At 38.3% G+C, this 65,291-nt stretch overlaps 3 protein-coding genes across 11 annotated transcripts; 1 reads left to right on the forward strand and 2 right to left on the reverse strand.

Annotated features, from left to right (window-relative positions):
- Positions 1-6,140: 6,140 nt before the first annotated feature.
- On the reverse strand, positions 6,141-27,019 carry LOC121257786 (serine carboxypeptidase-like 34). Of its 4 annotated transcripts, none has more exons than XM_041159019.1 (11): positions 26,425-27,019; positions 25,308-25,421; positions 25,083-25,178; positions 24,873-24,965; positions 24,535-24,609; positions 17,209-17,222; positions 16,583-16,867; positions 8,965-9,101; positions 8,788-8,883; positions 6,436-6,533; positions 6,141-6,342 (listed from the first exon to the last, which is right to left on the reverse strand). In XM_041159019.1, exons 1-10 carry the CDS (start codon positions 26,735-26,737, stop codon positions 6,470-6,472), a joined length of 1,287 nt encoding a protein of 428 aa, XP_041014953.1. In that variant the 5' UTR covers positions 26,738-27,019; the 3' UTR covers positions 6,141-6,342; positions 6,436-6,469. The 4 variants fall into 4 exon arrangements, with proteins under 4 accessions (XP_041014953.1, XP_041014952.1, XP_041014954.1 ...); XM_041159018.1 differs by having other exon boundaries at positions 6,436-6,544; positions 26,425-27,018; XM_041159020.1 differs by lacking the exons at positions 6,141-6,342; positions 6,436-6,533 and adding an exon at positions 8,577-8,617.
- Positions 22,994-24,155, reverse strand: LOC121257804 (phospho-2-dehydro-3-deoxyheptonate aldolase 1, chloroplastic-like; the record flags this gene model as incomplete). The annotated part of the gene is made up of 2 exons (XM_041159043.1): positions 22,994-23,485; positions 23,649-24,155. Coding segments are annotated over 2 exons (999 nt in total), but the record flags the coding sequence as incomplete, so codon positions are not given.
- Positions 27,020-48,415: 21,396 nt separating the features above from the next.
- Positions 48,416-54,548, forward strand: LOC121258286. Of its 6 annotated transcripts, XM_041159750.1 has the most exons (6): positions 48,416-48,575; positions 48,869-48,956; positions 50,372-50,466; positions 52,005-52,279; positions 53,337-54,154; positions 54,304-54,548. In XM_041159750.1, the coding sequence occupies exons 2-5, from the start codon at positions 48,927-48,929 to the stop codon at positions 54,146-54,148; spliced, it is 1,212 nt and encodes a 403-aa protein (XP_041015684.1). In that variant the 5' UTR covers positions 48,416-48,575; positions 48,869-48,926; the 3' UTR covers positions 54,149-54,154; positions 54,304-54,548. The 6 variants fall into 6 exon arrangements, with proteins under 6 accessions (XP_041015684.1, XP_041015683.1, XP_041015688.1 ...); XM_041159749.1 differs by having other exon boundaries at positions 53,337-54,548; XM_041159754.1 differs by lacking the exon at positions 50,372-50,466 and having other exon boundaries at positions 48,448-48,575; positions 53,337-54,548.
- The last annotated feature ends 10,743 nt before the right edge of the window (positions 54,549-65,291 follow it).

Genomic DNA, 65,291 nt, shown 5'->3' on the forward strand with positions numbered 1-65,291 from the left:
AGGTTCCAAAAATAGCACGCAAAATGGCTTAGAAAGCTGTCCGAGAGAGCTTCTAAGTGTTTTCTTCAAGAATGGAATTGAAAAGGGGTGAAGTGAGTGAAAGGGTGACTTGCACGTCTAATACTCTTCTGAAAAGTGAATTATGGGTTTGAGTGACAACTTGGTGGGTGGTGATTAGGTCACAAAAAGGTGCAAATAGTGAGTGGAAATGGGATGCTGCTGCCGCTGTGTAGAAGGGAGGTGGAGGTTGGTCTACCATGGGTTGGGGGAAACTTCCTCAAAAAGTTTTGCCAAGGTGGCCAAAATTCGTGTACCTTAAACAAGTGTGATTCATTTGGAGTTTAAAAAGGGTTTGGTTAGGATTTGAGATGTTATCAAGCCCAAATCAAATTTTTCTTAGCCCAATCAAATTTTCAAGGTTTAAGAAGTTGGATAATGATTTCATAACATGAATTTGAGGATTTAATTGCATGTGAAAGTGATTTAATCAAGTGATTAAACACAATGCTAGAAATCAGATCAAATAGGGTTTGGAGGCCAACTTTAGGGTTTGGGGAAATCGTTTAGGGTTTCAGTTTCAACCAAGTTTTTAGAGTTTCAATTGGATTCTAAGTATTTAGGGTTTTACTAGGGTTAAAACCCTTTTTTGGTTTGACACAATTTGGAAGGTTGGATGAAATAGGGTTTTGCTTAGGTGGCATGATCTCATACCTTGATTTCCTTTACATATTCAATTTCATGATTCCTCTTGGTGCCAAGTGTTCAATACTAATCACTAAATGTGCCTAAGATATTTCCAACTATTCAAATAAAAGTTCTCTAACCTAAGTTGGACATTCCACACTATGATTTTGAAAACACTGCACTTGGTGCTATTATTGAGATTACTATTCACTTTGGAAAAGTGAAAAATAAACTTTACATTGCAAAATTCTTAAACATACATACTAAATTGACTGTGCAATTCGTTTTCCGAAATTTAAGCCCGAAGTGGCTTGAAATAAACAAAACACGTTTTTCGAACAAGCATTTTGTCCGAAAACTAAAAATGAGATAATTGCGCCATAAAATCCTAAAGAATCAACTGAGTCTATTAGCCCAGACCATATCGAATTCTAACACTTCTAACTATCTCAAATAAATAAAATAGGACTTTTGGCATCATAGTTAGTGGTAGCACTTACTTTGTTGATAGACTAAAACTTACGTGATTGGTCAATTCGTAAAAACTTACGGGGTTTTCACGAGGTTCCTAAAGCCTATAGAAATTTCACTATTAAATTTCTAGTGGGCTGGTACGATCATTTTCCCCAGAATGGTAGATAATGTGTTAGGAAATCCAGAATAAGTGCACAGAGGTCTGGACGAGGCTGACTAGGCCGCAAAGGAGCAACGCAGACTGATAACCACGATTATTTGTTTCCTAGACAGACATCATAGCAGAGCTGCGTGGGTAGCTCAGTAATCTATTAGATTATTTTAATTTCAGGTGATAATTATGGAGCTCTGTCTCCAATACTAATGATGTTACAGATCTTTTGGAAAAGTACTATAACTTCTGAATACTTGCTATCATGTGAATTATGAAGTATATTTATGATTATTTTGGGATATATTATACCTGATACATAGTATTGCTAAAGAAAAATATTATCCGCTACGTATATTGCATACTGTTAGATGCATGCTATGTGTATTGTATATTTAATTGTCATGAGCGATGATATGTAACCTTGTGTTGTATGTCTCAACACTTCAAATTTTGCCAAATACAAAGCAGGACTTGAGGAAATCACACTCCCTATAAATTTAACAAACACCATGCATGGTTTAAATTTGGTAGCATACTATATTTATTTAGTAGTAAGATATTACAAGTACTACATGATCATTAAAATCATTAGATTCTAGTACTCATCCCTCATTGATATTTTTCATTTCAAAAGGGAAAAGAAAAAACCTAACAACTAATGAGGAACATTAAAATGGTGAAGCAGATTGTAGTTTCTTATTGGTTAAGTAGTGGTCAACCAAGCGGAGAGCCCTTTTGGGTGCAAGAATAGGAACCTTGTCACCAGAACCTCTCACTGTCATAAAGATAAGTCATAAGTGATATTTTTATGTGATTTTTATCTTTATTTTATTTATGAAAATTGTCAGTTTTCCTTTAATTCTATTGATTTTATTTTATTTCTATATAATTTTCTTTATTTTCTTGGATTTGAAGGAATGAGAAGATTTAGTATAAAAAGAGAGCATTTTGGTACAAAAGAAGAGACTATGGAGCCAAACCAACGAGAGGTGACAAGATCTGAAAAGGCAAGAAGTCTTACCCCTTAGTAAGTGAATAGTCTTTCCTCTCGCTAGACCAAAAGACCCAACCGCAACCAGTATAAACGACCAACTTAAGCAACTAACTTAAATTACATCGTGGGCAACAACTAGAAAAGGCAAGTAGCTTTACTGCTTGGTAGGTTGGAGAGAGGGTTCTATCATCCCGATCAAGAATCTTTTCTCTCGGTAGGCGAGGAGACCAGTTATATTCAACGCACACAACATCTACTCGGTGGGACCCTTCCGAGTTCCGCAATCAATTTGCTGACCACCAAATCCTCCTAAGCTTCGCAATTCAATCCAAATATCACTAAATCTTCCATTTTAGATAATCCCTTTATTCTTGGGATAATCTTCTTTTATGTTAACATTTACCTTTATAAACTATTTTCCAGATCTTTAGGCTAGATTGTAGCCGCATTTATCTTGTTTTCGGATTTGAATTTTGACATCTATTTAATCTCATCTTGTAGGATGACTAGAGGTGAGAGAGTTTGAGTTTAGAGTAAAAATATTCCAGAGTTTATTTTTTTAGTTTCTTTCAAGGAGGCAGATCTGGAGGGTAGAGGCGAGAGCCGCATGCTTCATCAACCGACTCCCACGAAGAACACTAGTTTTATTCTTTTTGTTTTCAAGTTCATTATGAACTAATTTTATTTTTTAGAGTTTTGATGTAGTCTAGCATTGAACACACAATTTATATTCTAAGTTCTTGTATTTTCAATATTTTTATGATTGAGTGTTTATTTCTTATTATTAATGCTTGCAAATTTCTAGCTAATTATTGTTCGATCTATTGAATTGCAACGAGACTGATAGGTGATTTGTGATTAAAACTCTAGAATTAAGCACCATTAGTTGAGCGAAAGTAGAGATACTTTATCGCGATTAGTGTGATTTTCAATAAAAATCCAAAGAACTTAATGTGTCTCCAACCAGTTAAATTCACAAAGAGATATGTAGTTATTAGTTGGAGATATTTTTAGTATTATTTTAGAGAAAATATTGAATAGTTAAAGGATTTTAATCATCAAATTGGGATAATTGGAATTCTATAACAAGGAAGAATAAATTGTAGGGGATTTGTTAGGTGAAATCAAACTCTCTAGATCTATTCTTATTATCTTTAAAATCTTAATTTTAATGCTATTTTCTTCAGTTTAATTTAGATAATCTATTCTTCAAATTTTGGTTTTCCAAATAGTAATTAATTTAGTAAATTGCAATACTCAATAGCATAATTATTCCCTGTAGGTTCGACATCCGTTTTCTTTAAAACACTTCACTACTTGTTATGATTCTGTGCACTTGCATATATTTTTCAGCACAACAATAAGCCCTTTATCATAGATACTTGTCCTCCCGGCAACCTGTTCACAGTTCATTAATCCAACAAATGAATTGTCACTTTCATGGATCAAGAAATATCTTTGCTAATATTCAATTGGAGACTAACTATATTACGACATATATATTGCCCTTTGGGGTTATGATCACACGATTTTTGGTGGTGACAAGGGTCCAATCAAATGTTGTTGAGTGTGTCCGAGAGCCAATTGGGCAAATCAACTCCTCCAGCTTGTCACACAACAACAAGAAGCCTCTTGCTCCCACTACAGAGACGTCTGAGATCCATGGAGATGCACACCCGACGAATCATAGGGTATTGGGTGAGTAGAGTTGATAGTAGAGGTGTGTACATAGATCTGGAGTGTCATCTCTGACGTATGTACAAAGATTACTAGCATTGTCATAGAGTTGGGTCAAGATGTGCAGAAAACTCAACTGACGATCTTGACTCGGCTGACACAACTCAAGGAACGTGGAGTTGAGTTGATGGTCAGTGATTTGGGGGCGTAGTGTTTACATTTTATTTGCACTTTTCTAGTTTTTTGTATGAACACAAAATGTTTTTAAAATTAATTCAATTATGAATCATTATATGAATCATTGCTTAAATATAATTAATTATCTTTTCTATAGCATTTATTTATTCTTATTTTTGACAATAACTAAGCTAGTTTATGTCCATCTTTTCCTTTTGTAAATTATTTATTGATCTTCATTCTATATGTTCATTAACTGCTATTTTTCATATAAATTAAATATTGATGTCTAATTAGTTTAGGTATTTTGGTTTTTTTTTTTACATCAAAATAAATAAAAATTTTGATCATATTTGAACGCATTTTATATGCATTCGAACTGATTTTCCACTCCTACCAAAAAAATCATTGATCCCGCCATATTTTTCATTCAAACTATATTTTTGTCATTCAAACGAATTCTCAGTGTATGTTCGAACGTTCAATTTAATGTTTGAAATGTTATTTTATTCAGGAGAACTTCATTCGCCTCAAAAAATAACGATCGAATAAAATATAAGACGTTCAAACTATAATGGTTATTTTTTTAGTTCCATAAACAAAACTACTTGGTGTTTGAACAATCATATAAATCGTTCAATTGTAGCTAATTTTTGTTCAAATGTTTTCTTAACCATTCTAACGAAAAATTTCTTAGAGATGAAATATTTTTTGTCCTTAAATAAGCCGTTCAAATGTAACCTTTGTTATTTGAATGGTAAACGATCATTGTCAGTATTTAGATTTAAGAAAGGGGCACTAATAATGGGCACCCTTTCACATTTTCTTGGTGGCTATGAAGTGGTTCTTAAACCACTTCATGAGACTTGATGATTGGCCATTAAGGGCCAGCCGAGGGTTACACTTAGAGTGGCTATTTACATAGCCCATCTCCCCTTTGTATGCGACACTTGCATCAAGAATGATCTCTCTCTCAAATAGTTCTCTATAGTCACGGCATCTAGGCTATGAGATGTGTAAGTGTTGTTCTGGTATTACTGCATAGCACACTTCACCATTGATGTAAAGATTGTGGACAAACAACGACACTGGAGAATCCGTAGAACAACCGCACTAGATCTGAGATATTTCCAACAAGGTAATATCGCTTTCGCTGTACATTCTGATCTAGTTTTTCTAACATTAGAGATGAAATTTGAATTTCGCCTCCAAAAATTATTTTTTGAGATAATTTTAATTTCGTTAAAAAAAAAAATCTTCCCCAAAGACCATGATTTCCGTTGTAGCTAGTGATATTAATATATCTTTTACCAGTGAATTTTTTTCTTTTTCAGAATGAAGAATTTATGATTATTTTTACTGGATATAACTAAGATTTTGTTTTCTATTTTATCACTTAAAAGAAGAGGACAGAGAAATAGCTAGGGTAGAGAGTCATTTATAATTAATTAGCCCTTAATTAGCAGAATAGTCAATTTTACTTTCTCATCCATTTCGATTCCTTTATTGAAGTATCTAATTAATTGAGTAGTTTACTCTCCCCATGATTATTATGATTAATTAATTTCCTTTTTTTTTTTCTCTTCTTTGTCAAGCAATTAATCCCCTTTTCTGCATGAAATAAATAAAACACCCTGTAAATATAACAAACACCATGCATTCTTCATTGTGTAAACTTGGTAGTATACTATACTTATTCATTATTAAGAGATTACAAATACTACAAAATCATAATTAAAATCATAAGATTCTAGTACTCTAGCAAAGAGCCATCCCAGCTTGCTGATATTTTTTTATTGAAACATACTTTAGTCACAAAATGATTATAAAAATAAATTTATAAACTGATTTGACTTGATATAATACGTCAAATTGTAAAATTACTTTTATTATAAAGTAAATCTAATGGATTCAATGAAATCATATCAGTTTATGAGTTTACTTTGTATAATCTCTGTCTATAACATTTTTTTTTCCTCGTTTCAAAAGGAAAAAGAAGAAACCAAGCAAATAATGATGTGTAACATTAAAATGGTGTAGCAGATTGGAGTTTCTTATTGGCTAAGAAGTGTTCAACCATGTGGAGAGCTCTCTTGGGTGCAAGCATAGGAACCTTGTGACCAGCACCTCTCACCGTCATAAAGATAAGCCCCTTATCATAGACACTCGTCCGCCCGGCGACCTGCTCACAATTCATTAGTCCAACAAATGAACTGTCACTTTCATGTAAAATTTAAACAGAAAAAAATAAAAATAAAAAATAAAAAAACCCAACCTGTTGGTTGTCGCTGTACCAAGGAATCCAATCTTCAATAACCTTTAATCCAAGCTTTCTCAAAGCATACCTTGTTGAGGTTACTGGAAGTCTGCCATCTGCATCTCCACTGAAAAGAATGATTAAATAAACATATATGAGACTGTAATTTTTATATATGAGTTTTAAGCAATATCCGAATAAACAATATATATATATATTTTTTTAAGAGTTAGGGTCACATGTCCAAGAGTGACCCCTCCCCACATTATTAATAAATCCTTGCTTATGGTGGAGGGAAATCGTGCTTACAAGTCCAACCAAACTCAACCTTATGACCAAGGAATAACAAACCAACAAATAAACCAATACACCAGGTCACCGACAATAACCCATAAATGACTACAAACTACTCACAACCTAAGCCAATTAACCACTAACGCTGAATCACTTTCAATCACAATATTCTGGAATCCCAACTCCTTACAAAGGACTAAAGCACAATTGAGCACCCTTAACTCCGCTTCGTTATTTGTTCCAAAGCCAAATTTAGTAGAGAAGGCTATCAAAAATCTTCCTCTATCATCCCTTATAACCCCAACCCCTCCACAACTACCTGGATTTTCCCTACACGATCCATCCACATTTAATTTCACCCACCCTTCCTGTGGTTTACACTACGAAACTATTTCCAGCCTCTTTACTACCACCTCTCTCACCGAAATTCCCAATTCGATCTATATTAGATAAAGCTCTTACCTTCAGCAGCTTGGACGAAAAGACCTACAACCAAAATTTGATTGAACACCAAATCGTCTCCAAAGAATCATGTTGTCCCTGCATACGCGCTTCACACCTCCACTTCCAGAGTCTCCAAGAAATCAGCCTCGGCATGATCCTAATTAGAACACCACGCTGCGTCGACTTCTTTGCACAACGGAACCAACATTTGCATCTCAACCACCAGTTTTCGAAAGCCATGCACGGAATGCCTAGCAAGCAAGCCGCACGACGCCACACTTCAGATGCCACAGTCCCCTTACATAAAACGTGTTCTCGATCCTCCACCCATCCTCTAGAACAATAAACACACCTTGAGGCCAACGGAACACCCATCGATTGTACCCTCTCCTCAACAGGTAGACAATTAAATCTTGCCTTCCACATACACACTGACATATTATGTGGAATAAGATTACACCATATCCACTCCAAGCCTTCCACCTGTGACTGCTTAATCCTCGTAACCTCCCAAACCGTTTTTGTCGAGAAACTCCCATCCACACAAGGGTACCAAACCAGAATATCATTCCCCGGTCTTCTCCATGGAATTTCTCTCATAATGTCGTTTACCACACTGGAGGCCACTAGTGAATATAGCAGCTCCCAATCCCACTGTCCATCCACCCAACACTCTTTTACCTCCAACCATGGCTGAGTAATATTAGGCACGTAGGCCGCAAGAACCCCCCTCGCCAACCAACGATCAAACCAAAAGGAAACAGTTCTCTCTCTTACTTTGATCGACATATTTTCCATCACCTCTGGCATCACCCTACAAATGGATTTCCAAAACATCGAATCCAAATTCCTCATGCATGTCTGTTTCCAGAAAATGCTCCCCCTTTAAATATTTAGCTTTAAAAAACCGAGTCAACAAATTATCTAATGATAGTAACCGCCAAGCAAATTTCATATGCAACGCCGCTTGAACCTCTGCAAAATCTCTCACACCAATCCCCCCTTCCACCATTGGCTTGCACAATTTCGACCACGACCTCCATTTCCTCATATTCCAACCACGTTCTTCCCCCAAAAAATAGGAAGCTAAAATTGAATTCAATCTCTTCAAGACAAACTTCGGCATATGTACCACTGCAAGCAAATGAGTAGGTAAGCTTGCTAAAACATGTTTATTAAGGACCAACCTCCCACCCTGAGAGACCAACTTGAATTTCCAACCAGCAAGTTTGTGCTGAAACTTCATGACTAATGGCTCGACCATCCTCGCATTCAATCTCCCAACAACCAGAGGCGCACCAAGATAACAAGCTGGAAATTTTCCTTCAACAAAACATGGGAGTCAAAGAAGGGATAGCCTTCTAGATACTGAAATTTTTTTTGAAAAAAATAACGCCGACTTCTCTTTGCTTATTTTTTGCCCCGACTATGACTCGTATTTGTTTAATGTTTCCAGGAGCACCTTCAAAGACTTTTTCTCACCATTAGAGAAAATCAATAAATCATTAGCATATAACAAATGTGAAATTAATGGAGCCCCCGAGGACGGGAGAAGCTCCCAATTCTGCCCTGCTCAAAAGTGTACTAGAAGTTGATTATTTAATTAGAAGTTGTTACAACGTCTAAGGTTACCTGTAAATCCATATGCGCAGACCTCTAGCAATAAGCTTTTTAATTGTGGGAAGCACTGATTCTGCCGAATCATTCCAACTCTGGCTGATCTCCTTGCTGCATTTGGACAAAAATAATATTAGACTAACATGTCTACAAAATTAATTAAACATGCATGTAACTAGGTTGGTTAAATACCTGCAACGAGTCCATGGATAAGGGATTCCAGTGACATTGGCATGCAATGCTTCTTGAACATCTGCCCTATTCAGATACGTTTCAATGTAGGTTGACGAACAAGGGTCGTAACTAAGTAGTTTTCTGTGCCAACCATCCTGCAATGCATGTAAAACAAAAACTTAATTTCCATCATTTTATTAATTTGAAGCTTATACAGTTAATCACATGATGCTCTATTTTCTGCATTATATATCCGGACAAGTTCGTAGTACTACGCGCGTACACCCAAAACTATATAGTTTTCTCGCCATAAGTTCTGCCAATTTCCAAGTAATTCATAGAAAGTATTATTTTTTCAGCATGAATTAATAATGCATATTGTCTTTAAAATAATATATATTTTCGGTTGGGGATATAAACGCAAGAGAAGTACTCCCACTCATGAAGATCAATGGCCATGCGCGCAGTACTGAAACTTGTTTCCTAGAAATCATGAACTGTACCATTGAACGATTGACTCCATGCATTAACCTAGCTACCATATTGTAGCAAGCATCTAAAGGAAGGTATATATATTTATGAAAATCTCATTAAAATGGCATTCATTTGAAAACTGAGATAGCTGATCAATCATTCTTTCTGCACTCTTTCTCAGAAACATATTAATAGCCTATATAACCATTAGTGTTTTACTTTTTTTCTCCCGTAGTAGCTTGTCATCGATTCAACCATCTCGAATGCTATTGCAATAATTTTTTGTCCTCTCGTAATTTTATATGATTCGTTAGATTATTGTAACTTTATAATCTGATATATAGCATTAAATCAAGTCGATCAGTTTATAAATTTATTTTTATCATATAATTTTTTTATAACTAAAATATTTATTTTTAAGAAATTGTTATCCCCAAATATTCAGTACTTTCCTCACCATCAATTTTATTTTCTTTTTCTTTCTTTCTTTCCCTCTCCCATTACTACTCCCACCAGCACAACCGCAACAACGGCCAGTACTATCAACTTTCTAAAGATCAGTGTTGTTTATTTTTATTACTATTAATATTAAAAAGTTCTACGTGCTCGCAACCAAATATTAATATAGAAGTTTTAAAGGTTTCTGCTGATGTTGTGTTTAGCGGCCTGGATAACAACGATTGATGTTGTAAAAATCGCACAATAGGCCGGAGGGAGAGAAAGATTCATTCCCAGCCCATTGAGTCGATTGAGCCTCGATCGATGTTGTTTGAAGCCCCCGACAATATTCTGATACGGCTATACGATGGCAATGTGTACATCCATGGAGGTGAATAGAAATAAGTGTAGAAAAAGTAAAGAGAGATGGATACTGAAATTTACGTGGTTCGACAACAGGTCTACGTTCACGAGGTTTGGGGATAAGAATCTCCTTTATAATATATTTGTTTATAGTCATTCATGGTTCCTTATATCTCACTGTATAAAGAAAGTTGGAACTCTTCCTATTGGAGAAGTTGTCTTCCTCGAGAGGTTTGCTGAAGAAGAATATCTGATTGTGAAAAAGTGCACTGGCTGAAGTCTTTTTATACATTTCCTTGTTGCATGTGTCAGTTTGCAGTGGTGGGACCTGAACCCTTTACGTGTGTCAGCTTCCATTCTCTTCCTACCTTCCCCTTGTCCTGCTAGCTCCCTACCCCCTGCCTGCTTCATGTCCCTTCTTGTCTCTTTCTTATTTGTCTTCTTGTCCCTAGTGGTGGGTTTGGCCCAATTATGGGCTATGGTTTTTTATCTTTCCACAGATCAATGGGCAGGAAAGGTCAAGGACTGCCCGACCTTCCAGATATTCGACAGAAGAGAAAGGTCAAGGACCGCCCAACCTTCCAGGTATTCGACAGGCGGGAAAGGTCAAGGATTGCCCAACCTTTCAGATATTCGACAGGCAGGAAAGGTCAAGGACTGCCCAACCTTCTAGATATTCGACAGGAGAGAAAGGTCAAGGATTGCCCAACCTTCCGGAACAATTCAATAGGCGAAAAAGGTCAAGGAACACCTGACCTTCCAGATGCAAGCCCAGTCTCTTGATTGGCCACGAGGTATTGGCTAAGGACCAGAGCCCTGAGCTCTACCCATACACTAGCCACTTGAAACACAAGTCCCTTGACTTGTCGACCCTCGTGCCAGGTTGCTGCTTGCGATGCATTGGCTAAGCACAGAGCTCCCGGGCCCTACCCTGTACAACAGCCAGTTGGAACACAAGCTAGTCCCTAGATTGTACTTGCCGGCCTTCACGGGTTACAAGCCCAGTCTCTTGATTGGCCACGAGGTATTGGCTAAGGACTAGAGCCCTAAGCTCTTACCATATACTAGTCACTCGGAACATAAGTCCCTTGACTTGTCGATCCTCGTGCTAGATTGTTGTCTGTGATGCATTGGCTAAGGACTAGAGCCTTCGAACTCTACCTTTAACGACAGCCAGTCGAAACACAAGCTAGTCCCTAAATTGGATTTGCCGGCCTTCGCGGGGTACAAGCACAGTCTCTTGATTGGCCACAAGGTATTGGCTAAGGACTAGAACCTTAAGCTTTGCCCATATACTATGCACTCGGAACACACGTCCCTTGACTTGTCGACCCTTGTGCCAAGTTGCTGTCTGTTATGCATTGGCTAAGGACAAGAGCCCCCAGGCTCGGCCCTGAACAAAAGCCAATCGGAACACAAGCCAGTCCTTAGATTGGACTTGTCGGCCTTCGCAAGGTACAAACCCAGTCTCTTGATTGGCTACAAGGTATTGACTAAGGACCGAAGCCCTGAGCTCTGCCCGTATACTAGCCACCCGGACCACAAGTCCCTTGACTTGTTGACTCTCATGCTAGGTTGCTGCATGCAAGCATTGGCTAAGGACCAGAGCCCCCAGGCCCTACCATGAGCAACAGCCAGTCTAAACACAAGCCAGTCCCTAGATTGGACTTGCTGGCCTTCACTAGGTACAAGCCCAGTCCCCAGATTGGACTTGCTCGGAATACAAGTCTCTTGACTTGCCGACCTTCGTGCCAGGTTCCTGCCTGTGATGCATTAGTTAATGACGAAAGAAAAAGCAACCAAATAAAACGCAAGGAGAAAGCAGAGACCATACATCCAGGTACACAAAATTATTAATCATACAACCTGGCCTTCGTGGGATACAGGCCCAATCACTTGACTGGCCACAAAGGAAATGAAATGAAACAAAAGGAAAACCAGCAAAACAAAAGAGAAATGCAACTCGGTAAAGCACCATGTGCATGGACTCCTCATAGCTCGGACTTGACAAGACTCAGTTCGGACCAGTCACCAACAGTGCTCGGGCAAGACTCGGACTATCCTTGCGAGCTAGCCTAGACTCCCCCAGCGGGCTTTCCCTATAGAGCACTCTCAGCGGTTCATCTTTCGTAAAACTTATGTGAATTTTGTTTCCACTAACAAAACTGCTTCATGTGGTGTGGAATAGAGGCCACGTGACCCCGTGCTCCGATAGAGTGATTCAACACGAACGAGCACCTTCATTCAAATGAAGTCGAGTCCCTAGACTCGCTAACCCCCCACTTGAAAAAGACAAGCCCCTAGCTTGCCACGAAGTCGAGTCCCTAGACTCATTACTGGGTAAGGCCAAGTCCCTAGACTCGCTGACCCCCCGCTCAACGAAGTCGAGTCCCTAGACTCTCTGCGTGGTAAGGCAAAATCTCAAGACTCGCTGACCCCTCTGCTCAACAAAGGCGAATCTCTAGACTCGCCGCGAGCCCGTGGCCGAAAGAGATCTTCCAAAGCCCCTGCCAACACCTCGCATCCAAGACAATTCTAGTCCCAAGACTCGGGTCGAGTGTCACGCTCAAGCCATAACCATTGCTAGCAGGTTACCTTCGAGAGAGAGCCAACGGGCTCGGCAACCGCCTAAAGTGGCCAAGGGGGTCAACAGGCCCTCTGACCGCTTTGAGTGGGTTACTTCACACAAACTCCAATACCAACAAAAAAATGAAAACAAATGCATCAAACTAATGCGGTCGAGCTAGCCTCCCGCCACATACGAGCTTAGCGCTCGTGTCATATGCTATCGAGTACACCTCCTGCCACATACAAGCTCTACACTCACGCCATATGTGGTCAAGCAAACCTCTCGCCACATACGAACTTAGTGGTCATGTCATACACGGTCGAGTACACCTCCTGCCACATACGAGCTCCGAGCTTGCTTCATACGTGGTTGAGTACATCTCCAGCCACATACTAGCTCAGCTATCGCGTCATAATGGTCGAGCAAACCTCTCGCCACATACTAGCTCAGTGTTCTCGTCATACACGGTCGAGTACATCTCCCACCACATACGAGCTTAGCGCTTGTGTCATACGTGGTCGAGCACACCTCCCGCCAAATACGAGCTCCGCTCTCGCTCCATATGTGGTCAAGCAAACCTCTCGCCACATACGAGCTTAGTGGTCGTGTCATACGCGGTCGAGTACACCTCCTTCCACATACGAGCTCCGAACTTGCTCCCTACACGGTCGAGTACATCTCCAGCCACATACTAGCTCAGCTATTGCGTCATAGTGGTCGAGCAAACCTCTCGCCACATACTAGCTCAGCGCTCTTGTCATACACGGTCGAGTACATCTCCCACCACATACGAGCTTATCGCTCTCGTCATACGCGGTCGAGTATACCTCCCACCACATATGAGCTCTGCTTTTGCATCATACACGGTAGAGTCAAACCTCCCGCCACATCCGAGCTCTGCACTCGCACCATACATAATCGAGTACATCTCCCGCCACATACGAGCTCAGCACCCACATCATACGCGGTCAAATACACCCCCCGCCTAAATTCTCCCCATGAGGCAATATTACTAACACAAGCGGATTATTTTGTTTTCTTGTAGACGACCTATGTTGCATATTTTATCTAAAAGATTCTCAAGGAATTTTTGTTAGAACAAGTTACCTTTAAGAATTGCGGGCTTCTGTGGAGGGATAAAATACCATAGCCCATAATTAGGCCCAACCCACCACTAGGGACAAGAAGACAAACAAGAAAGAGATAAGAAGGGACATGGAGCAGGCAGATGGCAGGTGCTTGCAGGATAGAGGGAATGTAGGAAGAGAAGGGAAGCTGACACATGTAAAGGGGTCAGGTCCCATCACTACAAACTGATGCATGCAACAAGGAAATGTATAAAAAGCCTTTAGCTAGAGGACTTTTTCAGATGCCGACCCAAACTCTCTCTCAATCAGATCTTCTTCTTTAGTAAACCTCTCGAGGAAGACAACGTCTCCAACAGGAAGAGTTCCAACTTTCTTTGTACATTGAGATACGAGGAACTATGAATGACTATAAACAAATATATTATAATGGAGACACCCCTCCTCAAACCCCATGGACGTAGGCCTGTTGCCGAACAATGAAAATCTAGGTGTCCATCTTTCTTTAGTTTCTCTGCACTTATTTTTCATTTATCGTCATGGATGTACGTGCCATCACCGTACAGCCACACAGGAACATTGCCGGGGGCTCCAAACAATGATCGAGGCCCAGTCGACTCAATGGGCCAGGAATGAATCTTTCTCTCCATCCGGCCTATTGTGCGATTTTTACATCATCAAACGTTGTTGCCCAAGCCATGAAACACGATGTGAAGAAGGGACTCGGCTTTGTTGAGTGGGAGGTTGGCGAGTCTAGGGACTCGGCTTTGTTGAGTGGGGGGTCTAAGTGCAATAGTGAGGAGCTCGATTCTCCACCTGGGTGTGGAAAGATTTATTCGCCCATTTTCTGCAGCAACCTTTTTTTGTGAATGTAAAAATTCTAGAAGCTAAGAATACTTATGTAGAAGAATATTTATTCATCATTCGGAATTTATTCAGTGTACCAGAAAATCGTCATTCTTCCACCTTCGTTGCATTCTTCTTTTGTATTGTCGCAGCCTATTCGTCAGCTTTTCCTTCCATCGCTTCAAGTTGTTCTTCTTCATGGTGTAAAGATGCGGGGGGTGTATTGCACCACGAAACACCACAAGAGGATGCATCGTCCCTAGGGTGTAAAGATGCCACCAAAATCATAGGAAGAAGGATAAAGGAAAAGCAAGGTAAGAGGAAGGTACGGGAAGTCACTGAACATGGGAGGAAAGACAAAAGCAAATCAAATGAATTCATCAAGACAGGGAGAGGCCCTTTTATGGATAGGGTTGGCGCTTAGCATGCCAAGGCATCATAACTCCCTAAATTGCCCTGAGCAACCACGTGTCCCCTTTGGAAAACCACAATCCCTTGATTATTGAGAAACACAGAAGTAGTGACCAATACACTGCACAAAGTTAATGAAGAAGTTATTGCAGAGTTAATGCGGGATTAACGCACAACCATTGAGTTAATAGCATTCAAATACACGGAGACCGAAAATACGTCATTCAAAGTGACTTCGAAACCGACAAAAAGCAAGCAATGAATCAAGCTATGGCGCAGGAATCGAAGAGATGCCATTTAATGCGAAACATAACAGACGCTAAGCTACCACGTGTGCAAAATACAAATGGATGCTCGGCACGCGATCAGATTAGGCATTATTACTAACACAATTGGATTATTTTGTTTTCTTGTTGATGGCCTATGTTGCATATTTTATCTTAAAGATTTTCAAGAACTTTTTGTTAGAACAAGTTGCCCTTAAGAATCGCAGGCTCCTGTGGAGGGATAAAATACCATAGCCCATAATTGGGCCCAGCCCACCACTAAGGACAAGAAGACAAACAAAAAAGACACAAGAAGGGACATGGAGCAGGCAGGTGGTAGGGGCTAGTAGGACAGAGGGAAGGTAGGAATAGAGGGGAAGCTGACACACGTAAAGGGGTCAGGTCCCATCACCGTAAACTGACGCACGCAACAAGGAAATGTATAAAAGGCCTTTAGCCAGAGGACTTCTTCACATGCCAACTCACACTCTCTCTCAATCAGATCTTCTTCTTCAGTAAACCTCTCGAGAAAGATAGCGTCTCCAACAAGAAGAGCTCCAACTTTCTTTGTACAATGAGATATGATAAACTATTAATAATTGTAAACAAATATATTAAAGTGGAGACTCCCTCCTCAGATCTCGTGGACTTAGGCCTGTTGTCGAACCACGTAAATCTAGCTGTCCATCTCTCTTTACTTTCCCTACGCTTATTTTTCATTCACCTCGATGGATGTATGCACCGCCACTGGAACACTGCCGGGGTCTCCAAATAAGATCGATCGAGGCCCAGTTGACTCAATGGGCCGGGAATGAATATTTTTCTCCCTCCAGCCTGTTGTGCAATTTTTATAGCATCAACCATTGTTGCCCAGACCGCGAAACACAACATCAACAGTTTCAATCAAGATTAAAAAGTTCTACGTGCGAGCATATATGTGATACTCCATATGATATGGATAAGTGTAGGTACTGTATGAGATCACACATTGCTTGAGAATGGGAAGTTCTTGCTCTATATAAGGCTCCGATGAGATTCTAATTGTATCATTGACTAGTCATTTTGAAGTATAGACCATATGATTTGGTCTTTCTATAGGGGCATTACAATATATATTGCCAATTACTCGTCATGATGATTATTATATACGATGGATGCAGAAAATGATGAAGAGATTAACTCACAATTCCGGAAATATAATGGAGAGCAGTTCTGGTACTGAAAGGTTCATACGAGCTCTTGGTGGTATTTCCATTGACGCATATAGGAGTGTAGATGCTGTAAATGTCAATGCCGTCATAGGCAGCATATAACTCAGAGAAGGCCGAATCGCAGCCGTCGGATTGAATTTTGAAATTGCATTTGCTTTTTATATCGTGGTACAATCGATCCGATATCATCGCATGATTCCATGCATAATCAGCGATTCCCTCATTATCTGCTTCAGAGTCCAATGCTGCGTTCCCAATCTGCATTTATCTCCATTTGAAGGGTTTGCACATACAATTGAAGACTGCAAATAAAATTTTTCTATAAAAAAAAAAACATTTATTTGTTGTCAAGTATTTGCCACCAGAATGATTCCATACATAGCAAGTGGTTGTTTTGGTCGCAAATACCTTAATTATTACGAATAAAGTTTTTTTTTTTTTTGGGTAGTGTCTAGACTTAAGCTAGTGGTGTCAAGTCGTGAAACACGTTGATAAGTTGGTATGAACAAATACATGTGACATTGAAACCAAATTAACAAACAACCACAACAACAATATTCGTCAAAGAGTAATAGAAATTTGGCAAAGAAAAAAATCACCATGAACCCTTTGACACTACAAGGGGAATCACATTTCCCAGCGATTCACTTTCGTTGGAAAAAGTAATAAAATCGCTGCCTATCACCTTTCCCAGCGATTTATAAATCACTGAATGTTCGCCGATATTAAAGCCCCACTTTTGATCTACTCCAACGGAAGCCAAGAAACGCCAGGAAATATTTTCTTTACCGGCGAATAAAATTCGCTGCAAATAGTACCATTTATTGTCGCAATTGCAAGGTACAATTCAATTGTTAATCGTTGGGAAAGTTCAATTCCAGCGATTTAATATTGTCGCTAAAAGTCAAAAAATTGCCGGAAATACCATTTCCCAGCGATTTCTTAAATCGCCGCAATAGACTAAATGGTTTTGAAATAACAATTGCTGCGATAAAAATTTGCCGGTATACATCAATACCAGCGATTTTTAAAACGTTGCAATTGAGTTATTGATTTTGTGAACTCAGTTCCAGCGATCATTGCATCGCTGGGATTGATCTATACCGGCAAATTGCAGTCGTTGCGAAAAATAAAATAAATTGCCGTTTAATAAAATCGATGGGAAAACTTGTAATATTCGCCGCAAATACTCTAAAATGCCGGTAAAAATTATTTGCTGCGATATATAGTCGCCGAAAATAATAAGTTTAGTGAAAAAAATTATTTCCGGCGAAGTTTAATCGCCGGAAAAGATATTTCACAAAATAAAAAAAAAAATCCACAAATTAAATGAACACAGGAACTCATTAAATGACAGGAGCAAAAACTAATTGAAACTAGCCCAACAATAAAGGTACAATCATCAACTTGGCATACAGAAATAATGCACAAAATCTCAATATAAATCCCAACACAAATATACACAACACAAGCCATTAGAGAGTCTAGAGGGGGGGGGGGGCGGAGAGAGAGAGAGAGAGTCTTTGATTTTTATATATTTACCGATGATCACAAGAAAGAATCAGGGCTGTACATAATTCCAACCACAGCAACTTTTCCATCGGAACTCTCATGGACCATGTGCACCTCAAGATCAAACTTCCGGCCATTGATAGTGTGTTCAAAGGGTGAGTGCCAATGGCTTTTGCATCTTTTGCTCAACCAAAGTTATTTGTTTGTATGAAAAACTATTGAAAACAAGGAACAAAAACCAGCCATCTTTAAGCTTTAGCTCTTCATTTAATTTGGTTCCAACAAGTTAGTAAAAAGCTGTCAAATGCCATTTTAACGATGAAATTTCAGCGATTTTTTATACTTCCTTGTTCTCTTCCATTTCGAAGTAAATTCCTATCATTTGTACATTCTTAATCCACGATCTTCATATATCTTTCATGTAGAAAACTCAATGGCCTTTATTGGACAGCAAGCATGCTATTAGTTATTTTCATGAATTCCTTTAGAATGCTTGAAATGAGGAGTTTTAAAGTTTGATAACTATAAAAAAATCATATAGTCTACTTAACCTATATATTTGCACAGCGATTTATAGGAAGCAAAATCAAGAACCCAAGTTCACAATATTTTAACTCAAGTCAGGTACTTCATGACTTTGTTCAACTAATGATCTTTGTTCAACCTACTCAAGTCACAATATTTTAACCTAATGGTCTTTGTTCAACTACACTCTAAACAAGTTGATGTCACAATAAAATATAAGATTAAGACAAAAAAATAAAAGATTGCATTTCTTTAACATCAAGAGCAACCTGAAAGACTCAAGTGAGAGCAAAACAGGTGCATAAATCTAAAAAATGCATTATATATGGAGAAAATCTCATTAAATATAATCAAGAGTTAGACTTCTTGTCTTACTTCTGCTGCTGCTCCTTCTATCGATTTTCTTTCGTTTTATGCACATTGGAGAACTATATTAGCAGCAGTAAAAGTCTTCGCACTTAAAGACAAAAAAAAAAAAAAATTACAATTCTTTGTTAACGTACCTTGATTATATTCTCAGTTTTCTCCTTCTTCTTCACTTTTCAGAAGCTGAAAGGCCTTATGCCTATGATGTTTCATCTGCTCTACCTCTTCCTTTATAAGGTTGACAATTTCTTCATCTTTTTTCTACTTGGATGCTTCCATTTCTTGCAAATACATTTCCTTATTCTTCTTTGCCATCTATAAGTTTCAAATAGAGAAAATAATGAGATTCGAGCTAAACAGTTTCAAATGGAAGGTGAAACTCACTACTTAAAAAAGGTTGACAGTAGCAGAAATTCAAGAAAAAGCAAAACATGATTGTTGTTTGTGTGCATAGCTTGAACCTGAGAATGAATGTGTACTGATGATCATGAATTATAGAAAGAAATCATGCATATATAATTAGTATCATCCAAAATAAATGTGTAAGGTTTTGCACAAGTTGAGACACAAAACCAATAACAAGTGTCACCAAAGTGGTGCTTCCAATCATCACACCAACTTCAGCTATGCCTGCAAGAACAAACTGAATTTCATTAGCAGAATTTCATGACACCAACTTCAACTTTAGCTATACCAACACATGACAACATAACATTTGGTGCTCCCAATCATCACACCAAGTTCAACACAGACTCACAAATTTACTCTGTTCCTCACATCAAACTTGAAACAGGAAACAACAAACAAATAAATATAAATGACAAACTTACAAAAACAACAAACAAGAAATGAACAAAGCATATCGATCTGTTAAAAAACCTAAGGTTAATATAACACACTTGTCATCTTCAAGTTATATGGGGTAATTACTTAAACAAAGAGCAAACACCTTTAACGATATTGATAATCTTTTATTCCCCATTTTTTTAAATTGGCAAGAGATGATTTTAGGTGCCGTTTAACAAGAAACTGCAATGTAATAGACAGCTGCATCATGGAACCCATAGATGTCTTTATTTGGTAACCTCTCCCAGCAATACTCCCGCCTAAATCCTATCTTAATGCACAGTATCATAAGCCCAGAAGAGGGCGGAGGAAAGAGCTTCCATGAAAAACACACGTGAATTGCAGGTAGACTTGACAAATGCATGAAGAAACATAGCTGAAGAGTCAAAGCTCAATGTCTCTCTGCCACAATACCTGTTCCCCCCCCCCCCCCAATCCAAATAAAAAAAAAAAACCCTCCCTTTCTTTCCTTAGATCACAGAGAAGTAAGAGAATGAAAAAAAAAAGCATAAGAATGATACACAAATTATCTTCTCCCTTTAATCATAAATATAAAATTTAAACGCACCCCGGGTATTAACTCTGATAATTCCATTGTATATCAAACAAATAAAAACTCAAGGTTGAGCCAGTTTCCTATATGAACATAGCAAATACATATAACAAAACAAACTCACCCTCTTTCAAAATATAAAATATATAGTTTTAAATACACCATATATAAACTTGTAACAAAGTTAGCATTTAAAAAAGGGAATGGCACTCGCAAACTAGAAATCACGTTACATTTTTCATTTCTACTTTCCCAAATAATTCATCTGAGTCAATTAGAAACATGCAGCCAAAGGGAAAGGAGAGAGGGGAGGGTTGGGGGTGGGGGCACCATTTTCAGATGCGCTTATTAGGTGAAAAACGATTGGAACCTACCACTTATCTAATCCTCATTATTTCACCTATTCCAGGTAAAAGACTCAATTTTCCATGTTCCACATCCACTTCTTGGAACCATATTTCATTTACTGCTTGCTAAAAATAAAACATTGAACAACACAACAAAGTAATAAGCATAATTTATGGGTAGACATAGCATAAAAACAATAAGCAAAACAAATAACAAAAAGAATTATAAAGTTTAAATCAATTTCAACCAAAAGTTCTCAAAACCCAAATTCTCAGCTTGTATATACTGACAATATTCATTTTAAGGGCTTGTTAGAATCCACAAAATAATTGTGCATTTGGCACCGTAAGTTAATTAATTAAACAACGACAAAGTACCTGTATTGTACAAGGTCCTAATTACACAAAGTAACTTATCAAAAAAAATTACACAAAGAAGTAGCTTCAGAACAGAAAAAGAAATTACAGCAAATTACAGAGTGGAAGTTCCTCTCCCTCGGGAAATTCCCTTTTGAAGGTATTGCCACTAGGGTGCAAGAGAAAGAAATGTGTTAAGATGGAATTTAAACCAATACTGGGATGAGAATGTGTAATTTAAACATTCAGATGCTACTGAAGAGGATGGATCCTGAAAGTTTCATAAAAATTAAGGTGAATTAGAAAAACAATCAGTTATAAAAAATAAAAGGCATGTTCCGTTAACACACGTGTTTGATGCTTAACACACATGCTTATATATATATATATACATATATATATATATATATGGAGTAACACACATGAAAATTCTGAGCTTAGTACGTGACAACTAGCTGAAATGCATTAAAGTCAAGGCTTTTGGGTTAAGCATTTGCTAAAATTTCTAAAGCTAACCATGCTTTGTTCCAGATTAAAAACAATGGAATATTCACCAAGGTGTGACGCCCAAAACACACGTGTTTGATGCTTAAGAAAACCAGATGTATTGCCTACATCTATCAACTTCTTGCATCTCTAATTTCCACTGTAATCCAACCATTATTCACACTCTTAAAACCTCAAAATCACTAATATGAAGATAAATAAATAAATTATAACAAAGTCAAACTACTATAAATCTAGGAACCAAAATAATTAAAAAGCAGCCTGCTTAAGTGATCTGGAACTGGTCATGGTGCCCTAAAAATATTATTCTGCTACTGCACCAAGTCGATTTGGTGTCAGAGCCCTTTGCCCTATGTTATTATTCACTTTATTTATGGCAGATAATAAGTCCTCAGTTTCGAAGAAGCCATTACAAGAAGAAAACAATAGGTACTTCTTCATTAAAAAGTAAAACTCATAATCAGAGACTAAAACCAAAAACCTTATATATGAATCAGAGTGGCGCATAATGGGAGTAGCAGATAATAAAGAAAACCTTTTTTTTTTTTTTCTTTTGTAACATGCAGTATTCATGATCCAGAATGATCTTCCAAATATTAAATTGAGGTCCCAAGATCAGTGTACCATATGAAAACATAAGAGGGAAATGCAATAAGACAAAGTCGAGAAATTCACAGTTGAAGAACTGAATAATAAAGTTGCAGGCATCCAAAGGAGAGACCAATTTACTTTCAAGCTTGGATAGCATCTCATCAGCTTTCATATGCAATTCCTAGCTAGCTACTTTGCACTTGTCTCTATAAATTATTAGTGGGAAAAGGAATTAATTATTTTGTAACAAATTATGCAGAGTACTTGTCATTTGATCATGAGCTACCTAATCTTCTTGGTTTGCCCTCCCATTAACGTGTATTAATTATATCATATATATATATATACACACACACTCGTGGTCGTCAGAACTTCCCCACCAACAGTTTTATAATCTAAAACAATTTGAGAAAGCAAAATGCATGCCCCATTTGATATCTTAGTCTCTCAATCGGTCATGAATTTAGAAGATTACCATATATATATATATATATATATATATATAACACCTAACTTAATTAATTAATCGTTTGCCAGCATGCATGCTGTGCATTCTCTCATGATCTCTACCCACCTTTCTCCACTATTTCCATCTCCCAAATAACCAAAACCCCCCAGCATGCACCTATCTCCTTCAATTCTCCAGCTTTGAAAAACACTCTAGGCCCTTGAAAATAGCAATCTATTTCCTTCTAGAGGGCAATAAAATTAAGTAACCTCCAAATTACTAAGAAAATGATCAATTCAGTACTGAATTGATATCTTTTCTCCTGTTTCTATCTAATAGGCATGGTACTCACAAAACACCAGACTATGAACAAGCACAATGATATCTTTTCTCCTGTTTTTTGGGTACACACGTTCTAGGCTATGCTTCAAATTTTCACGCAATGATCCAGGCTCGTTGAATATTGTAAAGTACCAAAAGCTAAAACTTGACAAGCTCACGTTTAGTGTGGAGAAATGAAACCAAGATAGGTTTAAGAAAGCATACCTATCTCCCTGCTCACTGTGCTCAGCAAAATCAAGATTCCATTCGCTAATCCTCTGCATTGCAGCATATCCTCCAGTGGCGAAGGCCCTAAGAAGGTTCAGAGTCGCCGCGGATTGGCAATAAGCCCTTATCAATCTCTGGGGGTCTGGAATCCTTGATTTCTCGTTAAAAGCATCTCCATTTATGTTGTCTCCTTTGTAACTCAGCAGTTTCACACCATCCCTCTCCTCAAATGGAGCCGATCTGGGTTTCGCAAACTGACCTGCCATTCTCCCAACCTAAAACAGATCAACCCACCACGATTCTCAATCATAATTCAAAAATCCAAATATTGAAATCATCAAATCTAAATATGTTCATGTGGTTAGCACCGAGAGAAAAAACAAATATAGATCATTTCAACATCTATTACACAAACAACCCAAGAGAAGCAATACAGACCCTAATGATAGGCATTTGACCACCAAACATGAGAACCGCACCCATCTGAAGAAGCACCCTGAAGGTGTCCCTTATGTTATTCGCACTGAACTCCTTGAAACTCTCGGTGCAGTCCCTTCCTTGCAAGAGAAAGGCATTGCCCACGGCCGCCTCGGCCAGCTTCTCCTCCAGGTGCTTCTCCGAGAGCTGCAGCGCAGTCTTGGACTTCCAGGTCTCCACCTTCCATTTCAAATTCGATGCCGCGACGGGCAGCGTAGACTGCTTGGTCGAGGGCTCGGCAGCATGGACAGCCGAGATGCGAGTGATCAGGGGCTTGGCGTCGTACGCTTTGGCGGAAGTGGGAACCAGAGAGTAAGTGGGTTGGTGATGGGGGTGAGAAGGAGGGGTGGCCGTCGAGGTGAGGTCGCAGTGGCCTGCTGGGGCCGTTGGCGACGGGCTGTGCGCGGCGGAGGGTTGAGGGAGAAGAGGGACTGCGGAGAGAAAGGGGGAAGGGGGAGAGATGGCTAGAGGGAACGAAATGAAAAAACCTAACGCGGGGGATATAATTTAATGAGCTTTTCCGGCGCTTTTGAATTGCCGCTAATAAGTTAAAATGGGAGCATGTGTTTTTACAGCGACAAATTTCGCCGCAAATAGTAAATACTACGGCGATTTTCTTTAATCGACGGAAAATTAGTTAATAATTTTATTGCGACGATAAAAATCGCCGCAAAAGGTATAAATGTCGCCGCAAAAGTGAATTATACATTTTTCCTCGGTGATTTCCCAACTTCGCAACGAAAATTAAGCGGCGACTTAAAATTGCCGGAAATAACCTCTATTTGCAGCGAATTTTTTTGTGACGATTTTAAAATCGCTGGAAAAGGTCTAATTTCTTGTAGTGTGAGGTTTATAAAAGTATTTTTGGATGCATTCTTATTATTATCGAGAATGGCCTCGGAAAGTTGTGGAACATAATGCCCTGAAAAATTGCAGAACCAATCAATTAGACAAATGCGACCAATTATTTGCGATAAAAATGATTATATATTTTCTATTAAATAAATTTATTTTCGTCGTAAATAATTATTTTTATAATAAATAACTCGCCACAAATAAATATTTTTCTTTATCACAAGCATGAATAAGTGGGGAAAAGGAACATGTACTCCAAAAAAAGATAGAGAAATAATAAATAAATCAGGCATAGGGTAGTGCAAGTTATTAGTATTTGTACGTACGTACCTGCATAGCTTTCTCCAGCAATGTAAAACTCATGTGATTTGAATTGTGGAAATCGTCGAAACCAGTTGACTAGAAACGTGTATGAATCCTTAGCTAATTATCATGTCACGAAAACAGGGCCAATTAAATTATGGGTAATAAATAAAATATATATATATATATATCTACAAGAATTTAATTAAAACATTGAAGTTGAGGATATATAGTTACCCGTTCTTGTGTCACCAAGTTCAGCAAAATCAGTACTGGTATTGGTGTAGGAAAAACCGACTCCAAAGGGAGATTCCACAAATAATAAATTGGCAACTGCTAACCATAAATATATATCAGAAGTAAATCATATGGCCATTTAATTATTTATTTATTTATTTTATTTAATGACAGTGCAATTAAACTTATAAAGAAGAGAAACAAGTCATATAAATAAAAGCCAACCTTTGTTCCATGAATAGGGGTTTAGATTTAACAATGGTTTGGTGCCAGCTGCTTGCTGAGGGAAAAAAGGCCCCAGTTCTAGAGTTTCTCCACCAATTGACGAACATCCTGGACCTGAAATTCTGGAGTTCATCATCCAGCAGCTAGCCTTGATTGAGATAGAGCAAAGAAAAAGAATTCTCTGACAAAAAAATTTGATTTTTTTTTATTTATTTATAGAGATGATTTTGCTATAATTCACTCTGTTGTTCAGCACAGATCGTTAATTGATTAAAATGTTTTAACAAGTCATGATAATTCTCAAAGTCTTCAATCTCACAAAATTTTATTTCATCTAAATAGGAATTGTCGTCAACTTTACCACTTGTCAGTGTTGTGACAAATAGAGATTTCAGAATTGCTATGAGGTAGAAATTAAAAGATAAGAATAAGAACTCGTTTGTCATAGCAATTCTATCTCGTAACAATTCTATTACTATTTAGAGATGAAATGAGAAATCTGTGAATAGTAATGAGATATTTTGTAAATAGTAGGAACTGGTCATTTTTGTAACAAAAATTGGGAGCAAATAAGCATTTTTGAATTGTCTCTTGATTTTAGCAAGTGATGCAACAGTACCCCTTTATAGATGTATAAATTTGACTATATATGCGATCTTTTAATCAATCTTGCGCATGCCTTGAATAAATTGCTCGAGGGGAGAGACCAAGCATGAAATAGTTGTCTATTTGGTAGAAAAATCAGGCATGCATTTAATGCGTTCAAGGCAAATTTCTTCCCCACGTGAAAATGAAGCCAAGCCACTCAACAGTCAATCTGTCAAATGAGTTTAAAGTCACACGCACTTGATCACGTTTTGGGTCTTTAATTAAATGAAAACTACTCTCCTAGCTAGCTGTATAGTGTATATTCTAGTTCTAATTGCATAAACAAGACTAGGGGAACTTGCATCTATTGCATTCAAGGAGGAGAGGTTGGATCATGTTTGTTTCTCAGGAAACGCATATATATATGAATCTTGAGTCTCTGGTAATGAAGTACGTACGACATGATGCATAGATCAGCAAGAAATTGTGTAGAATTTGCAATTAATTAATGATAGGAAATAGTACTCACCTCCATTGAGCCACAAGAGTAAAGGCTTTTCATGGGGATTGTCAATCGCTTCGAAGAACCAATAGAACAAAGCTCGACCATGGGTTTCATTGACTGTAATATATCCGGCATATTGCTTGAACTTCACCGGAATCTGGCCAGGAAGTCTAACCACTTCGTCAGCTTGTTGTTGAGCCAAGATCTCAAGGCTCAGTACTTCATGATCATACTCAGACCCACTACTACTTAAATTTCCTTTTGCTGCGAAGCTCATGAAAGTTAGCAAAAGGGGAAGAAAAGAGAGAAAATATTGAGAATAGGAAGATAATGCCATTGTGGTCCACGAGCGCCCAAATTCTCACTCAAGGCCAGTATTTATATAACTAGTGATGATTCAAAAGACACGAGAATTAGAATAGTTAGACTATTTTACAACCTGGAAAAGACAGTTTGCATTTACGTCCCCAATAATACAACGTCTGATCTCTAATAAATCTCAGTCAACGATCGAAATGCTTCCGATTGCAGCTTTGTGTTGGGTAGCGAGTGAGTGTCTTGATGATTTGGAGAGATCGGCCTTTTTGGAGCAAATTATTCTGGGAGAGCTTTTTCTGGCCTGCTCCTCTCCGGTCAACCCATATCATTTGACGCAATAAAATTAATATATAAACTAGAAATAGAACACTGCAATACATTTAATGCGTAGGTTTCACTACAATTTCTTATCCAGTACGGCCTTTTAATAATGCTTAAAAAATAATTTTTAAAGAAGTTTTAAGATATATAAGTCTTTTACATTTCTTTTTTAAAAAAATTAAATAAATTTATAAATCACTTGAAAACATGCATATTCTTGAAAGCATTATTCATAGAAAATTTTTTTTTATTAATCACTATTTACTAACTCATATCTCACACCTTATAAAAAAAGATTATAAATATAAAATATAAAAGTAAATAATAACTGATACATAAAATTCTTGATAGATATATGTGTATAAATCTCTCGATATATATTTAAATTATTGTTAGATAAAATATTAAAATCTGATTCTATTTTTGACTTTCTTTTCTATATTTCGTCTTTAGAACAATTAAGGAGTTGTTTTGGGAAGTTAGATGGGTGAGAAATTCATATCTCATCTCAAAATTTTTCATAATTTTGTTTCCAAATATCACTTAAATTCAAAATATTTTTCAATTTTCAATTTTCAACTTCTTCATATAATTATTACAAAATTTTCAAATTTCTCAACAATAATACTTTTTCAAATTTCAAAACAAAAACAATATTAAAAAATTTATAATATTTTTATTCAATTTTTTCTCTTTCATTTTTCAAAACCTAGTAAAGTATCTTTAACTCAAACCATTTCACAAAATTCTATCTCATTTCATTTTCCAAACATGCTCTAAACCATATTTTTTAGTTTTTTGGTCACTCGTTTTCTCCATTTAAAGACTCTAGATCAATTAATGTTGGATTCTTTTCTTCGTTCCCTCATTACTTTGGTTAATTATTTTTTCCCCTTTTGTTCAGTCATTGTTGATGTTGTGTTTCGTAGGCTAGGGCAACTTCACGTCGTCGGTATTCGAGCGATCACCTGCACAATAACTAAAGGGGGGACCTCGAAGTCCGTTGATCCTCTGATGCTTAAGTCAATAATAGTGAAGGAGATGATAAATAGAAATGAAGATGAGAGTGTAAGGTGATAGTGATCGATTGACTGATTACCTTGTTCGCTGCTGGTAGTGTCCTATTGATAGTTACCTACCAGGTCCCCACCATAGTGGGGTATTACATAGTAGGGGATAATATGCTTGTGCTATTTATTCACCGAGCTGCTCCTGGGTCGTCACCTTGCCGAGCTGTGAAGGGCTCAGGCTTGCTGTACATTGTTCGGGCCTTGGGTCGCATTGAATGCGGCGTGCCTTCTGTATTGGGCTGCATTGAATGCAGCATGCTTTCCGCTCTGGGCTGCATTGAATGATGCATGCTTTATGCTCTGGGCCGCATTAAATGCTGCATGCTTTCTATCCCGGGTCCCTTCCATCTTACTGACACTCCCGCCTAGTGGTTGTATGCTATGTTCCTTCTTTCTCAAGTCATGCCTACATCTTCTGACCCATCAACATGTCCCGACCCAGATCTCCAGCTCGAGCCTTGATTCAAGTATTACTTGTTTGACCTAGACCATGTGATATGGCTAGGCCTTGCCTCTGGCCCAATCCAACCCAGACCATATATCTGGGTTGTGACCTGGGCCCATTCTTCAGCCCAATATAAGGGATTTTCTCCCTTCACAGTACCTTGCGAAATTTTTGTACACTTGTGGGTTGGAAATTAGAGAGATAAATAGATTTTTTTTTTTTGTAACTCTGGTCTGGAAATGTAGAAGGCTAATGGGCACTTGCCCATTTGTTGTTGACGTGAACCGATGTCTCTGTAATCATTAACGCTGGCCTCATCAATTAAAGTTATTTTTTGGCATGCCAACATTGCCCAGGATTGGTTCGTTTTGTGAACGATTGCGGTAGGTAAACGTCACGCCGTTTTCCTGCAGCCAAGGCGTCTCTTCGAATCATGTGCTGCCATTTCGGATATGCAATTGTTCCATCATGTCGTCCCTATTTATTTCTTCTTCCTCGTTCCTTCTTTTCTTTCTTTCATTTCGTCTTCGTCTTGCTCTTCTCCTTTTGTTTTTCTGAAGCCCTAAGAGTTTCCACAATTCTTCCATCTACTCTCACCATGACTAAGCAAAGTGCGAACAAAGCCTGTTTCAACTATTACGCTAGGAAACGATGGATGTCAGCCATGACTAACAACGAACTTCGTTCATTCTGCAAAGAGTTCCCCATTCTTGCTAGGACTGCTCTGAAAATTCTCCAACCTCGTGTCACAATGGTGGACAAGCAGGGCCTGTTGATGAAGGTGGCCTTTTATCCCCATATGTTTTTTATTAGGATGCGTCTGCCATTCTGCTGTTCGGTGCGCAACATCTTGGACTTCCTAAAACTTGCTCCGGCGTAGCTCAATTCGAATGCTTGGCGCTTGGTCCTAGCCAGTTGTGTGGCCTTTGGAATCGTTCTGAGTAGTTCCGAAGATTATCCCGATCTAACTGCTCTGGAGTTTCTAAGTGTATACCAAATCAATCGACTTGATAGGAACATTTGCAGTTTCCAATCCTACTATGCCGAAAAATGCTTCACAAATTTGGAAAGGCATTATTCGTCAATAAAGGAGTGGCATCAGAGATTCTTTTTTGTTTGGGGCTCTGGCTGGGAATGCTCGGAGGGAGAGCTTGAATACAATGAGTTCCCTGTCTGATCTATTTGGGGTAAGGTTCTGACCACCAAATCTCTTGTTATTACATTATCGGAGAGAGAGGAATTCAAAATTGCCTCTGTCATATGGTAATAGCTCATCCTGACCTAGCCGAATCTGATGTGTTACTGAATGACGATTGCATTGGCCGCTACCTTGTTATCCTCCACCGCGCTTATGTGTTAGGTCGGGACTTCGTATCGAGCTCACTCTCTCCTTCAAGAGAGAAATGTTGTGCGGCTTCCCCTCCCAAAGATAACCGTGCCAAGGGGTCCCATATAGAGGAAAGGACTTCCGCTCCCACCCAGTCAGTTCTTACCAGAGAGATCCCAGCCACTTCACCGCGCCCCACTAAACCAGATGACCCTCATAAGAAGAATAAGAGCTCTCAGCAAGTAGCCCCAGAGGGTAGTTCTGGCCGAGCCGCTCCAGGGTGTGGCTCTCACCCAAATATCTTCAAAGGGTGTTTCTCACCTAGCTCCCTCGGAGGGTAGCTCCCATCGAGCTGCTCCCAAGGGAAATTTTCACCGAGCTGCTCCTAAGAGTAGTTCTCGTCGAGCTTCTTCAGACGGCAATACTCAACGAGCTGCAGAGGGTTCCCACCAAGCCGTTCTAGGAAACAACCCCCTTAGAGGTAATTCCTTGATATTTCTAAATCTCTTCCCTTTGTTACATTTGTTTAAGTAGAAGATGATAGCGTCGAGACTTCCTTCGTAGGTCCCGCGAGGGGAGAAGGAGTAGACATTGCCGTTGCTTTTCTTTTTGCTTTGGCCTTAGAAGACCTGGTGCCTCGGGGTCCCGGATAGGCGACAGGTGTTTTTCCCTCCTTTGAGGAGACTTTCCTTGAGGAGGAAGTCCCTTTTCGCAGGCCACCACCTTGCTTTGAAGAAATGCTTGCCGAGGTTGAGGCATCATTTGAGGAGTGTTTAACTAACTCCCATATTTCGCCCCTAGAGCCCTCTGGCCCAGCTTCCCTTGGTGGCCCTTCGATTCCCATTCCAACAGTCTTCGCCTCTCCTCTCGTTCTGCCTTTGGAGACAGAGTTTCTTTTGCTAGGGGTAAGGGTTTAATCTCTTCTGAGACTGCGGAGCCGCACTCCATGGAGGTTGTTGAACTGTTCGAGGCCATGGAGCTATGTTTCGAGGGGGATACGGAACCCATTCCTCTCGAAGTTCCAGTGCTCTCACCAGTGTTGGAACAGGCCATTGAGCCAGTTTCTTCAATGATCCTAGGAGTTTCCCCTCTGGTTGGCGTTGCTTAGGTATTTGTTCTTCCTCCTTTGCTTTTCTTTGTTCATTCATTTTTTATTCTATGCCGAGCCACTTATTCGTCTCAGGAAAGCCATGCCCCTCAAGATGAGTCTCCCCCTTTGCAAGAAGATGTTGTAATGGTGGAGGTGGAAGACTATTCTTCCCCCGCTTGCAGTCCACCCTGCTCGGGAGCTACCCAAGGTAAGAGTTCAACCCAAGCTGAGGAATTGCTAGGTTCGCAATTTGTCCTTCCACAAGATCCTCCTCGTGCAACTATTGAAGTTCCTTATCAGTGCGAGAAGGAACTCCGTCTACCCTCCATACATGCCGAGGCCCTTCTGCCATTGGTGGGCGTCGAGCCCTCTTCCTCTTCTAGTCTAGGGAATTCGCAGGGTCCCGGGCTAGGTTATAAGAAGGCTCGGGCGGAATCTTTTGAAGTGCATGCCCAGAAGTTCAGGCCCCTTTTTGCCAATGTAAGTACCTTTCCCATATTACCATTTCGGTCTTCCATACTTTGCTAATGAATTTTGTTACTGTTGATTTCTTAGGCCGCCGATTAGCTAGCCGATATGGTTTCTCGAGAGCAAAAGGCTCTTGAAGATGATTTCAGAGCTCATAAAGCATTAAAAAAGCTACTAAACCTTCGAGGGGAGAAGTTGATGGGCAACCTCTGTGCTCTAGAGGTGGATAACGAGTCCCTGAAAGGGGACAGTGCGCTCTGCCATCAGAAGATACGTGACTAGCAGCAGGAAGCCAAGAAGATGGAAACTTTGCTGAAGGTAATGGCCATGGAGCTTGAGCTTAAGGATAGGGAGATCCAGCTGAAGAATGTGGAGATGGACATAATCTGAACGAAGATGTCCTCAACAGTCGAAGATTTAGAGTCTACAAAGAAAAACCTTGAGGATCTTCCAGTCCAGTCCAGTCTCCTTTTTGCCGAGCGGGGAGACTCCCGAGCCGAGGTTTAGAGGTTGGAGCGCGAGCTGGAGTTTGCTTGGGAAGCGCTGGGCAAAATGAAGAAACCACTGAAGCACTAGCAAATGAGAAGGAACGTGCGCCGGAGCGCGAGCTGGAATTTGCTTAGGAAGCGCTAAGGCAAAGTGAGGAAACCATCGAAACGCTGGTGAATGTGAAGAAGTGCGCCACCCAGATTCGATGTCGCATGTTTCATAAATACTTGGGAATAGCTAGACGAGGAGATGTAACAAAGGCTTTAACCCAGGCTTCAGTTTCCTGCATGGAGTCTTCTCTAGAGGCAGCTCGGGATCGTGCAGACCAGCTGGAGTCCCAACTTAGAAAGGCTCTCGCCCTTCGCAACAGAGCCTGGATCAACGGGTATAAGGAAGGTCTCAAGCGTCTTCAGGAAATGCTTCTTCAGCACCCCGAGATTGATCTTCGTACTATGAATCTTCAAGAGATCTCACTGAACATGTATGCCTACTAGAAAATACTAAAGTGGGGATTAAAGGACATGCCTTTAGCCTTCCGCGATGCTCCTTCTTAGTTCTTAGCTTCCTTTTATGTCGCTCGTGTGTATTTTCTTTTTTGGTAATTTTGATGATAGCAATGGAAATGGTGCCTTTTTAACTTCGCATACATCTCTTGTTTGTTGTTGTACTGCTTATTGTATTTGCAAGCCTTTCTTCTTTACTTGAACTATTTACCTCCATTCATTGCTAGTGGAGATTCAACACTAACAGAGTGGCGAGTGAGCCCTTTCGCATAGATGGGTACCGAGCAGGTACCCTTGTAAGGGTGATTGCCGAGTGGCAGTTCTTCACACCGATCTTGAGTCTTGTCGAGTCTTCATATTTATATGGAGGTATGTTAACAGTTTGTGCACTACCTTCGCTGTTTCCTGGCTTGCATTGGGTTTTTTATATAATTTTGATAACTTCGCACAAAATAATATAGTTCTGGTTTGTCTGGGTTTGGTTGATTCGAAACTTTTGATTTTTCCTCCTTTTTTTTGCTCGTTGTATTCTATAGTCCTTTACTTGCTAAGCCTATGTTCAGGCGTTTACCGCACAACAATCATTGTATACAGTGTTTTACAGTGCGGCACCACTTTTACGCACATGGATGTCTTAATCTACTGTTGATTCTATGCTTATCCTGAAACTACTTTTATTAACATCTCTCCATTCCCTGTTGGCTTTGAATGCTGTTACAGTCCCATTGGTGTAGTCATGCTTGCTTTTTAACTTTTCCACGAACTTCATGCATTACTTCAGTTGAGTTTTTGCATTTAACCTTCTTATTAACTGCTCCACGAACTTCGTGTAATGCGCTATCGGCGATTCTGCTTTTTTTTTCGAACCTCAAGGGCCTACGCTTTCCCATGGGGAACGCGTGGGTAACTTGGGAGGCCTTAGGGACACGTGGTTCCCCAGGGAGGTCCCAGGAGTTATGGTACCCTGGGGACGTCAAGCGTCGCTCTCGCTTATAAAATGGGCTTTTCCGTTTTGCTGGGGAACTCACCCTACCCTGTATCTTTTTTCTTCCTCCCAAACTTGGCGATCTCCTATGGCTTTCTCCTTTCTTCTCATGTTTTACGAGGGGCGATGCCTTCTCCTTGGTGCTTAGGTTGTCGTTGGTTATTGTCACAACCCCATCCCAGGAAGGACGGGATCCTAACTTACATGCCTTTTCTTTCTTTTTCATCATTTTCATTTTCTAATAACAAGCGATCGGCATGGACATGACACACGTGCACTTTAAATTTTCATTTAATTAAAGGGAACACCTAATGGACATTTTATTTGAACATTCATCCATAAGGGACTCTTAGAGTCCATCCCAAAATATACATAACATAACCTATCATTCATAACATAACTGTCCTTGTTAGGGAAGGTCCTAAGCGTTTGCCTCTCTCTCTGCAGTAATGCCTTGCTCCCCAGCTTTTTCATCATTACCTGGACGTTTAAAACATTTAACACAAAATAAGTCGAATACTCAGTAAGTAGTACACCATGGAATGAACATACTAGGCATCTATTCTTTTCTTTTGAAACATGCATACATAAACATTTTCGCTATTCTTGACAATGCTTTCATGCATAACAGTTTAAGGAATAAGCCATACTTTCATGCATAAATATTATTTTCATCTTTTCACTTTCATAGGCCATTGCACACTGTTACGCCCCGCGTGCTAGGGTTAGCGGCCCTGTGGCCAATGGATTCGCCCATGGCCACGGGTTGGAATCTCATTCCGTTAGGGTACAGCACTGGGTGCACTACCAGATACTACTACTCGACATTGCCATCTGCCCATTCATTCATTGGGTACTCATTTTCATTCATTCATATGGCCGTTACGTATTTTCATACAATAAAATGTTCATTCATTCAGTCCTTTCTTTCATTCATTCATAATAGTCCTTTCAGTACTTTCTTTTCAGTCCTTTTCATTTAAGAATTCGTTCATGGGAAAACTTCATTTAAAGTATGAACTTAAACATCATCTTTTCATTTAACAGTACATTCATGAAGAAACATTATTTTAAAAGCATGAGCTTAAACATCATTTTTCATGGCATCCATAAAACATCAGTTCATAGGAACACTTAACGTCAGTGCATAGGGACATTTAACGTCAGTTCATCGGGACATTTTAAAACACTTTCCTCACGTCATTTAAGAGCATAAGTTCATAGGGGCATTTCAAAACTCATTTAAAGCATCACTTGAAGTATAAGACATGAGACATTCATTTCCTTTCCTTTGCAATCAAAACATTTTCATCATCTTTCTTACTTCAATGCACATGCATTTTTATGAACAAGATACATTTTCATGCTATACTACATATAGGAATAATCAATAAGTTTATTGAGAGAGAGCATGTATGGAAACCTCATGACTTAGAACCTACGTGCATGCATTACCTTATACACATACACACAATTAAAATCGATAGGGTGCTTAACAGGGGCTATCAAGAAAGGGTTTGTACATACTATATTCATTTACCCTTTTCTTTAGAAGAAACATTTGCATAAGAGGGAGAGACATTCTTTCATAAAGAGAACTTGGTGTAAGAAGCATGGTCATAGCTACTTACCTCTACGCTCCTCGATACTTCCATCATCAATATAGGTCCTATTCCAATAAATACCATAAGCATGTTAATACTCATACAATATTTTTTAGCCCTCCTTTTAAAAAGAGAAAGTCACGATATTACAATCTAACGTCCCTTCTATGCTTAACATTAACCCAAATGACTACTCCTCACCTCGATTTACAAAAGAAATAACTTAAATATTAAGACATGCTAGCTGTCTATAGAAAGGTTATTTTAAAAGTTTATATGAAAAAATAGCTAAGAATTCACAGGTTCAAGCAAGGTCTCTTTGGTTCAAGCTCACTTTGAGTTATGGACACTAGGACATAAAATCTGGAATTCTCGACAATGGGCTTTAAAATAGATTTAGGCATCTCAAGTAGGCTAACAAGCTTAGAAAATATGCCTTTTAATCAACTTGTAGTCCCTCATTATAAAAAGGTTAGCTTATCAACATTTTGGACTCTCGGGTTATGTAGAATTTAACCAACGAGGGACAACATAAGTAGGTTACTTTTACATCAAAACATGGCATGACATGGGTTAGGGGTACTTGGACAACTTTGCATATCATAATATACCAAGCACAATTAATCTCTTATATCTAAACTAACTAAGCTATAACTTATTCATATAAGCAACATATTAATTAATTTAGATAAAACCTTCCATTAAAATTAAAGTAACATAAAGTATGGCAAGGTCACCCATTAAGAAACTTTAAAACCTTTAAATACTTAACTTATGATTTACTCACTTAATACCTTTCAAAAGTAATATATAAAATTATAGGACCAAGTAAAACCTTTAAACCAAACCTCTAGCTTCCTGAAAATAGATTACCAACCAATCTCAACACAAGACACATAATACCAACATATATAATTTAAAATCATTTTACTCATCACTTATGATTAAACCAAGTTTAATAACAACATAATATTTTTGAAATATAGGAATATACATAGCAAAACAACTATAATACTATTTGGTTTGGGCTAAAAACAGGGCATACATTTTTATTTGCAATATAGGAATTTAACTACACCAAAACACAAGCTAAAACAACTTAATAAGCTTCCAAAATTACATTAAAATAAATAAGTCAAATTAGGATTTTTTTACCTTAAACTCTTAGCCTCTTTCAAGAGGTAAGATAGAGGACCAAATAGTGGTAAACCAGTGTGGATGAAGAGCAACAATATCACTGTTTTAAACCCCAAAATTGAAATATCATTGGTAAGAAAATAGTGAAATTCGAAACCCACAAGTAAATCACACTAGGAATAAACCAAAAGTTTATTACCTTCAATATTTCACCACTTGGAAGATGAAATCAAGCTTTATTTCTAAGTTTTGGGGCAAATCCGAAAATGAATATGGAGAGAGTATACTCGTATGGCTTGGAGAGGATGAGAGAAAATATTTTTCTTTGTCCCTTACTATGGAGTCACAAGTTTGAAAGAGATGAGATGGGTTTGTTTTCTTGAAGAACAAAAGGGAGGAGAAGAAGAGCTTTAGCTTGGAGGAAAAAGTGAAACTTTTTCTTTTTCTTTTCTTGGGTGAGAGTCGACGGGTAGGATGATAGAATGCTTGGGATAGTTTTTATTTTATTTTCTCTTCTCTTTGTTGCCTTGGACGATGGGTAGAGGGAAAGCAAAGTCAATGGCTTCCTTAGGAAGTTCATGGGTCAAAGGGCTTGATGGCTTACTTTAGAAGTCTATGGAAGCAAAAGCTTATTGGCTTGTCCTAGAATCTTACGGGTGAAATGGGATAAATGGTTTTAGTTGATTAGTCAAGACTTATCTCATAGACTAAGGGATGGATGGTGGGGATTCAAGCATAGGAAGATATTTTCTCACCTACCCATCCTAAGGTAGAGAATACTTAGGCCATTTCTTAATTAAATAAAAATTAAAGGGCTTAAGAAAAAATATTTCAAAGTCTTAAAAATAATACCCTTGACTTATTTTAATAAATCATATTTTAAAAATAAAGCATACTCATCTTAAAATAAAATAATTGGCAGTAATAAAAATATCTTTATCTCAAAATATTTAACTTAAAGAATTAATAAAAATGACGTAAGGACCTACATAGTAGGACTCCGGTATTACAGTTATGGCGGTTCGAATATCGAAGAAGAAACAAACTTCCCATATCTCTTGTCCCTACCCTTTTGCTTATGGCACCTCGCTTATTCGTGCCCTCTTACTTACGGGGATCAACCTCCGTAAGCGTTGTATCAGAACTCACTGCCTACGAGTTTTGTACAGTGCTCGATCAAGGCGGTGGTGTGGCAGCTGCATCTGAGGAGGGCAGGAATAGACAGTTCAAGGGGCAATCAAATCTTCGGAGTTGATTCCTCTTACCTCCCTACCGACCCTCTATTCCCTAGGATGCCACCCTTGCTCAACCCTGAATCCCAGTTTGCCCTTTAGAGAACCTGGGTGGGGTGCCGTCGGAATCCCTTCTTCCTAAGAAAGGATGTAACTACACCGCTGAGCATTCTAATTCTGCTCAGACGAACCCGGACTGACAGTGTGCCCATCTTCTCTGAGGGGGAAGTCATTTTGCAATCTCCCTATTCCATCTGGCTAGGGCAGCACTGCCGAGCTCTCTATTCTGTTTGGCTAGAATGGGATTCTACTGGATGGCTTCCTCTCTGATGGAGATATTGCATTGCTGATCATCTTGTTTTTATCAGGTCGAGATTTTTCTTTTCGCTTTTGTAGCTTTTGTCGATGTAACATTCTTTTTGTACCCCTGTTTGTAACCTTTTTCGGGAAATAAAAGGACTACGATGCTTTTGCATATCTGTTTGCACGACTCTTTGTTTTTATTCCGCTTTTGTATGTTGAGCTTTTTGAATCCAAGCTGTGAAAGATCCACTAGCGTGAAGTTTTTCTGAGCCATCGTTTTTCCGTTAATTCTTACTTCGTTCAATTGGGCGACCGAGCTTATATCTTGCGAAGGCTTGGTTTGTACATAAATAATTTTGTATACCTGTCAGTTTGTTTCTGCATCTTTGCACGAAACTCGGCATGTCATTTAGACTACAGTGAGAATAACTATTAGCAGGTTAGAGCTCATGACTCGATTCCTGTGCTTTATACTTCGTGGATTGGCACTTATAGATTGGCAGAGCCCGAAGGCCTTGCTCCCTCACCAACGCATCTCATATTGCACGAAGCTCGGCAAGTCATTTAGACTGCATTGAGAATAGCTGTTAGCAGGTCAGAGCTCATGGCTCGGTTCCTATGCTTTATACTTCGTGGATTGGCACTTATAGGTTGGTAGAGCCCGAGGGCTCTGCTCCCTCACCAACGCATCTCATATTGCACGAAACTCAGCAAGTCATTTAAACTGTGTTGAGAATAGTGGTTAGCAGGTCAGAGCTCATGGCTCGGTTCCTGTGCTTTATACTTCGTGAATTGGCACTTATAGTTGGCACAGCCCGAGGGCCCTGCTCCCTCACCAACGCATCTCATATTCCACGAAGTTCGACAAGTTATTTAGACTGCGTTGAGAATAACTGTTAGCAGATCAGAGCTCACGATGTAGTTTCTGTGCTTTATACTTCATGGCCGATCCAGAGACTGGGCTTATCTGATTTAGGCTGTTTATAGGAGACACAATAATGCACATTCGAAATTAGTCCATTAAATTTCAACTAATCACAATCTGACAAGGAGGGTAGCCGCCCTAGGCCGCTTCATCACGAAGTCCACCGACTGGTACCGCCCTTTCTACAAGGTCCTATGGAAAGCACAAGAATGGGACGAAGATTGTGGAAGGGCCTTCAGCGAGCTGAAGGAATACTTGGCTCACCCACCTTTGCTCAGCCAAACCACGCTAGGGGAAGACTTGACTATCTACCTGGCTGTACCGTCCAATGCGGTGTCCTCCGTATTGACTCGAGTAGAAGAAGGAGTTCAATGCCCGGTTTATTATGTAAGCAGAGCCTTTCGGAGGATGGAGGCCAGATACCCCCGAACGGAAATGCTAGCATTCGCATTAGTGATCACTGTCAGACGATTAAGGCCTTATTTTCAAGCTCACCCAATAAAAGTTCCAACTGATGTTCCCTTGAGAAAAATATTACAAAAACTTGATACTTCTGGACCAATGACTAACTAGGCAATCGAGTTGAGAGAGTTTGAGATCGAGTGTCTTCCGCGCATCGCCATAAAGGGCCAGGTGTTGGCAGATTTTGTAGCTGAATTCTCGAACTTTCCAGAGAAAATGGTCATTATGCCATAGGGCAAGCTATGGCAAGTCTATGTCGACGGTTCATCCTGCCAGTCCGGGGGAGGAGTGGGAGTGCATATAATAACGGACTCTAGAGAAAACTTGATTACGCGCTTAAACTCGGATTCAAAGTCACCAATAATGAAGCTGAGTATGAAGCACTTTTATCAGGTCTAACAATTACCAGATTGTTGGGGGCCACAGAAGAAGAACCGCGAACCCCCGTGAAGATAACCGCATCAAGGAAACTCGAGAATAGAAGAACCTCACATAGGCGAAATCAGCACCATAGCTGGAGGATATGCTGGGGGAAGGATTTCCTCGGCACGGAAGGCCCATGCAAGAAAGGCCAAGTACGAAGAAGTATTCTCCGCCCAATGACCATTCTGTAACAACAAAGACTTGTCCAAAGAATATCTTGTAATGCTCAGCAAAGAAGATCGAGAAGGTTTGTCGCACTCTCATGACGAGGCATTGGTAGTAACAACAGAAATTGCTAACTATTGGACCAAAAAAGTATTGATCGACAATGGCAGTTCCACTGACATCCTTATCTGAGAAGCATTTATTAAAATGGTAATCACTCTCAATAGGTTGCGGCCAGCACCAACGCCCCTCCAAGGCTTCATAGGGGACATCATCCAACCAATCGGAGCAATCGCTCTGTCTGTATTGGTGGGAACGGCTCCCAAAACAACATCTCTTGTGATAGATTTCTTGGTGGTGACCTTTTTCATACAATGTGATCCTCAGACGCCCATCATTGAATCAAATGAAGGCTGTAACTTCCGTGTATCATCTGAAGGTAAAATTCCCGACCTCATTTGGAGTAGGAGAAATGCGTAGCGAGCAGCAGACCGCAAGAGATTGCTACACCCGGGAGATGAAGTCAAAAGCAAAAGTTAAACAAACTCTTAAGCAAGGCCACAGGAAAGCAGCCACCCTGCCACCTTGGGCTTGAACAAAACCAGACCAAGAGGTAGGGGACGAAGAGGCACTAAGGCAGGCAGAACTAACGAGGCGACCATAGCTCCACCTCCAGCTGTAATAGAACTAGACCGAGAAGTAAGGGACGAAGAGGCACTAAGGCAAGCGGAACCTAACAAGCTGCTACTTTTGATATCGGTGGATCCTGAAAAACCAGAGAAGACTATGCGAATGGGATCCAAAATGTCCACCGAGCTAAGCCAGTCTATGAAGCAACTACTTGCCGAACATAGTGATGTCTTTGCCTGGTGACATAAGGAAATGCTAGGTATCGATGGATAGATAATAGAACAACGCCTCGGTGTAAATCCTAAGGTAAAAAGAGTCAAGCAAAAGTGTCACAGTTTTAGTGCAGAGAAATATGCGACCATTGCTGAAGAGGTGGAACGCCTTCTAACTGCGGGGTTCATTCGGGAAGTTCGCTATTCCGAATGGCTCTCCAACGTTGTGCTAGTCAAGAAGACAAGTGGGAAATGAAGAATGTGTGTCGACTTCATCGACTTGAACAAAGCCTGTCCTAAAGATAGTTTTCCCCTTCCAAGGATAGACTTGATAGTGGACTCGACAATCGAGCACACCTTGCTCAGCTTTATGGACGCATACTTTGGCTACAATCAGATCAGGATGAGCCTCGATGACAAGGAAAAAAGGGCATTCATCACCGATCGAGGACTTTATTGCTACAGAGCAATGATGTTCAGTCTCAAGAATGTGGGAGCAACATACCAACGTCTGGTCAATTGAATGTTCAAAAACTAGATCGGGAGAAACATGGAAATCTATGTAGATGATCTTCTGGTTAAGAGTAAGAAATCCGAACAGCATCTTGATGATCTCCAGGAAGCCTTAGCAGTATTGAGAAAATACAAGATGAAGCTCAATCACAAAAGTGTGCTTTTGGAGTCGAATCAGGAAAATTCTTGGGTTTCATGGTCTCCAAGCAAGAAATTGAAGCTAACCCTGGAAAAATTAAGGCGATTGTGGATATGCCTCCACCCTAAACTATCAATGAGGTTCAGAAACTAACATGGAGGGTAGCTGCCTTGGGCCACTTCATCGCGAAGTCCACCGACCGGTGCAGCCCTTTCTACAAGGTCCTGCGGAAAGCACAAGAATGAGATGAAGATTGTGGAAGGGCCTTCAGCGAGCTGAAGAAATACTTGGCTCACTGCCTTTGCTCAGTAAAACCACGCCAGGAGAAGACCTAACTGTCTACCTGGGTGTATCGCCCAATGCGGTGTCCTCTATATTAACTCGAGTAGAAGAAGGAGTTTAACGCCCGGTTTATTATGTAAGTAGAGCCTTTCAGGGGGCAGAGGCTAGATACCCCCGAACGGAAATGTTAGCATTCGCATTAGTGATCACTGCGAGACGATTAAGGCCTTATTTTCAAGCTCACCCAATAAAAGTCCAAACTGATGTTCCCTTGAGAAAAACATTACAAAAACCTGATACTTTTGGACGAATGACTAACTGGGCAATCAAGCTGAGCGAGTTTGAGATCGAGTATCTTTCACGCGCTGCCATAAAGAGCCAGGTGTTGGCAGATTTTGTAGCTGAATTCTCGAACTTTTCAGAGGAAATGGTCATTATGCCCCAAGGCAAGCAGTGATAGGTCTACGTCGACGGTTCATCCTGCCAGTTCGGGGGAGAAGTGGGAGTGCATATAATAACGGACTTAGGAGAAAAACTTGGTTATGCGCTCACACTCAGATTCAAAGTCACCAATAATGAAGCTGAGTATGAAGCACTTTTGTCAGGTTTAACAATTGCCATATCATTCGGGGCCACTGAAGTTGAAGTAAAGGCTGATTCTCAAATAGTGGTGGGGCAGGTAACTGGACAACTCCTTACAAAAGGGGAAAATTTGAAAAGATATTTGCAACGAGTAGGAGAAGAGCAGGATCTCTTCCAATATTCTACCATCCATCAAATTCTAAGAGGAGAAAATCAGGAGGCAGCTTGGCTAGCCAAAGCTGCATCAAGGCAAGAAGAATTCCCACTCCCAGATCACGTTGTAATTCGAACTATTGATGTGGCAGTAGTGGGCATTCAGGTGTCAACTGTTGAGGTCCTACAACCCCCAAGAATAAGCCACAGACATTTTGAAATTTCTCAAGAAGGGATCCTTCTGGGTGATCTGGAGGAAGCCCAAAAAATTAGGAACCAAGTGGCTCGATTCACTTTGGTGGAAGGAGTTCTATACAAAAGAGGCTACGCCGAGCCTCTATTGAGATGTATCTCCTCCGAACAAGCTCAATACGTGCTAGAACAAATACATGAAGGAGTTTGTGGGAATCATGCGAGTGGAAAGGCATTAGCAACGTGAACTACTAGAGCAGGATACTATTGACCTAACGCTCACAAGGATGCCGACGAGTTCGCCCGAAAGTGTCTCAAAAGCTAGGAAAATGCTCCACCCCCCCCCCCCCCCCGAAAAACTCACTTCTGTCACTGCCCCATGGCCCTTCGCGCAATGGGGATTGGATCTCATTGGCCCTTTCCCTGTAGGCAAAGGAGGAGTAAAGTTTGTCATGGTAGCAGTATACTACTTCACAAAATGGATGGAAGCCAAAGCTTTAGCAACTATTACGGCTCGGTCAATTACAAGTTTCCTCTGGAAATCTATAATCTGTCAAAGCTTCATCTCAGTTAATGGGAGACAGTTCGATTGTTCCCATTATCGCGAGTGGTGCTCGGAGCTCAAAATAAGAACTAAGTACTCTTCGCCGGGACATCCCCAAGCCAACGGACAAGTAGAAGCGACCAACAAAACATTACTCAACATTTTGAAGAATAAGCTGGGAGGCCAGAAGGGGGAATGGGCTGAAGAACTTCCGAGTACGTTGTGGGCATACCGAATGTCAGTAAGAACCCCAACGGGGGAAACTCCATTTTCCCTCATCTACGGAACTGAAGCCATGATACCGGCTGAAGTGGTGGTACCCACATATCAAGTGTAACATTATGATCTGAATCGTAACGACGAACGATTGAGAGAGAACTTGGACTTCTTGGAAGAAAGGAAGGAAGGAGCCATAAGCTGAGCGACAGCCAACAAGCGAAGAGTTGAACATTATTTTAACAAATGAGTCTGACCCCGCAATTTCAAAGTGGGAGACATGGTTTTGAAACAAACATGAGTTACTACTCAGGATGAAGGCAAACTAGGTCCTAAGTGGGAAGGACCGTATCTGGTAACAGCAACCGGAAGACCTGGTTCATACTGACTTAAGAACCACGAAGGACATGAGTTGCCACACCAATGGAACGTCGAGCACCTAGGGAAGTATTTTGTATGAAAAATCCAAGCCAGACCGGCGAAACACGACATCAAGAGTCATATATAATTCTATTGTTTATTCATTTTTTATCGGCCTATCTCAAGCTATTCACATAACCTTATTTTGATGGGGAATCCTTTTTAAGAAATTGAGATTTTGAGATCATGACACCTCCATATGTCCATAAGAGTTAGTACTTCATTCCAACAAAAATGATGCCATTTATCGATTGTTTGTTTTCAAAGGAGTAACTTTCAAGTAGCGTATGAAATTCTCTGTAGAGTGAATAAAGATGTAAGCTAGATAGCTACTATTAATTTTATGTTATCGTATTCAGTCACAAATTCACGTGATTATTTCAAATGCCTCCAAGGGCCATGCATGTGTGCTACCCGTAGTTCATGGGTTTTGAACGCCAATTTTTTTATATAGCATTGGTGCTTGGATTTATGCCAATATCTTTTTTTATATGGTATTGATGTTGTTGAAGCATTTTTCCTGCATGGTCAGAGTCCAACAATACGGTCGAAAACCTCACGATAATGATTTGGGACGTTGATACAGTGCTTGGATGGTCATCTATGAAATAAATAATAAACAAAGCATATAAAATATAAATAAAGAGATAGACACAGAGATTTACCTGGTTTGATATAAAGGCCTAAGTCCATAGGTCATTTGTGGGGAGAATCCACTATATTTGGTGATTTGTACAGTCTACAATGGCCTCACCTATATCTCAATAGAATGGAGGAAATTAAGATTTCTGGAGGTTGAATAAGATGTCATCCTCCTAAAGAGAGAAGATTTGAGCAGTCGTCTATGCGTAGTGAAGTCTCATTAATCTGAGGAGATACCCTCATTTTATAGAGGTCTCTTTTCTTCTTTGGATTTGCCGAGTCAAACTTGCCATATGTTGCTCTTCCCTTTTACTTATTTGAGTCAACTTGCCTTATCTCGTTTTAGTGATAGACTTCCACTGGGCTAGACCCAATTTTTATCTCCAACAGATGCTTGTGATTCTTAAGGTCGATTTGTTCAACAAAAAAGTTTTGAGAATTTTCAAGTCAACCGTGATAGCAATAGTTTGACAAACTGTAGAAAAATAACTTCTAGAAAATTGTTCCCAATTTTCTATTTTCGTGTAATGAAGATCTTCTAGAGTGGTCCATGAGGAGAATCTGCGGGATTCATAGTAAGGGTCTCCTTCAAGGATGGGCCTCTGGGAAGTTTGTTCGTGCAAACGTTCTATATGATAATCGAGCGTACCAATGATTGCATCTAACTATTCATCGTTAGCAAAGAGTTCGTATTTTGCAATTGTCTTTGTTTTTTTGTTGGCGCTAGCAGATTTTTTGTCCCTTAAAGTGATTCAATGAGGATCTTCAAGGAGGGACCTAGCCGAGATATGTAGATTCCAACAAAGGCTACAAAGGATGTGTTCTTAAGAGGCGTGTTCGTGTGTTGGATAGCTAAGCGGATTTGTGGTTGAACGTTTCAACGATCTCGATGGGATGTGCATATTTTCCTTCTTGTTGCTACTGGAGACGATTTTCCCTCCTAAGGCAATTTGTTGCTTGGAGGTTAGGGAATGTTTGTCATAACTTGCACTTTGGTTCCATTCCAGGCAATTACTAAGCCCATTGAATTGTTCCCTAAAGGTAACCTATGGGAGACTATTGCGAAGGTAGGAAGCTCGTTTCCAAAGGTAACCTACACAAGGCAGTTGCAGTGCTCAGAGGCTTGTTCTCGAAGGTAAGTCGTGTGAGTCAGGTGTGGCACGAATGTCAACACTCGGCGTTTGCTAAAGGAGACGCTCGTCCGCCCATCAGATTAGGCTAACACAAATAGCATGTGCGTTGTTAGACATTTTCACCAGTATGGGAGCTGGTGTTACCCCGATCGCATGTGCGTTGTGAACACCAAACTTTGCTAAGGGTGTGAGAGCCTAGCCCGACCGCTCATCAGGCTAGGCGTTGTTGGATAATGTTGCCCGAAAGAGGCACAGGAGATGCTCAACCGCATTGGCATTGATGACCAAGTTCGAGTAGTGCCAACACTCGGCTTTGAGTTCGGCAAAAGAGAACTTGACAACGCTGGCAAGGACTAACTCCCCTATGCAAGTGGTGTTGTCCCTTGTTTCACCAAGTGCGAGTGGAGCTTACACTCGGCTTTTTTTAATGTGCTGGCGTCAAAGGCTGGGTGCGAGTGGGGCTAGCACTTGGCTTTGAGGATGGTGGGAGAGATGCTCAACTGCACTGACATTGATGGTCAAGTGCGAGTGGGGCTAGCACTCGACTTTGAGGATGGCAGGAGATGATGCTGGACCGTGTTACTTTGGCGAGAGACATACTTGACCTCGCTGCTGCAGGAGACAATTTGTTGTCCTAAGGCAGTTTTTTGTTGGGAGGTTAGGGCATGTTTGTCATAGCCTACACTTAGATGGTCAAGAAGCTTGTCGACTCTTTGGGTCCATTCCAAACAATTATTGAACCCGTTGACTTGTTTCCTAAAGGTAACCCACGTGAGGCTGTTGCGAAGCTAGGAAGCTCATTTCCAGAGTTAACCCGCACAAGGCAGTTGCTGCACTTGGAGGCTTGTTCATGGAATTAACCGAAGCGAGTCAGTTGCGGCACGAGTGTCAAAACTCAGAGTTTGCTAAAGGAGATGCTCGTCCACCCATAGGATTAGGCTAACACAGATAGCATGTGCATTGTTAGCCATTGTCGCCAGTATGGGTGCAGGTGTTGCCTCGATCGCATGCTCGTTGTGAACACCAGACTTTGTTGAGGGTACAAAAGCCCTGCTCGACTGCTCATCAAGCTAGGCGTTATTGGCCGTCGTTGCCCGGAAGAGGCGTGGGTGATGCTCGACCGCATTGGCGTTGATGATTAACACTTAGCTTTAAGTTTGGAAGAGATGTTTGACCAGGTTGGCAAGGACTAACACCCTTATGGAAGTGGTGTTGTCCTTCGTTTCACCAAGTGCGAGTGGAGCCTACACTTGGCATTAATTGAAAGAGATGTGTTGGTGTCGATGGCTAGGTGCCAGTAGGGCTAGCACTCGACTTTGAGGATGGTAGGAGAGATGCTCAACTGCACTGATGTTTATGGCCAAGTGTGAGTGGAGCTAGCACTCAACTTTGAGGATGGCAGGAGATGATGCTAGATCGCATTGCTCCGGTGGGAGACGTACTCGACTGCGCTGCTATAAGAGGAGCTATGCCCCACCATATCGCTATGGTGAGAGACATAGTCAGCCACTCTGTTGTGACAGTGTTATAAACTCATTATACTATTCTATACTAGTGTCTAAATTATTCTTATTATACACTTGTACTATAGAGTTTAATTACATGTTATTATACTATAGTAGTGCATGTTATTATATGTTATACTTAGTATTATATGTTATTATACTAGAGTGTTATCATACATTAGTATTATGGTATTAATACTATGAAGTTTACAAATTACATATACTAGTCTATTATAAGAATTAACTTTTTTTTTTTTTTTATGAATGATGATAAGAATCAAGTCATACTAGTATATTATTGAATTTAACAATATAACTTTAGTTACATAACTATAGTACATATGATCAATGTATAGATAAATACATATATTTTTATAACATATGTACAATCCTGGAGTCACAGGGTAATATAACATATGTACCGACTCCGACCTTGACTAGAACATGAAAAAAAAATCTAACTCTGACTCCATTTTTTCTGGGTCCGAAAAGAGCTAGAATAGGGTCGGATTCAGAATCAGATTTTCGAATTTTTGCTCAGTACTAACCTAGAGACATAAAAAAAAAAAACTCTAAGAGCCCCAAGTCACACATGGTATATTAACTTACCAAAATGACAATGCAGTAGTATCCGGTTCTCTGTATCCTCAACAAAATGGTTGTTCTACCTAGGAGTGAAAATCGACCCTATCGATACAGTTTCGGTCCAAAATCGAAACCGCACTAACATCTTTTTCAGGGGATGATATCGACCAAAATCGACTGATGAAGGAGGATAAAACTGGCCTACGTAGTTTTGACCTTTTATCATCGATTCAGAGGTGAATTTCATAACAAAATCATTACAAAAACTAGAAAAATTAAAAGAACCCCCATCAACAAATCTCACAACATATATCACATCAAAATCATTACAACAAAATCATTCCAAGAACCCCCATCAACAAATCTCACAACATATATCACATCAAAATCATTACAACAAAATCATTCCAAGAACCCATCAACAAACCTTAAATGAGTCAGAGATGACAAAATCTGAGAGAGAGAGTTGAAAGCCTGAAAGTTTGAAAGGATGCAAATGGATGGAGGGAGAAAGGAACGACAACAGAACAAGAACTTCATCAACAAATCTTAAATGGATCAATGGAGAGAGAGAGAGAGAGAGAGAGTTCTTTCAAGTAAGAACGGTACACTAAGGTGAAGGGGTGGCTCGAGGGGTTAGAGGTGAAGTTCTAATCCAAAACGGCGTCGTTTGGTGTTTTAAACCAAACGATATCTTTTCATATATATATTTTTTCAAAATTGTGGATATAAAACGATACTATTTAAATTATTTAAGTGAAACGACGTCGTTTTACCATATATATATATATATATATAATGTATATATAATATCGGCCGTTCGGCGGTTTGAACCTAGTTTAGATTGGGATTGAACCAGTCGACATCAGATTTTTGTTTTTCCTTTCGCCGGTTGTTCGGTTCTCTACCGGATCTGGGCTTCGGCGGCCGGTTCCGTTGACGACTATCAGTCCCATTGATTTAGCCCTAGTTCCACCCACTCTACAATATGATGAACAAACGGCCCTTACCCCCTCTTCCTTAATTCCTTTTCCAGTTCAAATTAAAGCTTTAAACCCTAAATTAAAATCTGTCGAGTGCCGAATTGCCCAGCCCATCAAGCGGCCGCTCCTTCGCTGCTCACCACCCACCTAGCAGTCTAGCTCCATCCACCGTCCACGGTAAGCTTCCTCTCTACCTCTCTCTGTTGTTATTTCTCGGCAAAACTAAGGACTGAACTTATTACATCATGCATTTTCTTTGTTAGCTTGGACTTGTATTGTATTTATGGAGCTTAGAAATCGAGAAACTGGAATGGGTCATACTTTGTCTTTGATTTAATACATTTGAATTTTGCATCATGATACGTGCTCCCAGATTTGGTGTTTGCTGGAAGTATGCTATTTCTGCTTTAACATTTTCCAAATAATAGTTTCGGTTGGCTGTAATTCGTTTCTCCTTTTGCTAAATCTAGTAAAGCAGCCTCCAAGCCGTCACAGTGAGAAGACTCTGCTTTCTGGACTCGCTTTACAATGGCTATTCTCTTCCACAAATTCCAACAGGTAACTCTCTCTCTCTCTCAAGAACTTTGTTTTAGTTTTGCTGGAATCGTTATTCTCCATTTCTCAGGCATGTGCCTCGAAATTAGTCATCATTGGATCCTTTTGTTTTCCTACAAAACGCGGAGAAGTGAAGAAAAGAAGATGGTCAAATTCGTTGGGTATTGGATTTTCCATTAGATCCAATCTCATGCCACCAAGAAGCTCTGCTCCACTCAGCTTAATCTACGACTATTATTGAATTGATTGAGTTGGGTTTCTGATTTTATACAAACCTAGGACAAGTATAACATAAGATTTAAATTTGTTTTGTTCTTCTTATTTTTTCATCTTTTCTCAGCAACTAAAAAAATTGGTGAGAATGGGTTTGAAAGTTGTGACAGTAGCACAGATGCCAATTGAAAACCCATGTAGTTTACTCTCTCTCTCTCTCTCTGAGAATGGGTTTACTTTTGTTGAATTTTCATTTTCTTTAAATGATTATTTGCTTTAGGCCTCTCGTTGCGTTTTACATAGATGAGATGAGATAAAAGTTGAATAAAATATTATTAGAATCTTTTTTTTCTTTTTGGGGATTTGAAAAAGTTAAATTGTTTATTGTATTTTGTTTGGGAGTTTGAGAAAGTTGTAATGATTAGATGAGATGAGATGAGATGGTTTGAGAAAACAAATCAGGCCTTACTCTTGAAAAATGCATTATTAAAGACAGACTGGAGGAGTTCTTAATAGATTGAATATGTCAAAATGGAGTTAAATAAATTGCTTGACATGCCTAGCATGGCCTCTAATATGTCAATTGAAATGAAGGACCTGGATCGTCCAAAAGGTCATAGTCATGTAGGATGAAACCAGCATTGCAGGATCATTATTTGGGATTGTAGGATCCAATTGTTCGATCAGGGGAACAGGGGGGCAGCAAACCAGCTAGAATATAAAGAGGAAGTTGAGGACTGCATCAGTCTTTTGAAACTATCTAGCATTAATTTGCAAATTTAAGACATTTTTGGGCATGACAATCTGGTTACAGAGGAAAATGGTGAGTTGTTCACTTACAAGTTGTAAATTGTAAATTATATGGTGTATGAATGAATGAAGGCTTATGTGCTTAGTTAAATTAGTATGCCTAACATTAGAGAGTGGGTGAGCCGGGCTGGAAGCTTTCCTTTTGGGAAGAAGCATGAGCTTGGAATGGCATGCAAGGTGCATATTATCACAACGAAGACCACTTATTCACCGTAGGCTTTAATGTGCTCATGTATTTAACCTGCTTTTTTTATGCAATTTTTATTTTCTTGCATCCCTTATTGGTGTTTCTTTTTCTGCATTCTTTAACTGAATTAGATTTTTGCTTGATTATGAATTGAAACTACAATTTGAAATTATATTATGATTTTTTTACTTGTAAATGGTATTCTCAGGCAGTGAAAAGTCTTGCAAAAAATCCCATGTTTGCTAAGGATCCTAGACAACTACAATTCGAAGCAGACATAAATCGGCTGTTTCTTTATACCAGGTCCATGTCACTTTATTATCTTATCATGCCACCACGGAACATGAACTGTACGTGGCTTCTGTTGCTCAAATTACCATTTGTACTCATATGTAAAGATAGGGGGGCAGAATAAGAGTTATCAGATTGATGGATAGTTCTCTTCGATGGATTCATTTTTTCCAACATTGTTGATAAACATGGTTATATTTTAAGTATGGAACATTATAAAATAGAGCTGTTGTGGCATTTCTCCCCTTACAAGGTCAGGAATGCTAATAAATTTTAAAAATCAAACATTAGTGAGGTATAAAATAATCCATAAAGCAAAAATAATTCAAGTTTTATCAGATAAAAGGTCATCTGTAGCACTTATTAAAAATTCTTCGAGTCTTGTGCTAATTCTCAAGAATCATGTAAGAGAAAAATAAACTTTAGGAACGTCTAGGCCTACGTGTCTTCTCCCTTAGCAATGTCCTGTCTCTCAACTTTTCTGTCACATTGTCCTACACTAGGCTGGTTAACCCATAAAAACAAAACAGTGAGCCAAATACTCAGTTGGTTTTGTTGTTTTAATTTATATTCTAAAGTAGGAAGCAATACGTGAAACTGTAAACATACCATAATTCAATTAAGCTTTTCCTTTTATCATCATGCATAACTTAAGCATTACTTCTTTTTCATTACATACAATCCATCAATCATTGATACAATTACCCCCTGTGCCCATGGGTTGGGCAATCTCAACGGTCATGATGGAAAAGGGAGATGAACATCACTAGGTGCACATACCATTCCAGCGTTGCTATCCACCCGGTTATCCATTGCTAGTAGTCATCATTTATTCGTCATTAGTCATCAGTCATCAATCGTGATGCAATCATTCAGTTACTTCCTTTTATTTTTCATTCCCTTTTCCTTTCTTTCTTTAATTTTTTCAATAGTAATAATAATTACATACATATTCCACACCCACTTCTAAGTTAATATAAAAAACTTCTGACCATTTGGATAAACAAATACCAAGCCTGTAAATTACATAGACCTGCTATTTTCTAGCTCCTAATTTGGTGTTATTTCAAGATAGAAGTGAATGCACCATGATAATTTAAGCATCTGAGTATTTTAAGATTGAGATTGATACTAACAAATGTATAGTTTTGGGGAAATTTTACTTTTGAAGCTTCATAAATCTTAACTCCTACAGTCATGCTGTAGATTAAACTTTGTACATGCCACTTATTTTGATGAAGTAAATTCAAAATAATTTTCATGAACTGCTCAAGTTGGGTGCAATTTAGAACATTTACTATTATTTAAGTAACATATATATTCAGAAATTATTCCTTCCATTTCACAATAAATATATGAATCTGAAGAAAAGGGCTTTTAGGTGGTGGATTTTCTTTTAATGAATGTATAAACAAACCATGTTTATCAAATTTTGAACAGAGATCTGTTTTTGTTTCATGTGAATTTGATGCTACCTTTGTCGTTCGGTACATATAGTCATTGCTTGTCCTAAATTTCAATTTTTGCTCATGAAAGATTTAAACGTCCAGCTACAATCGTTTGGGAAGGAATGCTGAAGAGGTGGATGCAGAGGAAATTATTGATATGGCAAATAAAGCCTCCGTTTCTGATCAACAGAAGCAAGTCCAAGAAAACATCCACTCACAAATCAAAAGTTTTTGCATGTCTATGGATGAAATTCTTCTCCCTAATAATAAAAAGATAGATGAGGCATTCGAATTGCCTCCACAATCAGCTGCTGCTCCTCGTCGTAGTGGCCTTAGTTTTGCTGTTGGCAAGGATGACCAGCCTAATTACCATGCTGGTAAGGTTCCATTTGCTATCCAGAAAACTTTTTACAAACTTATTATGAGCATAAGATGGCATGATGCACCTTGACATGTTCAGAATCACATAGTTTTATTCTGTCATTTCCTATATGGATGACATAATGGAATGATCTTGATTATGAGGAATATGATGTTTTGGTTTGTTGGGTTAATGAACAGAAGTTCACTGGTTTACTTAAACAAGTTTATCTATTTGGAAAGTTAAGAATTACTCAGAAGTCAAGATTCAATCTTTTCCATGTGAGGTGCCAGCAAATGTGCGGTGGTGGGGGGCTTGTTGCAGCAGTGTCCTTGGGGGAGGACGGGTGAAGATGCCTCCAGTATGTTTAAATTGAGTTTTAAGGCTTGGTCCTTTGTGGAGGGCAGTGTCCATGTGTTGGCCTCCCATGGACTGGTGCTGGCACTCAGCCTAAGAGTGAGTCTTGCAGGAAACTTCTTTCCTTCATCTTGTGTTGCAGAGGTTCCCTTGACATCTCAGTCATAGGAAACATTCATTTGATCTTTTCTTCTGTCAGCTTGTATCAGTTTTGTTTGTCTTGATTAACTTTTCATCAAATTGTTGACCACAAACTGTTGTTTCTTATGTCACTAGTAATATGGGTAAGTAATGCCCTTTGTGGCCTAAATATTTAGACCCTATCAATTTGGATGCAATTTCATGGAATTTTGAAATAGATTTTTTTGTAAATTTCGAAGAAAAAAGGAAATTGTAGAAAATTTCATGGAATTTTGAAATAGATTTTTTTGTAAATTTCGAAGAAAAAAGGAAATAGTAGAAAATTTCATGGAATTTTGAAATAGATTTTTTGTAAATTTCGAAGAAAAAAGAAAATAGTAGAAAAAGCACCGTAAGAATCACATGTATTGTTTGACCATACTTCATTATTTGCTTCTTCTGTACTCATCGTCTGTTTATGCACAGAAACAGCAGCCTGAATTAATTGTTTCAGATCCCTTGTTTCTGATTACCCATGTGTGTGTGAGTTCTAGGCCCCGCCATAACTACTGAATATTGACGATTTTTCAGCACAGTTATACCAGAAACAAGGCCATCAAAACAAGCTGAGGTCTCTGAAAGACTAAAGGACCTCATTGGTTACCGACTTGATATCAAGCCATCTCAAATACTCCACGAAGAAGCTGGGCAAGGCTTATTTTTAGATGGTGAAGCCGATGTGGGTGCAGTCATAGCTTTTTACCCCGGCGTAATATACTTCCCGGCTTACTACCGTTACATTCCTGGATACCCAAAAGTTGATGCGCGAAACCCATATCTGATCACTCGGTATGATGGAAGTGTGATCAACGCCCAACCTTGGGGTTTTGGTGGTGAAGGCCGTGAAGTTTGGAATGGCCTAAGCATGGCAGAATTTAAGCCAGATATGCAAGGTGTTGAGAAGGGTTCAGAGCGTGTCTGGAAATTGCTCAGTACTCCTTTGGAAGGCACACGAGCAGGTATCAAGGGTGATGTATTGGAGCGGAGAAACCCATTGGCTTTTGCTCATTTTGCTAACCACCCAGCAAAAGGCATGGTCCCCAATGTCATGATTTGCCCTTATGATTTCCCTTTAACTGAGAAGAACATGAGGCCTTATATTCCAAATATATTGTTTGGAAATGCTGAAGAAGTAAAGATGAAAAGATTTGGCAGCTTTTGGTTCAAATTCGGGGGTTCAGGAAATGGTGGGTCAGATGTTGCTGTTCTGAAGACACTGGTTCTGGTGGCTACTAGGGCACTTTGTGATGAAGAACTGCTCTTAAACTACAGGTTGAGCAACTCTAAGCGACGGCCAGCCTGGTATACTCCTGTGGATGAAGAGGAAGATCGAAGGAGATGGAGCTAAATTAGTGTAAGTCGACTTAAAGCCATAAATGCATCGGATTCCTTCATTTTACCCTGGGCCATATTTATTTCTTGTTCTTACTTCGCGTCAGGCTTCATTTCTACTTTTGCCTAAACCAACTTTCCCCCCATGCCTTATGTTTTCTTTATATGCAGAGTCTGGAGCAACAACTGTTACAACTTACAAGGGAATTGCAGTTAGTTTTATTTTGCAATTAGTTGTTTTATGAAATGATCAAGATGGAAAAGAATAAATAAATGGACATAGCTGGTGACGTTACTAAACAAAATGATGATATTCAGGCATTTGCCATGATGGATTCAAAAAATTTGGTTCCGAAGGGACATTTGTTATCCTGCTTTTAAGCAGGCATGGTATCCAAGTCAAATTGTATTTTCTACCTTGTCTCTTTATAGCTCACTGCAAAGCTTGTGCACTTGCATTGTTTGGCTTTTGGGCATTCCTAACGGGAGAGGGCAATATTACCTGTTGCGTTTGGTTGTTGCCCGCTGCCTGTCAACATTTTATATTGGAATTCCTCATGCTTAGGTTTCTATTCAATGCGACTATATTTATGGCATCACCCAATAATCCCATTTGAACTTTCCGTGCCCGTCTTGTCTTATCATATCTCTAAATTACTCAACTGAATGTTATCCATTATATTTTCAATTGTCAATCAATCAATCGAGGCCAACAGGTGAGGGGAGGGCACTTTCCTTTCAGCTTCTTCACTTTTGCCCTTTTGATCCCTTGAGATTTAGCCTTCCCTCCATCATCTTTTCACGTTCGGCTTTGCTTGGTTCTTAAATTTATTTAAATTCATTTTAATTTATTATTACAATTTTTTTAAATTTTAATATAAAATATAATAAAGAATTTAACTTTTTCAAATTTTAAAATAATAATAATATTAAAAAATAATATTTCAATAATATTTTATAATTTTAACTTAACTTAACTCAATTTAGTTCAACATCCAAACATAACTTTAATCTGAAATTATCCTAGTACCACTATAACGCAGCGAAAATATCTACTAATTCACTCAATAAATTAGTTAGTCATCAAGTATGTAATTAATTTGATAAACAATCAAATACATAAAATAAATAAAGTCTGTAATACCAATTTTGGTTATGAAGGGAAACCCTTTGAATAACTTCTCAAATGTGAAACCCTAAGGAGTAGTCAAACTCAAAAAAGTCAATCTTATTATTTGAAAATCAATTACAAGTAAATCACAATTACAAAACCTTTGTAGCTTGACTTTCTTACTTGACCAGACAAATGATCTATTTGTCTTCTATCGCAGTAGCAGTCAGAATCTCTGGTGATTTTCAAACTATTGGCTTCCTTCCTGAAACTCTAGTGGCTAAACTTGATCACCTCAACTCCTACACAGAGTATGCATGCACTCAACAAGAGAGATAAAATACTAGATCTTACACTCAAGTAGCACTATCTGAGAGAAACAGTATGAAAATTTTCAAAAGAATTTCTCACCAAAATTCCTACAACCTTGTCTGAGTTTTGAAGGTCTTAGGAGGATTTGACTGGTATTTTTGAGTTTTGTTCAAGGTTTTCAGAATGGATTATTTTCTCTGATGTTTTGTTTGGTTCTGTGGATGACCTTGTATCTTTTTTTAGGGGTTGTTCCTTTAGCTCTCCTATAGGAAAACAAAATATAGTTACAATAAAATTTTATATGATACCAAATTCTAATTTGATAATATATAAAAAAAAATATATCTATTAAGAAATGGTTAACAATTTGCAAGACACCCTTTAAAACTGCCTATTTGAGAGCATTGCGGACAAGAACAAGAACAAGAACAAAAGTATAAGAACCTAAAGATGTACAAATTAGACAACGTTATAATTTATATATATTATAACCTTGTGTAATTTCGTTTTTAATTTTTTTCCTTTTGATTCTAGATTTGTAAAGTATATTTCTAAAAAAAAAAAAAAAAAAACCTATGTGATAGATAGACTGTTGCAAACTTAATGTTTTTCGTTAGGTAAGATAGACGTAACAAGGGTGCAAATCTAAAAGTTATCATAGCACAAGAGTTACACGTGCAAATTTACCCGATGCCCTTACAGTATCAATTATAACAAGAGAAAAACTTCAGAACGGACAAGGTGTAATTTGCCTTTTTACATGCTCCAATGAGATAGAGACACATCAGCATCCATTACTTTTAGAAGATAATCTTTACCACATGAGATTCAAGCCCGCGTTCAAAACGTCATGACTTTTGTTCCATTTTCAAGCAACTCTTCCTCCCTCTTCGATTTGTTGATGTTGCTTCAATTCGTTCTCGCTATAACACTGGCTCTCTCTCTCTCCTTTCGTCCTTATCGGCTTTTCTTCTAAAATTTCTATTTTTTTTTTCTATTGAGGCAAATCGAAGAAAAAATTATCTTTAGGCCGAGATTGATTGAGTTTTATTTTAGTATTGAAAAAAATAAGTGGATTACAACAAATTTGCTCACTCTCTCTCTCTCCCCACTTAGGAACTTCGGAAAGATAGTTTTTTCAGCCCATAGTGCACCACCGAACATCGGTTGCTCTGCACGAAATCTGAAAGCACAACCCAACACTTGTTGTTCCTCCATATTCTTCCCAATGTAAATTTACATTAGTCTACCAAAAAGTTTTTGGACGGAGCAGTGATTATCGGCTTCAAAAATCTTTCCCAAATTTCTTTCCAATGTTAGTATGAAAAATTTTGGGTAGAGCTATGATTTTTGTATTTTGTAAGGTATCACACGAGATACCAACACCAACCCAGAACTCAGAACATGAAAAGAATGAAAATGAGAAAGGGATCAAGAAAAGAGTAAGAATGAAACCAAGAATTCACTTTATTGATTCGTGAATAAGGTTTTTGAGGAACCTCAAACCTCCATACACTTTCAGAAATGATCTTAAGCAACTGAGCAACTTACAGTGAAGTTCTACTTCGGTATTTATACAGATGAATGTAAAAGAGTAATAAAACGACGTCGTTCACTCCTATCTGCCTTTCTTCCCTTCTAAGCCAAATACACTACTGCACTAATGGAATAAAATGCAGAGTTTCCCAACTTCAATCCATTAATTATGTTATTCACACTGCGCACCGTTTTGTCTTAGTCGTAACCCTCCATTCTCTTCCTTCTTCTCAGCATAATTCCTTCATAACTCAAGCTCTCTTCCAAAACTCAATCTCTCCTTCCATATACCTTATAATCTCCACCCCTTTAAGGACCTTGTCCACAAGGCTCTGAAATTTCCCTCCTCCTCAAAGAACCTTGCCCACAAGGTGTGGGTAAAGATTTCCCAGCCTTCATAACAGTTCCCACGAGTTGTCCTCAATTGGTGCCCCAAACCATTTAACCAATAGTTCTGTTGCTGCCTAATTTTCACCTTCTTCAATCTTCTTTCCAATATTACCTCAGGCTTGAGTTGAAGTCTTTCTTGCGTATCCATTGGAGGTAACACTGGGAGTGATGAAATACCTTGGCCCAACTTATTCTTTAGGCATGATAAATGGAAGGCAGGATGTATTCTTGAAGATGTTGGTAAATTAAGCCTATAAGCAATTGATCCAATCTCTTCTATTACTTGGAATGGACCATAAAATCTTGGTGACAACTTCAAATTATGTCTCATAGAAACTATTTTTTGTCTATAAGGTTGAAGCCTCAAGAAAAACCAATCTCCTATCTCGAAAACTCTCTCAGTTCTCTTCATATCAGCAAAGAACTTCATCATTTACTGAGCCTTCTATATATTCAACAAGGACAACAGCTCCTCTCTAGACTTCAATTGATGATCCACAGCTGCACTAGCAGTTGTTACAGGAATACATGAAAGTAATTTGGGAGGCACATACCCGCAAAGGGCTTCAAAAAGAGACATCTCAATAGATGTATGACAAGTGGTGTTATAACACCACTCAACCATGGTTAACCAAGAACTCCACTCCCTCAGCTTATCACTTGTGTAGCACCTCAAATATCCTTCCACAGATTTGTTCAAAATTTCAGATTGCCTATCTGATTGTGGATGATAATTAGAACTGAAATGAAGAGAAATGCCTTGGAGCTGAAACAATTCCCTCCAAAATGAACTTGTGAAAATAGGGTCTCTGTCTGAAACCACTGTCTTAGGCATACCATGCAATTTGAAAACCCCTAAGAAGGATACTTGAGCCAACTTGCTTGCTGTGAATGGATGGACAAGGAAAAAAAATGAGCAAACTTGGTTAGTCTATCAATAACAAAAAATATCACAGAAAATCCATTAGAAGGAGGAGTCCTTTCACAAAATTCATGGAGATGTCCAACTATGGAGAATGAGGGATTGGTAAAGGTTGCAAAAGCCCTGCTGGATGCAAATTCTCATGCTTGTTGGTCTTACATGTAACACATTCTTTGACTAACCTTCTAATGTCACTCTTCATGCCTTTCCAAAAGAAATCCATATTGGCCCTCTATAGTGTTTTCTTGTACCCCACATGTCTAGCCTATGAACTGTTGTGAATATGTTGTAAGGCTTTAGCTTGAAAAGGAGAATTAGGGACCGGTACCAATTTGTCTTTCCTCAACAATAGGCCTTGCTGGATACTGTAATGCTTAGGCCCTTCCAAACCTTGTTGAAGCTTAGAAATAATGTCATTGATAATAGAGGACAATTGAAAGCTACTTTTCAACTCTTCAATCCAAATGGAGGTAGAGAAATTTATCAGGGCCAAGGTAGCAGATTCATCTTCAGCCTTCCTCGACAGACCAACTGCAACTACATTTTCTTTGCCTTTTGTAGTCAATGGTGAAGTCATAGCCCATTAACTTGGATAGCCACTTTTGCTGAACTTCTGTCCCAACTTTTGCTCCAAGAGATACTTCAAAGCCTATTGATTTGTTTTAATCTTAAAGGTTTGGCCCAGCAAATAGTGCCTACACTTGCTCAAAGCATACGCGAGTCCAAAAGCTCTTTCTCATATGTGGATACAAGAGAGCCTTACCCTTCAAGGCTTTGCTGTAGAAGGCAATTGGTTAGCCTTCTTGCATAAGGACAACCCCCAACCCAGTACTAGAAGCATCACACTCTATTGTAAAAGTCTTAGAAAAATCAAACAACCTCAAGACAGGAGGTTTAGTAACTGCCTTCTTCAACTTGCTAAAGGCCTAAGTAGCAGTGTTACTCCAAACAAAAACATTATTCTTTAACAGATCAATTAATGATGTTGCAATGGTGCCATAGTTTTATAAACTTCATATAGTATCCAGTGAAACCAAGGAAGCCTCTCAATGCTTTCAAAGATCCAAGAATTGGCCGCTCAAGCATAGCTGCTAATTTTGAAGGATCAGCCCTCACACCCTTAGTAGAAATTACATGGCCCAAGCAATTAATTTCCTCCAAAACGACCCTCAAATGTCTCAAATGGTCAGATAAGGAATTGCTGTAAATAAGGATGTCATCAAAGAACACCAAAACAAACTTCCTTAAGAAGGGCTTGAATATGTCATTCATCAGCCTTTGAAAAGTTGTAGGTGCGTTAGTAAGGCCAAATGGCATTACTAAAATTCATAGTGGCGTTCATGAGTTATGAATGTTGTTTTCTCAATGTCCTCTTCCTTCACTCTGATATGATGATAACCTGATCGAAGATCCAGCTTTGAAAAAAACTGTGCACCAAACAACTCATCATGTAACTTATCAATGATAAGTTTTGAAAACTTATCTTTGATGGTTTATTGATTCAAGGCACGGTAATTCACACACATTCTCCATGATCTATCAGCTCTTTTAACTAATAAAACAAGTGAAGAAAATAGGCTTTGGCTAAGCCTCACCACTCCTGACTTCAACAATTCCTACACTATTTTCTCTATTTCTATCTTCTACTAGTGTGGATATCTAGAGGGCCTAATTGAGATTGCGCCAGTGTTTTCCTTCAAAGGAATTTGATGGTCAAAACTCCTTTTAGGAGGCAATCCCACGGGTTCAGCAAATATGTCAGCAAACTCATCAATAACTGCAGTAACTTCATAACCCCACTGTTAACTACCTGCTGAGAATCGTATGCCATCAACTACAGGAACCAACTATGTTGATTCAGTAAGGAAGATTTCAAGCACCCTTCCCCATTTTTAACTTTCAAATCTACACTTTTCAGACCTTGTAAAACTACAACTAACTGTCCCACCTTGAAACTCATAGCCATAGTTGAAAAATTCCAATTAATGGGTCTCAATGTTCTCAACCATTGAACTCCCAGCACCACGCCATCAGGGGAACGACGTCGTTTTAATCCTATAGTTATGTTTTAAACACAATTGAAACGACAAATTGATATCAAGCGACATCGTTTTATTCATTACGTATTAAAAAACAATAAGTAGAACGACGCCATTTGGTTTAAACTAAACGGTGTCATTTTGATATCAATTCGTCTTATTCCTCGCCTCTTCTTCCTCATGTCGCAGTTCTCATCCTCTCTCTCTCTCTCTCTCTCTCTAGTCTATACTCTCTCAGATGAAACTCGGTCTGAGAACTGACCGTGAACTGCCACATAAATGAAGTATCGGCCGGCGTCGGCATTTCTCCTCCTCATCAACCGGTTTCGGCCAGTTTTCTCACCCAAAACTTAAGCATCAGTCGGCATCAGTTTTATCCAAAAACCGCACTGAAAGGGTCGGTTTTCACCCCTACTTGATAAGGTGCATCAACTATATATTTTGTATTTTTTTAATTTTTTAAAAAAATTACAAAATATACAGTCGTGGCATCCTTTCGGTGCACTTAGTCGTTCCCTCATGACAATAGGTATTGCTACCATGCGCCCAGGTTTGACAGTTGGGCGTGTCCATTAATATAAATTGTTTTTTTTAAAATAATTTTTAAATATTTTTAAATATTTAAAAAAAATACTAATATACTAATAGTAACTTCTTTAACTATTAAAAAAAATAAAACAAATAAAATACATAAATAATCAAATTGAGGAGAAAAACTCATACGCATAGGATTATTTTCCTTTGACAATAGATGCGTGGCTTGGGCCGCAGACCAATAAATACAAGAATGTGCGATCAAGGTTGTATCTTTAAAGTTATGTTGTAGTAAATCTCGCTCATGTCTATAATTTTCAAACAATTCTACGTTCACAACTTCTACAAGTCTAGAGCTGTTATGTGTCTAAATGTGTCGAAGTTTTCAAGGAGTCGTTATCCATTTTCTATATATTAATCTAATTCCATGAGATGTGTTACGTATAAAAATAAAACAGATTTGGTGGGGATCGATGTTGGACATACTTCCCATACATCTTTCAAATTCTTTTCAACCTTATGATCATTTAATACCAACAAAAACAAAAAAAAAAAAAAAAAAACGATTCTCTGACTGATCAACACGAGCATTAATTTTTAATTAAAAATAATTTATTACAAATATTCGTGTCTCAACAATACTATTTATCATTTATAAATCTTAAACTTTAAACTTTAGTTTTGAGCTCAACATAATAAAAGAATACAAAATCTGACATTGAAAATTCAATTTTTTTTTATAATCATTATTTAATTATTACAACTTTTTCAAACTTTCAAACAAAATATAAAGATCAATTCAATTTTTTTAAATTCCAAAACAAAATAACTTTAGAAAATTATATTCTAATAATATTTTAATTTTATAGTATTTTTATTCAACTTTTTCTCTCTCATTTCTCAAAACCACATAAAATATTTTAATTCAAATTATTTCTAACTCATCTCAAATCAAATATCTCACTTTTATTAACAAATTATCTCAACTTATTTCATTTCAACTCATTATCTAAATTCCAAACTAGGCCAAATATCTCATAATTCTGTAAATAGTAGTGAGTGTCCAAACTAAGCCTAAGTTTATGTGACTTCCAATGCCATTCTCATGCGACCCTCATTCTCAAATGCAGGGCAATTTTTTTTTTTTTTTTTTTTGTTATCTGTTTTATTTGGTCATGTTTAGAATCATTAAACCATACATAGTGATTAAGAAATAAAATTTGCAGTTTTAAGGTATATAAGTCTTGTGCATTTCCTTTGAAATAAGGTAGGTAAATCTAGAATCCACATGAAAAAATTATTTTTTAATAATAGATCCTATTAATTTCTTTTAAAGGAAGTGCAACGGCATCAAATACTAGTTTTTGATTCAGCCAAGAGAGATATTCTATGATTGTTGGAAGAAGAGCTAATTGATAGAAAAATTTATGATTTTTTGCAAACAATTTGTTGTGTATTAGAGTTTGATTAAAGCAATGTATGTATTTTATAATATTCTTATCAAATTAGTTCGAACAATGTAATATGTAGTTAATTGCATCTTGTATGTCGCATGCATTTTACATGATGAATCTTATTTATTTATTTATTTTTACATGCATTTAGTTAAAAAGTTAATTAATTGTTTATAGGCTTATGTTGTATTAAGAAGTAAGACTAAAAGAAATTTATATTGGTTTTCTATTGAGAATAAGATTCGAAATTCTAAATGGATACAAAATATTTGAAGTACAATTAATAATAATAATAATAAAAAGATCCGGGTACAACCCGAATTTTCGGATTTCAAAAAATCTGGATTTACTCGGGTTTCGGCCCGGATCTAACCTGACCAACCCGGTTTGGGTTTCGGCCCGGGTTTGAAACTCGGGCTCCCGGATTGAAACCCATATGAACACCCTTAGCTACACTATCTAAGTTTGACGGTTGGGCGTGTAAATTTTTTTTTTAAATAATTTTTAAACATCTTTAAATATTTAAAAAAATACTAACACATAAATAGTAACTTTCTTAACCATTAAATTAAAAAAATTAAAAGAAATAAAATACATAAATGATCAAATTGATGAGACAAACTCATACGCATAGTATTATTTTCCTTCGACAATAGATCATGCGTGGCTTGGGCCGCAGACCAATAAATACAAGAATGTGCGGTCAAGGTTGCATCTTTAAAGTTACAGAAATGTATTGGATTCCGAATTCGGGAACTAAATAGTGTCCGAATGAATTTTTTTTTTTTATTCTTTTTTATTTAATGATTAAGAATGTATTTTTTAATGATATTATAATTTTTTTTAAAAGAAATGTTTATAATAATTAAAAAAACATATGAAAAAAAAGAAATGAAAAATTGAAATATACTATTCGGTAACCTATTCGGGACACAAATTCAATAACTGTAGCACCGCTCTTAAAGTTATGTTGTAGTAAATCTCGCTCATGTCTATAATTTTCAAACAATTCTACGTTCACAACTTTCCGCAAGTCTAGAGCTGTTCTTTGTCTAATTGTGTCGAACTTTTCAAGGAGTCGTTATCCATCTTCTATTAATCTAATTCCATGAGATGTTTTACATATTAAAAAAAAAAAAAAAAAAAAAAAAACAGAATTGGTGGGGATCGATGTTGGACATAGTATTTCCCATACATCTTTCAAATTCTTTTCAACTTTATGTTCATTTAATACAAAATATATATATATATATATATATATATATATATATATATAGATTCTGTGACTCAACACGAGCATTAATTTTTCTTTAAAAATAATTTATTACAAATATTCGTGTCTCAACAATACTATTTATCATTTATAAATCTTAAACTTTAAACTTTAATTTTGAGCTCAACATAATAAAAGAATACAAAATCAGCCACTGAAAACAATTTATTTCTACTTTTGGACAGATTGAGGGTTTGTTTGGACACTTACGCTTGGTTTGGATAGAGAGATGCTTCTAATATTTCATCTCATCTTATCTTATCTAATATCATATCATCTCATCTCAATATCCAAACATTATAAATACAAATATTTTTTAATTTCAAATATTTAACTTTTCCATCTAACCATTACTTAATTATTACAATTTTTCTAAACTTTCAAACAAAACACAAAAAATAATTCAATTTTTTTAAATCTCAAAACAAAAATAACTTTAGAAAATTATATTCTAATAATATTTTAATTTTATAATATTTTTATTCAATTTTTTCTCTTATTTCTCAAAACCACATAAAATATTTTAACTCAAATTATTTCTAACTCATCTTATCTCAAATCAAATATCTCACTACTATTATCAAATTATCTCAAATCATCTCATTTCAACTCACTATCTAAATTTCAAATTAGGCCAAATATCTCATAATTCTGTAAATAGTAGTGAGTGTCCAAACTAAACCTAAGTTTCTGTGACTTCCAATGCCATTCTCATGCGACCCTCATTCTCAAATGCAGGGCATTTTTTTTTTTTTTTCTTTTCTGTTTTATTTGGTCATGTTTAGTATCCTTCAACCATACATATTGATTAAGAAATAAAATTTACAGTTTTAAGGTATATAAGCCTTACGCATTTCCTTTGAAAAAATGTGGATAAATTTAGAACCTATATGAAAAAAATTATTAATTTTTTAATAATAAATCCTATTAATTTCTTTCAAAGGAAGTGCACTGGACTTGCATACCTTAGGACTATATCTAACATTACTCAATCGATGATTGATTTAACTTCCAAATAAAAAAAAAAGTCTTCCAAAATAAAGAAAAAATTTTAAAAGTTCCTTCCAATTATTCTTCCTAATTTCTTTAGCTTTAAAGGTTTGATGCTCAAGTAAGAAACCTTCCTCCACTTTCGGCTACGCCAAGTAAACTAAGGACTTGGCGTAGCCGAGAGTGGAAGGATTAAAATCCCTTAAACGTACGAATATAAGAAAAGAAAGCAGAGCATGTATAATATTCTCCTTACACTCTACATGAATGTTTAAACAGTTCCAAGTTTTTTTCTTTTTTTCATTTTGTTTATGAACTTTTGAGGTTGGCGTTTGAGTTAGGTAAACGCAAGCCTGCATCTCCTAAATGTGTGGTGTGTGTACATGCGCATTTCTATTTTTTTCCCCACCTTTCAACTACATTTCCTAGCCAGTTTTTGAAAATATATTGCTAATCTGAATGCAACTTACTGAACACCAAACCAGTCCAGTACTTAATTGATCTTTTGTAATGAAAATATTATATAAGAAGGTACCCATGCATGCATGCAGTTTATAAATTTGTTTAAGTGTCTAGATTCATATGTTTTTTTTTTTAA

This window comes from Juglans microcarpa x Juglans regia, chromosome 3S (genome assembly GCF_004785595.1).
Source record: "Juglans microcarpa x Juglans regia isolate MS1-56 chromosome 3S, Jm3101_v1.0, whole genome shotgun sequence".
Lineage (NCBI taxonomy): Eukaryota > Viridiplantae > Streptophyta > Magnoliopsida > Fagales > Juglandaceae > Juglans > Juglans microcarpa x Juglans regia.

Excerpts from the sequence above, each read along its gene's own strand:
- LOC121257786 (XM_041159018.1), bottom strand. The coding sequence starts at position 26,737 with ATGGCATTATCTTCCTATTCTCAATATTTTCTCTCTTTTCTTCCCCTT. Across the intron at positions 25,422-26,424 it reads ACTCTTGTGGCTCAATGGAG|GTCCAGGATGTTCGTCAATT; the intron begins GTGAGTACTATT and ends CCAGAATTTCAG. Across the intron at positions 8,884-8,964 it reads TATCCATGGACTCGTTGCAG|CAAGGAGATCAGCCAGAGTT; the intron begins GTATTTAACCAA and ends GTCCAAATGCAG.
- LOC121258286 (XM_041159749.1), top strand. The coding sequence starts at position 48,927 with ATGGCTATTCTCTTCCACAAATTCCAACAG. Across the intron at positions 50,467-52,004 it reads CGGCTGTTTCTTTATACCAG|CTACAATCGTTTGGGAAGGA; the intron begins GTCCATGTCACT and ends TTAAACGTCCAG. Across the intron at positions 52,280-53,336 it reads CCAGCCTAATTACCATGCTG|TTATACCAGAAACAAGGCCA; the intron begins GTAAGGTTCCAT and ends TTTTCAGCACAG.